Source organism: Primulina tabacum, chromosome 18 (assembly GCF_025594145.1).
Source record: "Primulina tabacum isolate GXHZ01 chromosome 18, ASM2559414v2, whole genome shotgun sequence".
Classification (NCBI taxonomy): domain Eukaryota; kingdom Viridiplantae; phylum Streptophyta; class Magnoliopsida; order Lamiales; family Gesneriaceae; genus Primulina; species Primulina tabacum.
This window is the reverse complement of record NC_134567.1, coordinates 2,082,313-2,154,401: the sequence shown is the minus strand read 5'-3', so window position 1 is coordinate 2,154,401 and position 72,089 is coordinate 2,082,313. Positions and strand designations below refer to the sequence as shown.

Genomic DNA, 72,089 nt, shown 5'->3' with positions numbered 1-72,089 from the left:
ATGCTCACCTGCATCGATCACATCTAGTGAGTCTATTGACTCAGCAAACCATAACCATAATAGCAAGTAGTACATATACAATCACATGCAAAAGTGAAAATACTTTTACTTAAAATAACATTTCATAATCATGTATATACTTAAACATTTTTCATATCATCATAAACATATTCCTTTTAATCCTATACGTATACGTTTTCCTCTTCGTTTAATTCAGATCGTTAATTGTGACTTTTGTATTAGCTGAAGGTCGATGGATCCATCTACGTGTAACCACACACTACAAGAAAATACTGAATACACAACACTTAAAAGACAACAGTTTTACAAAAAAACCGTTGTCTTTTACTTTTTAACAACGATTTTAGTGATAATCGTTGTTTTTGAGCATTTTTTTAAGCAAAGAAAACTGTTGTCTTTTAGCTTACTTTTTAAGTCAAAGACAATAGTTTTTTTAAAAAACATTGTCTATTAGCATTTTTTGGGGGATAAAGACAACGGTTTTATAAACCGTTGTCTATTAGCATGTTTTTTGGGACAAACCACAACGATTTTAGAGAAAATCGTTGTGGATTAACTTGTTTTTTAGACAAACAACTACGGTTTTGTTTAAACTGTCGCTATATTTATCGACAATTTTGTTTAAACGGTCTAAAACCACAACGATTTTAGACAAACCCATGAACTGCTGCTAGACCGAACCTACCAGGACAAACATGCCTAGCCCTTCAACTGTACCCTAGGACTCCTTGCGCAACCCTCCTAGGCGCGGCTCCCGTCCTCCCTTGTTCCAGCCATCGTTCAGCCCATGAAGTACCCTGGTTCAGCATTTTGTGACCAAGGGATGTGTCCTTGACAGTAGCTAGCAGCCGCATGCGCCTAGGAAAGCAACCACACCTTAGCCAAACCCTAGGACTCTAAAACATACAATTTTCGTTCATACTGGTGTCCTATATTTTCCAACCTTTAAACATGTTCCCAAGGGTCCTCAAATATGTGGAAAAACATCCCTTCAAGGTCCCCTACCATGGCAGCCCTTTTGTGCATCATTAAGACGAGTTTTGGGTTTCAAAAACACATGTTCTAAGCATAGGTTGGCATAAATACGAAAATAAATACAAAACCCACATGTTTTTCATGCAAACATAATTAAAACATATAATATAGTGTGATAGATGAGAAAAAAGAGATTCATGACGTGTCTTTGCGTTAAAAATGCTTGAATCGTCGATAATCGTTGCGGGAAAGTCGGTGACCGATCGGAGTGACGTTTCGATTGTTTCTTTTGCATAAAAGTGGCGTGAATCGATAGTGCTACGTGTGGTGAAGGATCGATGATGGAGGGAACAAAGAAAACGAGCCCAAAAGTTCAAATTCCAAGGCTAGAAGCTCTCGGCACTTATTGTGTGTATTTAGTGTGTGTTTTAGGCGTCCTTCATGTGAATGGAATGTGTGTGTGAGTTTCTTTCTTGTGATTAGTTTAGGTTAAATAAATCTCTAAAAGATAATTTAAACATTAGTTAGTTAATTGAATTAACCCACAACTTTTATTTAAAATTTAAATATCATGATCAAGATAAGCTCCAATTTAAAAGATTAATATTACTTTTTCAAAAATTGCCAATTAAAATACTAAAAATCATAAATTCAACTTAAATACTAATTAAATAAATTAATTAAGGCATAAAAATCATTATAAAATATTTCGCAACAATTTCAAGGATTAAATCCTAAATTTTCAAAAATTTACCTTTTAAACGCTTAAAATCTTTTAAATCGTCTAATAAATTAAATTAGGCTTTAAAATGCTAAAGTTCATAAATTATTTAAAATAAATAATTTCTTGTCTTAAAATAAAATATAACATTCAATTTTTACACCTTAATCGACTCTGATCTCCTTTCCCTGGTCCGACCTCGAATATCGGGACAGAAAATCTTTAATTTCATGAAATCATGCAAAATTATGCAATTAAAGTAATTAAAATACAAAATAAATTTGATAACTTGCATGCATATGGTTCACGTGGACCTTCAAATTTTCGAGACGTTACAGTTCTTTTAAGAATTAGGCTGGCTTTGGAAATTTTCCAAGAGGCTTATTGTTTTCAGTAAAATTATTAAACAATGTCGGATTTCAACTACGCCTCGGTCTCGGGACGTGACAACATAAGAAATTTTCACTCATAGGTGAGCTGTGAATCATCACTGCAATTCATTGCCTCCTACATATTTCAAAACTACACCCAACCTCACCAGCAGATGACCCTCAATAGAGTCGGTAAACAGATCAAAGTGCATTCTAGTACGTAGAGCCTTTATGTTGTTCTGGGTCAAACGAATAATGGTGTACAACCGTAACAACGAACTATTCCATCGGTAGTTGATAATCACTTGGAAAGTTCGAGTGAGGGTTGTTATGTGCATTATCAAATGATCACTCATTTGCATAAATGGACATATCAATGTATTACTAATGAAACATGTTGTTTACATCACATATGCTAGTCTCAAGCTCAAGCGAGCTTTATCCTTATTTTAGGCAGCTGAATCGACTAGAAACCTGTTTAAAATATAGGGTACGTTTCCTAATGAGTTTCATAATCTTACGTTACTAGAGAGATCTTATGAAACCTATTGTATATTCAAGGACTTTATCTTTGTAGTTTGAATGAGTATACAAAAAAGTAAATGTCATAAATATTAGATAAAACCGTAAAATATTATTAAAATAAAGATTATTTTTATATAAAAGTCAATAAAGTCAAAACCATAAGTTAGCTCGATGAACAATTGCTCTACCGATACCATGTAAAGTTAATGTTTTCAAGCATTATTGGTCGAAAATTTATAGTTTTGTTGAAAGAAGATATATATACCTAAGTCAAATTCAAATACCCACTTGCAATGAAGCCGGCTAGATATGGTTTTTGTCTATTGACAAGTCAAAATTTTATCATTGTGGAATAAAATAAATATTCAACTAACATTTAATTTCAACTTCCGCAAGATATCATTTATATGATGTCGACATTGTTAACAAGTCTTATTGAAATTCAGAATTATTATGAATATCAGACTAAACATAACAACAAAAATTTTTGAATTTTTAATAAAATGCTAAACAATCTTAATTAACTAGAGTAGTTCTCTCGTGAGACGGTCTCATGAATCTTTATCTGTGAGACGGGTCAATCTTTCCGATATTCACAATAAAAAGTAATATTCTTAGCATTAAAAGTAATATTTTTTCATGGATGACTCAAATAATAAATTTGTCTCACAAAATATGATCCATGAAAACGTCTACACAAGTTTTTGTCAATTAAGTAATGACACCTATGATCAAAATTGACTTGACAGCGGCACAACTTTAACACGGAACTCGTATCTCTAAATTTGTTTGTCCAAGCGGAAATTTTGGACAGTACAATTTGTCATTTTGTCCACGAGTAGAGCCGCCTTGTTTTCAAAATTATTTAGAAAATATAGCTGATCTAAAAAATATTATCTAATTGTTTATCAATATAATTCGTTTATCGATTTATTATTTTTTGGTGAAAAAATAAGTTCGTATATATGAGTTCCCATACAGAATCTGTTGAATTATTATACTGATCATATAATTAGCAATAGAGTACGCGGGGTTAATTGACATCTTAGTATATTTGGCTAATCAGAATTTTGAATTTGAAATTTTAACTTTTATAAGGGTATTTACACTTAAATAAATACCCCAAAAGTGGCTAATTTGATATATAACCATTTTAAATATGCTCTTATTCATTACCTCATTTTATTTTTGTTTCTTCTTGTAGATTGACATGAAAATAAAGTTAAAAATAAGTTTCGAATTTGAAAATGTTATATCGAAATACTAATAAATAAAGGTTAATTTTTTGGCCAAATAATTCAATTTAATGGATTTTGTATGGGATAATTGGATGCAAACTCCAAGGCTGCCCTTGTAAGCTAGCTATATATACATGCAGCAACTCTACCACAAAATAAACGTACAACATATCTTAGAGAGAAATGAGTGGTGAAATTTTCTTCATACTTTTCATCTGGTTTGTAGCATCTTTATTCTCGTTTTTGTTGATGAAGAAGAAGAAAATGAAATATATAGGAAAAGGACGTCTTCCAATTGGCCCTAAACCACTCCCAATAATTGGCCATCTTCATCATCTTGGAAAGTTACCTCATCGATCCCTCAAAGAATTGTCCAAAATCTACGGGGATCTCATGTTCTTGCGCTTGGGATCCGTGCCAACGTTAGTCGTGTCATCTGCGGATATGGCGCGAGAAATATTTAAAGAACACGACCTTGCTTTCTCAGGGAGACCATCCTTGTATGCGGCGAAGAAGCTTACTTACAATTTGTCCACGGTTGCCTTTGCACCATATGGTGAATACTGGAGAGAGATAAGGAAAATAGCCGTTTTAGAGCTGCTTACCGTCAAAAGAATCCAATCTTTTGTTCAAATAAGAGATGAAGAGGTGGGTCGCATGATTGATAGCATAGCTCAACATGCGAAGAAACTCGTGAATGTGAGTCAGTTGTCGTTTTCACTTTTGAACAATGTTGTATGCCGCGTGGCTTTCGGAACTACAAGCCCTGATAACCATGCAAATGGTTATGGAAAAATGACTAGGTTTCAAGAAATTCTTCTGGAGGTGGAGCTCTTCGAGGCTGGTTTCAATGTCGCGGATTATTTTCCATGGTTGGCTTGGCTTAACAAGTTTAATGGTGTGGACCGGAAGTTAGATAAGATTTTTCGTGATTTAGATTGGTTCGTGGACAAGGCGATACACGAACATCGTGATCCTAAAAGGGTGACAACTGATCATGAAGATATTATTGATGTATTGCTCAGAATTCAGAAGGAACCTAATAAAGTGATCGCTCTAGATGATAAACATATCAAGGGTGTTCTCGTGGTACGTTGGAATATTAATTTTTTTTAATAGATTATCATAATATTTTAAAAAACAAAAATTTCTTAACAAATGTTACTACATTCCGAATATACCATCTTCAAAATTCAATAATACATATGCCGAAATATATCTTAATGTATTTATTTATATATATTTTGTGAATTGTCATGTCTTTTTCGTAATTATGATAATAAGATCTCATAAATTTAAAAGACATAAACATTTCTAAACTCCATTATCATATTTTATCCAAACAACTTAACAAATTATTACATTACATACTCTATGAATAAGAGATGGTTTATTCCAAATTAAATATTTGATTGTTTACAGGGAATATTTTCAGCTGGCACTGACACTTCATCAGCAACAATTGAATGGACTATGACAGAACTTATGAGAAATCCCAAAGTTAAAGAAAGAGTTCAACAAGAAGTGAGAACAATCTGCAAAGGAAAAGATAAAATAGAAGAAAATGATCTCCAAAAACTCACCTACCTAAAACTAGTCGTAAAGGAATCGTTGAGGCTTCATCCACCAGCACCATTATTGGTCCCTCGAGAAACCATAGAAAACTGCACCATAGCCCAAAAATATGAAATCCCAACAAAGACGAGAGTCATGTTTAATGCTAGCGCCATTGGAACTGATCCAAAGTACTGGAAAAACCCAGAACAATTTTTTCCTGAGAGATTTCTTGACAGTGATATCGATTTTAGAGGACAGCATTTTGAATTGTTACCATTTGGATCTGGGAGAAGGGGTTGTCCGGGAATTAATTTCGCCCTTTCGCTTGTGGAGCTTGCACTTGCAAATCTTCTGTTTTTCTTCAATTGGGAGCTTCCGGAGGGAATGACACTAGAGGATCTTGATATGGAGGAGTCACTGGGGATCACAATGCATAAGAAAATCTCACTTTTTTTAATACCTTCACCAGCTCGTGCTTTATAAAATAATAATAGCGATACTATGCATGTATTGCGTGATTATATAATCGCTTTTATGTACAATAAGTTTTAGTAGATGTAATTGTTGTGAAAAAGTAAAAATTTATGTTAAAAAGTAAAAATCTCAAACTCTCAGAATTTACCAAACTACACACTTTATAAAATTTTCTCTCGACTCACTTGTGATTTTCTTCACAAATGAGAGAGATCTATTTATAGAAAATCTTTACAAATAATCCAAAAATAAATTAATCATTACCTACATCATCACACACTAATTTTCAATATTTACAACTCTTATTTTCAATACTCAAATATTCAACATTCAAATGTTCAATACACACATTTTAAATATTATTTTTCAACACTCCCCTTTGTGATGATGATCATAATGATTGTCTTCATTACGTGTTTTTATACTGCCTCGTTAAAAACCTTACTAGGAAAAACCCATTGGGATAAAAACCATAGTAAGGGAAAAAGAGTGCAGTCACGTAAACTCCCCCTCATGTTGACACGAACAATTTTTCACAAATTTCGTAGATTGCGCATCCCAATATTATTTATGTGCTTTCTGAATATTGTCGTAGGAAGTGCCTTTGTGAAGAGATATGATGAGTTTTCACTTGATTGAATGTGACGAACATCAATATATTTATTCTTCTCAAGCTCCTTGGTGAATGCGAAGAACTTAGGAGGAATATGTTTACTTTTGTCGCTTTTAATGTATTCTTCTTTCATTTGAGCAACACATGCAGCATTATCTTCATATAGTATCACAGGCTTCTCGTCAAATGATAATCCGCATGAGATTTGGATATGTTGGGTCATTGATTTTAACCACATACATTCACGACTTGCTTCATGTAGTGCAATAATCTCGGCATGATTTGATGAAGTTGTTACGAGCAGTTTGTTTCTGTGAACGCCAAGAAATTGCAGTGCCTCCACGAGTAAATACATATCCAGTTTGGGAACGTGCCTTGTGTGGATCAGATAAGTATCCAGCATCGGCGTAACCAATTATACTTGGATTAGCATCTTTTGAATACAAAAGTCCCAAGTCCGTCGTTCATCGTAGACAACGGAATATATGTTTAATTCTGTTCCAGTGTCTCTTTGTTGGATATGTGCTAAATCTTGCCAATAAATTTACTGCAAAAGATATATCGGGCCTTGTACAATTTGTAAGATACATAAGGACACCAATAGCACTTAGATATGGTACTTCTGGACCAAGAAAATCTACATCATCTTCACATGGACGGAATGGATCCTTTTCTATATTTAATGATCTAACAACCATTGGAGTACTTAAAGGATTTGATTTATCCATATTAAAACGTTTAAGGATCTTTTCTGTATAATTTTTCTGGTGAACAAATACTCCACATTCTTTTTGTTCAATTTGTAAACCCAAACAATACTTGGTTTTTCCAAGATCCTTCATTTCAAATTCTTCCTTTAAGTATGACACAACTTCTTGAATTTCCTTATTCGTTCCAATGATGTTTAAATCATCAACATATACAGCAATAATTACGCATCCGGATGTTGTTTTCTTAATGAAAACACAAGGGCATATTGAATTATTTACATATCCCTTTTTCATCAAGTGATCACTTAGCCGATTATACCACATTCGGCCGGATTGCTTTAACCCATATAACGATCTTTGTAATTTCACAGAATAACATTCTCTGGGTTTTGAACTTTGTGCTTCAGGCATCTTAAATCCTTCAGGGATTTTCATATATATTACTATCAAGTGATCCATATAAGTAAGCTGTAACAACATCCATAAGACGCATTTCTAAATTTTCAGATACCGCCAAGCTAATCAAATACCGAAACGTAATTGCATCCATCACGGGAGAATACGTTTCTTCATAATCAATTCCAGGCCTTTGAGAAAAACCTTGTGCAACAAGTCGAGCTTTATATCTTACTATTTCATTTATCTCATTTCGCTTTCGAATAAAAACCCATTTGTATCCAACAGGTTTTACACCTTCAGGCGTAAGGACTATAGGTCCAAAAACATTACGTTTATTTAGCAAATCCAATTCAATCTGGATGGCTTCTTTCCATTTTATCCAATCCTACCGATTTTTACATTCACCAAAAGATTTTGGTTCATGATCTTCATTATCATTTATGATGTCGATTGCTACATTATAAGAAAATATATCATCAATTTCTTCTATATCTTTTCGGTTCCATATTTTTCCAGTATTAATGTAATTGATAGATATTTCATGATTCTCGTCCGTTTGTGTTTCTGACAGAACATTTTCATCATCATGTGTTTCTTCAGGAACACCATTCTCTATTTTGTGATCATCATGTGTTTCTTCAGGAATATCATTCTTTATTTTGTGATCATCGTGTTTCTCTATGAATTTTCTTTTTCGAGGATTTTTATCCTTGGAACCGACTGGCCTTCCACGCTTCAGGCGTTTAATGACATCATGAGTATTTTCAATTTGTTTATTCGAAATTTCAATTCGAGCAGGGGCATTTGCAGCATGTATATATGATTTAGTTATCCCTTTTGTGTCTGCAAATGCATCAGGTATTTGATTTGCTATTATTTGCAAGTGCACAATTTGCTGTACATCTTTTTCACATTGTTTTGTTCTTGGATCCAGATGTAACAATGATGATACATACCATGTAATTTTCTTTTCGGTATGTTTCTGTTTTCCCCTAACATTGGAAAGATTTCCTCATTAAAATGACAATCAGCAAAACGTGCTGTGAACACGTCGCCTGTCTGAGGTTCAAGATATCAAATGATTGATGGACTATCATAACCGATATAAATTCCAATCTTTCTTTGAGGTCCCATTTTCTTTCGTTGCGGTGGTGAAATAGGCACATACACCATACATCCAAAAATTCTCAGATGAGAAATGTCTGGTTCTTTACCAAATGCAAGCTGCAATGGGGAGTATTTATGATATGCACTTGGTCTGATACGAATTAATGCAGCAGCATGTAAAATTGCATGTCCCCATATAGAAATAGGGAGCTTTGTTTTCATAATCATTGGTCTAGCAATCCTTTGCAGACGTTTAATCAATAATTCAGCCAATACATTCTGTGTATGTACATGAGCAACAGGATGTTCAACAATGATTCCCATAGAAATACAATAATCATTGAAAGTCCAGGAAGTAAATTAACCAGCATTATCAAGTCTAATTTTCTTGATTGTATAATCGGAAAATTGATTCCTAAATTTTATTATTTGAGCAAGTAATCTTGCAAATGCAATATTTCGAGTCGACAATAAACATACATGTGACCATCTGCTGGAGGCATCAATCAATACCATAAAATATCTGAATGGTCCACATGGTGAATGGATTGGTCCAAAAATATTACCCTGAATACGTTCAAGAAACATTGGTGATTCAGTTTGGATTTTGGCTGGTGATGGTCTTATAATAAGTTTTCCAAGAGAACATGCTTTACATTGAAATTTATTATTCTGAAAGATCTTCTGGTTTTTCAACGGATGACCATGTGTATTTTCTATCATTCTTCGCATCATTGTTGAACCAGGATGTCCTAATCGATCATGCCAATTGATCAGTATTGAAGAATTATCAACTACCATGTTTGATTCAATTGGACTTATATATGTATAATGCAATCTAGTAGGTAGCATTGATAGTTTTTCAACTACATATTTCTTTTCCTGATTTGTATGTTGTAAGACACATATATTTCTCATTCCCTTCATTCATTGTTTGAGTATCATACCCATGGGAATATATATCATTAAAACTCAACAAATTTCTTTTTGATTGTGGTGAATACAAAGCATCATTGATCAAAAATGTTGTACCATTAGGTAACAAAAATTGTGCTTTACCACATCCTTTAATCAAGTCTACAGGACCTGATATTGTATTCACCATTGTTTTTGTTGGTTTTAGTTCCAAGAAATATCTTTTATCTCGGAGGATAGTGTGCGTTGTACCACTATCAGGTATGCAAGCTCAGCTTTGTTCATAGCATTTTCCATATTTGAACTTCAAAAAAATATACAATGAAAAAAAATTATTGACAATACGTATGCAATAAATTGAAAAATACAACACATATCATACTTGTACAATAAAACATTATCATATGAGTACATGAAAAATAAACTATTTTACAATTATATTCTACCAATATATTGTTCATTTTCAGAAAAATCATTGAGAAAATCTCCAGCGTCAATATTTTTCATTTCTATTCCACCAGCATATTGATCATTTCCAAAGAAATCATTCAAGAAATCTACAGCATCAAAATGAGTTGAATCACTCAAACGGCCACTGTGTTCAGTGAAGTTGGTCTCTTTTTCTTTTCCCTTTATCGATTCTTTAAAAAGCTTGCAAAGGTGCTCGGGGGCTCGACAAATACGAGACCAATGTTCTAGAGTGCCGCATCGAAAACAAGAACTTTCAAATCTTTTTGAGTGATTTTCATTTACACTCATGTTCTCATGATGACTTTTTGGTGAGTGGTTCGTGACGTCCTTTTGAGATGAGTTATAATAATAACTATCTCGATTGTTTTCAAAACCACGACCGCGACCACGACCACGACCACTTCCACGTCCACGTCCACGTCCACGACCACGACCTCGACCTCGACCAAAACCTTGTCTCTGGATTTGATTTTGGTTTTCAGGTTTAAATTCATTTTTACTCACAGCATTTACTTCTGGAAATGCTGTTGATCCAGTGGGTCGGGACTGATGATTTCTCATTAATAACTCGTTGTTCTTTTTCGCCACAAGAAGACAGGCGATAAGTTCAGAATATCTCGCAAATCCACGCACTCTATATTGTTGCTATAAAGTTATATTTGATGCGTGAAACGTGGAAAATAGTTTTTTCAAGCATTTCTGATTCCGTAACCTCATGTCCACAAAATTTTAATTGCGAGATTATTCGATATATCGCCGATTAGTAATCACTAACTTTCTTGAAATCTTGTAATCTTAACATATTCCACTCATTACGGGCGGTCGGAAGTATAACTTCCCTTATATGTTCGAATCTTTCTTTCAATCCTTTCCACAGAGCCATGAGATCTTTTTCGATGAGATATTCACATTTTAAACCTTGATCGAGATGTCGACGCAAAAATATTATAGCTTTTGCTTTTTCTTGTGATGAAGATATACCATTTTCTTTAATGGTCTCGCTTAGACCCAATGACTCAAGATGCATTTCTACATCGAGAGTTCATGGCATATAATTTTTTCCCGTGATGTCGAGCGCAACAAATTCGAGCTTTGTCAAATTTGAGATGGTGGTACTAAAAAAAATTACGATGCATTTTATTAGTTAATGAATATTGTAATACAAAGTAATGGATAAACAATAAGTACAAGCATTCGTAAAAATAAAGAAAACACACGAGGATGATATTCTCCAATAAATACAAGACTCGTGAGTATGATAACCAAAATAATTAAAAATAACCTTGAGAAAGCCATCTTCTTTTTTCTTCGAAAAATTTGATGAAGAATAATTTTTAGAGAAGAAGAGAAAGTTGGAGTAATTGAATGTGTTTGTGAGATGATATTTATAGGGCAAAAACTAGCCGTTTTGTTACCGTTTATGACCGTTGGTGTACAAAAAATAAATATATGTATTTGTACAATTTTATGGTAATAATATGATGTATATAATATTAGTCATGTTTAAATAATTATGTATATCATATCACATTATTATAATGAGGTGTCATAAGTTATTTTGTTTAAAAATCTTATAGGCTTTTATACTTGTCGTATCCCTTACCGGGAGTGTGGGATGTCGTCTTAACATCCTCCCAGGATTTATAACAAGTGTTTGAAAAATTTATAACATTATATTATATATTAAATATATACACAATAAATAAATAACAGTAAAATAAATATTATTACTTTTGTTACCTTTTTCTTCTGTTTTGGAGCTTGGAAAAATATGGAGGACTTTTAGAGCTTCGTGCTGATAATGTGTTGTGAAAAAGTAAAAATTTATGGTAAAAAGTAAAAATCTCAAACTCTCAAAATTTACCAAACTACACACTTTATAAAATTTTCTCTCTACTCACTTGTGATTTTCTTCACAAATGAGAGATCTATTTATAGAAAATCTTTACAAATAATCCAAAAATAAATTCATCATTACCTACATTATCACACACTAATTTTCAATATTTACAAATCTTATTTTCAACATTCAAATATTCAACACACACATTTTAAATATTATTTTTCAACAGTAATATGAATTTTGACATTATATTTTTTCATGTAGTTTTTATTTGTGTTCCTTGTCTTATGTAATCACTTTTTATGTAAAATATTTTAAGAAATTGACAGTATTTAAAAAATTATATGTTAGGAGATCTAAACGAAATTTGCGTCGATAATGGATAGCCGGAATTTCAGATTTGTTGTGGCAGTGCAGCGGTTTTGTGGAAGAGGGTGGAAGAAAATTTTTCTTCAAAATTTAGGAGTCGCCGAATGTGTAAGGGAGAAGGGGAGAAATTTGTGGACAAAATTTTTATGTATAAGTTATGTTATTTCATATAACAGTTAATGAAATATTTGTAAGTTTATTTCATGATCAAATCAAAAATATTTCTTGAATCAAGATACTGTGATTCCATTATTCAAAATCTCTCACGCGTATATATTTTCTAATCTTGAAAATATCATGTATAATTAAATTATTATCATCTTTTGATAAAACATTAATATATATATTCACATATACATATACACTCATATATATATATGATTTAAATTAAATAATTAATTTATTCTAGACTCTTCTATAATGTTTCGTGAGAATTTTGTACTTATTAGTCACCACTACCAATATTATCATTTAATTAGATTCTAAATTTACTAAATAATAATTGTGAACTCACTATAAACACGATCAACGATCAGAAAGCGCCGATATGTAGAGAATATAAATCTCGTTCATATAATGAAAATTGAAAATTTCGAAGGCCAAAATTTTTCACTGATATATTTTTGGCAATTGTCGATTTTGTGAACTCCTTCACTAAAAAATACAGTTTCACTCTTCTCACTTAATTAGTTGTAAGCTATCTTCCACATCTTACATTACATGGAATGAACTTAAAAATTCCTTTATAAGCAATCTGTTTGACCTCCATGAAACTACAATCACTAAATTTAATACTTGTATGATCCCCAATGGTTCAGATATACAACTAGACGTGGGTTCACAACACTACAAGAAAATTGATCTATAGTGACGGGAAATGTCGTCACTAAATGTCCAAACCCGTCATAAATTAATTTTAATGACGGGAAAATTCCCGTCATGTACCTTCATTACTGTCCTCCTAGGTAAAAGTAATTAATGACGGTAATGAGATCCCGTCATTATTGGTATAACATATTTAGCGATGAGATTATACCGTCATTAAAATGAATTTAAATGACGAAATATTTCGTCATTATACTATCATTTGTCTCTCGGTAAATAATATTTTAATGACAATACATCTCCTCATTATATCATTATTTACCTCTCACTATAAGTTATTTTATTGATGAAATTTACTATAATTATTAGTTATTAGCCCCTCACTAAAAATCGATTTAACTATGAAATTACCTCTCATTAAATCATTAATTACTCTCATTAAAAAATATTTTTAATTGTGATGAAATTTATAATAATTATTTGATATGATTTTGTTATTATATTAAAGATAGCATTATTAATAAAATATGAAATATGGAACAAGTAAGTTTTGTGAACAAAATATTTTATATAAACAACTGCATCCATATCTATTCATATATTCAAAATTTACAAAATTTCGATTTGTTCCAAAACATGAGTTCCATTTTGATGGATACTTGAAGTATTTCCTAATATCTATTCCTTGGAGCACAAAAATTTTTTGAGGACCATAAATGGTGATCACTTAGTAGTTGCTTCAAAATATCATAGACAAATTTCCTAATCAATGCTTGAATTCTTCTAATCTTCTTTGAAGCACGACATCAGATTAAGGCAGCGTGTCATCTGTAAAACATAAATAGAAAAAATCAATTAAAATAAAGATGTAATTCAAACATAAAGTAAGAGTGAAAACTCTGTTGATGTTGAAGTTTATAAACAAAACATCTTGAAAACAATGATATATTATGTCAAACACATGTGAAGTAAATTTTTAAATAATTAAAAAATAAAGTCTATATACATGTAAACACAATGTGCCAAAGTTATAAGAGTAGCAGTTTTTAGTCAAAATATCTGGAGATGAAGAATCAACTAAGAGCATCCTTCAGCATGAATCGAAGAGAAAAGAAATAAAACCATAAAATAGTTATACAGGTGATGACATTGTCAACAAAATGGACACACAAGGTAAAGTTAACTTTCTTTGAAAAAGATTGGGCTTGAAATGTACAGCCGCGAGTCACAAATGTCTTGAGCGCAAATAAGAAGGATAATGACTAAACATATGTGTCTATGATTACTTGAAATACATTCTATACAAATTTTACGCTGCAATAAATCCTAAGGGTCCATGTGTGGTTTAAAAATATACCACTGATGCTTTACGGCTTATGTTATTCTTGTCTTTTTTCTTACCAGCACAAAATGTGGAGTTCTATGGTTTGTATTCATAATAAAATAGGAAATTCAGACTATAGGAGTATCCAACATGTCAGACTCCTTATGTGTTACATCACACATGGATCAGAGCTAAATAACACTTTCCTATTTTGAATTCCATTATTGATCTCGTAACAGCCCCATTTTATGGTTAAATTTTCTTTGCAGGACATCAAAAAAATTATGACCACATAAAAATACCAGTTTGATTAAGTCATGTAAACTATGTTGCGGAAGCAAGAGGTTTCAGCATACTGTTCATGCATGCTTCTTATCAATTTCCCAAACCTAGTTACTGTTCTAGTCAAAGGGTAAAAGAGGAACTCAAATCGACTTTGGCTAATCTACTTTCAATTCCATCCATGCACCTCTTCAGGTTATTATTTTCTTCTTCTTTCTCATGGAGCTTAGCCTCAAGATCTTTTATACAAGCAGCTTGTGAACAATTAAAATGTTTTCTTTTCATTCCACCTCCAAAACCAAAGACATGACTATGACACTGTGGTCCAAAACACTTTTCAACAACCTCAATATGTGAGAGTGATGCATTAGATTGAACAGTCTTCACAATCTCATCCTACAAAGATCCATCACTCATGTCAGTTAAATAAATGATAAACAACAAATTTAGGTTAAAAGATTAAGCAGTGATATTTACATATTTTTCTTGCGCTTCTGGCTCAACAAGCTTTCCATTTTTATGTCGAGTCTCATAGAAAATTTTGGCAATATCAGGTGGGTTATTATCCTTGCCTCCCTGAAAGATATATAAAAGGCAAATTATATATATATATATATATATATATATATATATATGTGTGTGTGTGTGTGTGTGTGTGTGTGTGTGTGTGTTAATTAAGCAAAAAAATCATAAAAAATAAACATAAGAATTAATATAGATGTTTATGACCATTTCATATATCAGTTGTCTGTGCAGCTTGCTTCCAGTTCGATGAGGCATTACTCCATTTACCCGATTATTAGAATTCCGGTTACTGGTTTTCTACATAAATCACAAACCAAAATTACAATCATCAGTTCCATGAGTGCAATTTAACTGCAAAATGAAGATATTTCTTATTACACTTTGAACCAGTATTATTATACCTGAAACTCATCAGTTAGGAACTTATTAGTTACAAGCCAAAGTGGTTCACACACTGCTTTAGGGAGGAGGCCACGTATATCAAGAGGAAGTAGATGTTGTAAAAGGACATGAAAATCATGACTTTTCAAACATGATATTTTATGTTCTTTCATGCTAACACTTTGAGAAATATTAGATGAAAAACCATATGAAACTCTTAATTGCTTAAAAAATAAGCAAAACAAGTGTTTTTCCTCTGTATATAAAGTGTAGGATGCCATGGGCAACTCAAGTTTATCCCCCTTGCGAATTGGATGCAAATCTGGTCTAATTTTCAGAGCTTCCAAATCAAGACGAGCTTGGACATTGTCCTTAGTCTCGCCCTTCGTATTCATAATTGTCTTGACTATATTCTCACATATGTTCTTTTCAATGTGCATCACATCCAGATTGTGTCTTAACAAAAGAGAACTCCAATACGGAAGTTCAAAGAAAATACTTTTCTTATTCCAATTATCACCTCTGTTTTCAGGTGATATTTTCACCTTTCTTTTAACATCTTTAGTCAAGATGATTCCTTCAAGGTCATTCACTTGAGCAAGCACATCAACATGAAAGTGAAAGTGGTGGTTGTCTTACCTCTTTACTTCCATCAAACAAACTTGTATTTTTTCTCCATTTGTGGTTGCTATGAAGATAACGTCAATGACCCATATAATATTGCTTTTTACCATTAGCTAATCTCATAGAACAAGTGTCTTTGTTACAACAAGGACATGCCATCTTACCTTTGATACTCCAACCAGACAAATTCCCATAAGCTGGAAAATCATTGATTGTCCACAATAAAGATGCATTCAATTTAAAATTTTGGCGAGTTGAAGCATCAAATGTTTCAATGCCTAGTTCCCACAACTCCTTCAGCTCTTCTATCAAAGGTTTAAGGTAGACATCAATAGCATCTCCCGGACCCTCGGGACCTGGTATGAGACTTGAAAGAATAAAATTAGATTCTTTCATGCACATCCATGGAGGAAAATTGTATGGAATGAGTATTACGGGCCAAATGCTGTATGATTTTTTTGAATGAGTAAACGGTTGGAAACCATCACTAGTAAGACCAAGTCGTACATTTCGAGGTTCAATGGAAAAATCTTTATGCAAATCATCGAACGACTTCCATGCCATAGAATCAGCTGGATGTCTCATCAGTCCATCATCTACTCTTTTTTCATGATGCCATCTCATAAAAGAAGCAGTTTTTTTAGACATGAATAACCTTTGAAGCCTTGGCTTTAAAGGAAAGTAACGCAAGGTCTTCACTGCTAATTTCTTACCATTGTTTCGAACTTTGGTTTCCTCATTATGACTATTTTCTTTCCATCTAGAAGTACCACATATTTTGCACATGTCAGACTTATCTTCTTCCTTCCAATACAGCATACAATCATTTTTACACACATCTATTTTTTGATAAGAGAGACCAAGATCTTTAATAATTTTTTTGGAATCATAATAGGATTCTGGCAAATTTGAACCGATTGGGAGTATTTGTTTCAACAGCTGTAGTAACATATCAAATGATTCATTACTCCATCGACCAATACTCTTAATGTGTAATAGTTTGACAAGCACAGATAATTTTGAGGTGTCACAACCTGGATAAGTTGGTTGCTCAAAGTCCTTTAACAATCTGTAAAATTTCTTTGCTTCATCATTCGGTTCCTCTCCATGTTTATTCTCACTTGATGAACCAATTTCAGATCCAGTTCTATAAAAACCATCCATGTTAGGATACAAATCCCTTAAAATTTCATCACAATCACTTCCTTCCGATTCTTCATCATCAGATGAAGACTCACCAAGCCTTTCACCATGGTGATACCAAGTTGTATAATTTGGCATTATTCCATTCACATTTAGATGCATTTCAACCAGTTCACGAGATCCATAATCAGTGTTATTACACTTCACACATGGACACCGAATACTATTCTCTTCACTTGTCTTTTTAAAAGCATAATTCAAAAATTGTTCAACTCCAACCTTGTATTTTTCATTGAATCGATCATTGAAAAACATCATCCATTCCTTACTAGGTGCCATTTTCCTTTTACGAGTATGAATTCTTGCTCAAAAGAATCTGCAACAGATTTAGAGGCAACACAACAAAAAAATATGTTTTGTGATGTTAAAAAATGATAGTTTCAGCTTACTATTATCATAATACAACTTTCAATTATGCTATCATATTTTATAATAAACTAAACAAATATGCTATCATATTTTATAATTAACGCAGACATAGTTTATATCTAGCAACAGTAGCGCTTCAAAACCCCATTTTCGCCTATATGAAAGTAATTTTCAGGATTTACGAGCTGTTTGTACAACTTCTATCACTAGAGTTCTCGCAATAGTTAAAGACCGCCTAATAATTCAAATCACTAGAAATTTCCCCTCGGATTGAAAACACAAGGTATTAGTTAGTTATAAGCCAATTATTGCATCACAATGTATCTATGTGGCATTTTGCAATACTCATTGCACATATAAGCAATCAGTTGCAGAAGCTTAGAGTAATATTAACAAAATCCATGTCCAATGGCAGCGATAATAAACATGACCTAGTTTTATAATGACGATGATTGACCCAGTCAAGATATTCAAACGCAAATGAATCTTCAATCCTTAACATTAGGAAAGCAACAATAAAGAACGATTTCCCACTGCAGTAATATAGATTCAACAGACTGTCAAACTCACGTTTTTAAGTCCAAAGAGGACAGCTCTTCAATGGAGGTAAGTTTTTTCTCTGAAGATTCTGGAAAAGAAAAACATGGAGTGAGTGATGCCGGCAATATTGGTCTCTTTTAATTATAACCATTTTAAAGTAACAAGCCTATATCTTCCAAAAATAATGCTGAAAAATGTAAAGAAATAAGTTTTGGAATGCATTGTAGAGAGATAAATATTTAAAAAAAAAAAAAAACAACACAGATTAGAGAATACATATATACGATGTCTACCAGTTTCTTTAAAAAACTCCAGGAGGTATATGTATAAACTCATAGTCGTTTACTGATTGCAAAGGAAGACTTCAATATGACAAAGCTCATAAAACTTCATTAGGACTTCATACTGTTATGTTTCATGAAAAATAAACATGATTAATACAGAACGAACACAACCATTTTCGTAGACAAAATATCATCAAGCGTATGTAAATTTATTAGGATAAATTTCCTTAAAACTAACGAGTATAATCTTCTAGAAAAACAAAAACTAAAGGAAAAAGAAAGAAAAGCATGCTAAAAAATAATAGTGTTGGAGACTTAATTTTTGATGGAAAACAACCTTACACGTCTTCCACAAACGCCGCCGCTGGGGAGATAAGCGATTATGAGAAGCGATTATGAGAGAGCACCGAGATTGAGAGAGTCTTCCACAAACACCGCCGCTAGGGAGATAAGCGATTATGAGAGAGCACCGAGATTGAGAGATAAGCGATTATGAGAGACGAGAAAAATCAGTAGGTGAGAAAAAACGTCGAAGTCGGAGGGGAGGGGAGATGAGGGTTTACACAAATTAATTGAAATTGAGAAATATAATTGTATTTGTGGTAAAAGATATTTTTATTTTTTTAATAATGAAAAATAAAAATACATTATGTAGGCGCCTAAATTCTGTAGGAGTAATTGGAGGGAAATAATTTTATACATGGCGCCTAAAATCTGTAGGTAATTATGAGAGGGATTTTTTTGTAATCAAATAATGACGGGATTAGTTATCTGTAGCTACGAAATTGAGAATTCGTCGCTAATAATTTAACTCTTTAATAATGATTTTTTTTACCCTCATAAAAACGTCAAAAATTATGTTTTTAGTGACCCATTTTTCATACCCTCATTAAATTTTTATCATTATAAATCAATTTTCTTGTAGTGCAACTTCATGTGATTCAAAACAATATTTGTTCATATTCGTGGATACCCTAATTAGTCCCATTTTTTCCATCAATCCCTTGACCAAGAACTTCATAAATCAAATCTAATTGCACCCATCATATCATGATAAAAATGTTTGGTAGTATCGTCCCATGATCTCTTATGTATCACTGATAATGCCTACAAGAACCTTAAGTTATGGTTAGCATACAGTACTGTAATGACCCTAATCCTTATCTTGAATTAAGTACGAATTAAGATATGATTAAAGGTTGTTAATTAAGCATTATTAAGGAATTGATAATTCGATATCAACCTGTTGGAATCCACCAAATTTTAAATAGACCACCCAATCTACTTCAGATTTCATTATCCCGAGAAATACAACTAGACAAATGAGATTATAACATGAGGCAGATAAGATTGATTCAGATCTTCTGAACTAGTCCCGATGCAGCCTATAAATAGAAGTTGATTTCAATTGTTCCCTACACCGCTTCCTTCAGCTACTCTCTCTTGAGTTCTAGCCATATACCTTAGGTTTTCTAGCCAGTTTCTAGGGCAGTTTGGTGTCGGGAAAGTTTCGGAGCTAGTGTCGACTCGAAGAGGGGTAGGTGAACCGAGACACAGATGGAGACATCATTGGCGGGCTGAAGACGGACGCAAGTATAATCCTAAGCCTTAAATAATGATTTAAGGATCATTAAGAAGAACTTTGAAGCAAGTTTGGTAATTCACCATCTAGTTTGATAGTGATTTCATTATATTGGTATTGTTTAGGTTCAGATGAGTAAGCTTTTTGTCAGATTGTTTTAGTTAGGCACGTGATGTACTAAATAAGATATCCAAGCGTAGTATACATACTTATATGTTGTGTATTTATCTGTTGCATGATACATGTTTTACTGTTTTGGCATATTATGCATGACATATCACGTTGGGCTTCATATCTTTTGAGATATACAACGTTTGTTGGGGTCGTTCAGCCTTATTCTGTATTGTGGACGGTTGGACATCGAGAGTTACAGTGTCCGACGGGACCCACGAGCTCTGATGTCCTTGGACATTGTAGGTCCACGTCTTGATGATGAGTATGGGAGCCAAAACATGCCTAGGGCATATCAGAGACTACACACTTAGGCGCCTCTAGACTAAGCATGAGATTCTTGATTTGATCTTTGATATCCGAGCATATTGCATTTCACATACATCATAACAATTTGTAAACTCGTACATTATCGTACTGTGCGATTTTCGCTCACGTCCTTGTTTTCATCTTGGGCACCCCATTCCACGGAACATATCTTAAGTTGGACTCTTCGGACACCTAGGGCAGTGGCTAGAGAAGTTGGGCTTCCAATGGTGATCAAGTGGAGGTTTTATTTGGTTTATCGTATTCTCGTGCAAGATTATGTTTTAGACATGGTTGTATTAACGTCGTAGACTGAGATTATTTTTTTTTTTCGTTTTAGTAGTAAGATGACTAAATTATTTGGTTTCCTCTGTTTAATTGTTGTTATCAAATTTAAATTTTGCATGCTTATTAGTCTATTTAGTAGTGGCTTGGGTAAAGACGTTACAAATACGGTCTCTTCAACTTAAATATCCCGATCAAATCTGCAACCATTTGTATATCGAGAGTCGGAAATAAATTTGATAACAATGTGATATATCTTTGAGTAATATTAGTGGCATATTATGTGCAAATGAGGAAACACATTTCTAAAATGCACATGTCTTACTCTAGCCAGAGATTCTTTGTACTGTTAACTCATCATATCACATATGATATCCACAACCGTAGTTGAGTTGTGAAGCGCCTACGGATTTCTAAACTACACTCAACCTCGTCACCTGAGACAATCCATTGAGACAATCATAAGATCCTTCATGGTCTATATCTATGTATCTTGATGCCAATCACATAAGATGCATCATCCATAACATTCATATTAAAGTTTTTAGATAGAAATTGTTTCACCTCATATCGAAATCCCTATCATTTGGTTTCAAGTTATATATCGCCCAAATATAGGATAAGGAAACAAATCTTACTCTCACTGACTTTTCTGGTATATTGATAAGTGCAAATTTTGCACTTAAATTATCCTAGAAATTGATGTGAATTATGCTAGTGTTGGAGCAGAATTACGCGTTTGTGTTTTTTTAGTGTTATGAAATGAATTGTGGTTATATGTGCATAATGGGGTTGTACGGACGCATAATGGGCGAAGCATATGGAGTTATAAAGGATTAAAGACGAAAGAAGCATCGTGTAACGCGCACCCATGCAACAAGAGCGTGCAGCCGCGTGCCAAGGATGATAAGAGTGTCGGAGACAGAACTACACGTGCATGTGCATGCAAGATCTCAGGAGAATAGACACTGGATTTGTGCAGACGTGCAACTATAAAAAGGCCACAACCCTAGAGCAGCAAAGGGAGGAGAGAGTCATACACACAAAAAATCAGAGAGAACATGAGAGAAGGAGCAGGATAGCAAAGAACCAAGATCAAAGATTGAAGAACGTATGTTCCGGAGATAGAGATGCGACTCGACTTCTTCTCCTCTTCTTGTTATCAGTTTTTATGCATTTATTGGCGAAAAACAATTTTTTTAAACCGTATTTCATTATGAATTAAATCTGTTATCTAAAGATTGACGTAGCTTGGTAGAAACATTATTTTTGAATTATTCAGTTTTATTCAGTAATTTTTCGTCATTTATTTGCGTTTATTTGTTCTTAACGCTTTGGAATTACTGACCATAGTTCGATTGATTAATAAATAGGATAGTAATTTATTGTTCGTGTTTAATAAATAGGTTAATTTAGTTGTACAACAAGCCAATAACAATTAAATATAGTGGAGACCAAGTGAAATTACATCACTAGATTCCTTCTTTTATTGAATTCATTTACCTGTGTGTCTGTGATGTAATTCATTTATTTGTCAACAATCGAAAACGTGACTGAATCTTCTAAATAAAGTTAGGTTATTTTAATTTCGATACTTCCTATACACTTTAAATACATACTCTCTGTGGGAAAAATTCCTTTTTTTACTCACATATTAAAACTTGACATTGTATACTTGTGGTAGGCACTGCAAGAAGTTTTTGGCACCGTTTTTGGGGAGTGTTTTATTTAATTTTTATGTTAATATCCATACCAATTAGTCTTGACTTTAGTTTAGGCTTGTTTATATTTATTGTTTGCTGAATTATTTTTTCTCCTCTGAATTGCAGTTTATGCGAAAAACCCAAAGTCTCGATTTGTTGCTTTTGATCTCGATATTGAAAATACCGCTTCTCTTAACAAGTTTATGCGAAAAACCCAAACCTGATATTGAATTATTTTCCATGGTTGGCTTGGCTTAACAAGTTTAATGGTGTGGACCGAAAGTTAGATTAGATTTTTCGTGATTTAGATTGGTTCGTGGACAAGGTGATAGAGGAATATCGTGACCCTAAAAGGGTGACAATTGATCATGAAGATATTATTGATGTATTGCTCAGAATTCAGAAGGAACCTAATAAAGTGATTGCCCTAAATGATAAACATATCAAGGGTGTTCTCGTGGAATATAAATTTTTTAATAGATTATCGTAATAGTTTAAAAAACAAAAATTTCCTAACAAATGTTACTACATTCCGAATATACCATCTTCAAAATTCAATAATACATATGCCGAAATATATCTTAATGTATTTATTTATATATTTTTTGTGAATTGTCATGTCTTTTTTGTAATTATGATAATCAGATCTCATAAATTTAAAAGACATAAACATCTCTAAACTCCATTATCATATTTTATCCAAACAACTAATTAACAAATTATTACATTACTTACTCTATGAGAAATCCATAGAGTAAGTAACAATTGTAATCATTGGGAGAAAACTCCACCTGATAAGTAATATCTAGCTTACAGGTATATTAGCCTATAACAACCATTTACACGTATACCACATGATGATGATTATATGGTTATATATATATATATATGCTGGATATTAAAAGTATAATACAGAGTAATTCATTGGTATTTCAACATAATTAATCTGTTTTTTTTCAACATAATTAATCTGTTTGTGACTCACAATCAATTTATGATCTAATCAAGCATAAAAATAATCCCGAAATCCATTTTTTTCTAAGAAATTAATGTTTTTTTTTAAAAAAAAACAATTCATCAATTTAAGAAAATGTTCGAAGTATTTGGACGAAAAATTACATTAAATTATGTTGTGTTTAGATTGATAAATTTGATATTAAGTAATAATTGAACTCTAATAATAATAATAATAATAATAAAATATATGAATTACGCGTGGGTGCGAAACACGTGCTCAAGGCGCGCGTCATTAGTTCCTGCCCGGTTAAAAAAATGAATGAAAAAGTGAACTGATTGGCCATACGTGAATATCACTTTCCTAGATCTACCGCAGCAGATAAATATTCTGCTATAAATAACCCCGTCGTTCCCCTCGCTACACTCGCGTCTTGCCCCCCATTGATTCAAAGGAACCGTTCCCAATATCCTATCCATTTCTCGTGCAAAGGTACGAATTCCCTTGTGATATTCGCGTCGCTCATTTCATATTTTTTTCTTTTCTCACGTTGATTCCTTTGTTTTTCTTCTGATTTTGATTCCCCAGTGGAGGAATAGTTTGTTGCGTTTGATCTTGCAGTTTTTTTCCCTGTTTTCGGACAGTTCATTTGTATTTTCTAAGTTTTATGTCGGTTTGGTTGGATCTGATACTGGTAAGAGTTTGTTTTTATCAGTTTCGTGTGATCTGGTGACGGATTACGTTGTTTGTTTTGTGATTGTATTGATTGGTTGATTTCGATGTCGTTTTTTTATTCATGCTGAAATTTCGATCCGGTAGATGTGCTGCGACGTGGCATTGGGGAGGACTTTTGATGAGAATTGTGTGGATATGCTATAAATGGTTTTTGTTGCATTGGGGGGTGGGGAGGCGGCGAAGTTGTAGATCTGGGTTTGAAAAATTTCTCACGATTAGATCTGACATGAAGTGGTTAATTCGTGTCTATAGTTCAGTCAAATTTGTCGGCATTGTGTCTGGCTCTCGAGTTTCGAGCATGTACTGGATTCTTGTTCCTGGATCCGGGAATTTTTTCTTTTGGAAGTTGAAGGATCTAAGAATTTATAGCGCTTGATTTTTTAATGCTATTTATGACTATCAATTATGAGGCTTGATATCCAAGTCTTCTTTTCTTGTTTCAACTTTTATTATCTTTTATCATCGATCTAGATTCCGTTAAAAGCTGTAAGCATGGATCAGCTAACCTTTATAACCTTTCTTTCTGTATGATATTTTGGGTTTCAGTTAGTAGTGCTAGTACATGTGAATGATGTATTTGTTTATTTGTTACATCGTATTTGTGAGATAATGCCAGATAAACTCACCGCACGTAGATGACATGCCAAATGAAGTACAAGAACGTTTTTGTTATTAGTATTTCACGTGGCTAATATTAAAATATATATATAAAAAAGGTTATTGAAAGTCATTTGATGTTGATTATTTTCAGAATTAATGTGTGAATTGACTAGTTTGCTTATGGTCTATTGCAATTCCTTTGTGCTCGTGTATCTATATCTGAAAATTATATCTATATCTAAAATATAATTTTCTATCATATCGTTTGTATGTGATCTGATTGGAATTTTCAAAGCAGAACAATGGCATCTCGCATTGTTGGATATCCGTGTATGGGTCCTAAGAGAGAGTTGAAGTTTGCTCTAGAATCTTTCTGGGATGGCAAGAGCAGTGCTGAGGATTTGGAGAAGGTGGCTGCTGATCTCAGGTCATCCATCTGGAAGCAGATGTCTGAAGCTGGGATCAATTACATTCCCAGCAATACATTCGCTTACTATGATCAGGTGCTTGATACAACTGCAATTCTTGGTGCTGTCCCTCCAAGATACAACTGGAATGGTGGTGAGATTGGTTTCTCGACCTACTTTTCTATGGCTAGAGGTAATGCCTCGGTTCCTGCCATGGAAATGACCAAGTGACCACCAACTAGTAAGTGATGGACCAAGTTACCCTAAATGGTTTCGTTTTTCCCCTGCTTCTGATGATCTAACTAATTCTGTCGGCATGTCAAAGAGGCCACTTCATTGTCCCAGAATTGGGAACTGATGTGAAATTTTCTTATGCTTCTCACAAGGCAGTGAATGAATACAAAGAGGCTAAAGCGGTATGAGATAGATGTTCCCAATTTTAGTGTAGAATATAATACGTGTCTTTTCTTCTAAATGATGAAGATTAAAGTCATCGTGTCTTATGTATTCGTACTTCATATGTAGTTGAATTATCGATGTGTGTTTCTTGATAATTGGTTTGCTTCGTTCTGCCTCCTGATGAACTTCACTTTCCAGTAGCTTGGTGTGTTCCAGTATTTATTGGCCCTGTTACCTACTTGATGCTTTCTAAGCCAGCCAAGGGTGTTGAGAAAACTTTTCCTCTTCTTTCTCTGCTCGACAAAATTCTTCCAATCTACAAGTGAGAACTATATTTAGATTTTTGGTCACCTCAAGATTGTATCTCCTTATTCACGTTATATCTCATCCTGCAGAGAAGTTATTGCTGAGTTGAAGGCAGCTGGTACTTCATGGATTCAATTTGATGAGCCCACGCTTGTTTTGGATCTCGAGTCTCACCAATTGGAAGCATTCACAAAGGCATATGCTGAACTAGAATCAAGCTTATCTGGACTAAGTGTTCTAGTTGAGACCTATTTTGCTGATGTTCCTGCCGCTGCATTCAAAACCCTTACCACACTTGGTGGAGTCACAGATTTTGGTTTTGACTTGGTACGTGGAACCAAGACCATTGATTTGATCAAGAGTGGGTTGCCTTCTGGAAAATTCCTCTTTGCGGGGGTGGTTGACGGAAGGAAAATTTGGGCTAATGATCTCAATGCGTCTCTCATCACCCTACAATCTCTGGAAGGCATTGTCAGAAAAGGTTTGTTGAATAACTCTTGTTTATTAGGTAACAAATTTTCTATGATAAACAATTGTTTTCCAATTTTGACTGCAGACAAGCTTATTGTGTCCACCTCCTGCTTGCTTCTCCACACGGCTGTTGATCTTGTGAATGAACCTAAGCTGGATAAAGAAATTAAGTCCTGGCTCGCATTTGCTGCAAAAAAAGTTGTTGAAGTAGATGCTCTGGCAAAGGCATTGGCTGGAAAGAAGGATGAGGTCTATGTCGCAATTGCTATCCTTTAAATTGATTCTGTTGGGAAATTTTCCATTTTTACTTCCATATAAATGTTACATTTTCAAAATGCTTATTTAATTTTTTACCATTTTTGGTAGGCCTTCTAAAAAACGGCTATGTTACACATTGGCTGTTCTTTACGTTTCAGGCATTCTTCACTGCAAATGCTGAAGCTCAGGCTTCCATGAAATCATCTCCAAGGGTGAACAATGAAGCTGTCCAAAAGGCAGTAAGTGATTGATCTGAATTCTTTTTATTTGATAAGTTTCTAAAATTGTTTGCACTCACCTGTGGAATCTCTTAAAATTAACCACAAATCCATCGAACGAGGCAGGCAAAGACAGCAAGAGAATATCAGTCGAGAGCTCACAAGGAATAACCACATCGAGCCCCACCAACTTCTTGATGAGCCCAATCATCCTAACACCATGCTCATGGACCGAAGTCCCATTTCGCAAGCGTATAGTCATGAGTTCTTTCACAGTAGCATGTCTCTCTGAACGAGTTTGTACATCATACAATTCTTTCAGATGAAGGTGAATGTCAGCAGCATTCACCGCCTCCTTGAACCTCATCTGAAGTTCATTCGACATAGAAGCCAACATGTAGCTCTTAGCTTGAAGATCATGGTCCCACCATTTCTCAAGCTTAGCTAACTCAGTCCTACTGGTATCATGAGCTGCCTCCTTTGGTCGCTTCTTATCAAGCACATACGCAATCCTTTCGGAGTTCAGAACAATCTTTAAATTTTGAAACCAGTCATGATAGTTAGGGCCAGTCAATTTGTTTTGATCGAGAATGATTGAAAGCGGGTTACGAGTAGACATCGTAAATATACTGAAAATGAAAACAGATAATGGTTACTGATAATTTTAAAATAATTCTAAGATATAAAATATGGATTTCATTTTATAAATTTTCCTCCCACTATTTTGACATTTCCACCACCATCTGATGGAAATGGGAAATCGTATTTCCTTAGTGGGCACGTAGAGTCCAATCAGTCAATTATAATCACGAATAATATCAGACAATTATAATTTTTAAAAGGTAGAATCCAATTGTATCCCTATGCAACCTCCGCGTGTTTTGCCTCACGTTTAATAAGGACCCAATAATATGACGTCGTTTATTTTCACGTGTTAAACCAACCCATCAATATTGAACTGTAATGGACGGTCGCCATGAGTTCCCCCAATAATATGAGCCGAAGTCATGGGAGTTCAACTCAATTCACATCATATGTCCGGTGGAAGTCACAGCTTTCCGGCGTCAAGGTCTCCCCAATAATATGAGTCCGATACTGTCCGTGGGTAGCAATCAACATGCAACCACGGTTGATGGAAGGCAAGGAAAAATTAAACTCTTTTAATTTTTACTTTTTTAGTTTGATATAAATTTTGAATAATATTCAAAATGAAAGATTTTAATTTTAAAATTGTCTCATCATTTTAATTTAAAAATCGCGTGCCATGTTTGTATGTTTGTCGGATTCATGCAACTATATTATTTTATAATATACATACATGCATATTACTATATATCGCATATATCATAATATGACATTCAACAACAGATAAGGATGATCGATCGCCAATACTACTAGATCCATGTGAGCCAAACATGGATCCAGGTTCAAAACCTAGGTGAATGCAGGGATGCAAAAACAACTATTACAAAAGCTTCCAATATTTTACATGTCTTCATCTTGTTCATAGGGCCCACCATCTTCTAGTCTTGATCTCCCACTATTTCTAATAATTACATTTAAATAGCCATGACACATAAGGGATACATCTCATGGGGTGGGAACGGTCCATAAACCGGCCCACTTTAATAATATCAAATATTAACAAAATGAATAAAACAGTAAAATATCCTAACATACACCTAACACATTAATCAAGGCTCTCGATAATCCTTCATGCATTTAATATCAAATATTAATATCAATTAATTAAACAAATTTAATTAACTGACAAATCATATATCTAATAATTTTATAACTAACCACCACAATTATTAAAGAATTTAATAAATTAAATAAATACCTTTATTTAATTTTCAATTAATATTTTAATTATTTATTTTACAAGAAAATTATTAATTTTCAAAGAATTAATTTTCAAAAAGAAAAATTGAACCAATTTTCAAAAAATTTTCAAAAATATCAATTTACCAAAAAATTTGAAAAATCAGAAAATTGCACCATAGGCCCAAATAATTCAAGCCGATCATCCAGCACGGTTCCCGAGACATTCCCGTGTAGCCGCCCGCGCTTCCCGCTCGCAGGGGGCTGCGCCTGCGCGCGGTCTGCTCGAAATAATTCCGGGCAGATCCGGATTTTTTTTTGTTTTCTGGAAAAAATAATTTTAATGGTGCTATAATTTTCTGAAAAATTTTCTTGTGTGGTTAGAAACAAATTATTCAATATCAAAACCATACTTTTTAGAAAAATATTGGCTCTGATACCGCTGTTGGATCTCGGTTTTCTCGTATCCAAACGCAGCGGAAGTTTTAAAATTTTTTATTTTATTTTGACAAACAAAATATATATGTTTGAGCACTCGTATGGTTTATGAACAAACATTCATAGGGCGTTAAAATTTTATACCTCTGGAGAATTAAATCACTTGGCTCCAACTAATCCGGTATAGGCGGATCTAGCTCTTGATGAATCCCTACGAACGATCTTCAAAATCTTTTCTTTATTCTTCTAATTAGGTTCACGACTAGAAGATTTGATCCTCTTCCAAATTGCACTAGAAAATATGGAAGAAGTTTTAACGTTGGAGATCAAAGTTTGAGAGACGGCTCAAACTTTTCTCCAAAGAGAAGTAGCCGAAATTTGTAGAGGAGGAGAAGGAATTTCGAAAATTCCAAGGTGTAGGGAGACTAGGTTTATGGCTTGATTGCATCTATTTATAATTAAGCCATGATCTTAATACAAATAATTAACATTAATGAGTTTGATTAATTAATTGAGCTAGTCCAACTAGTTTAATTAATTTATCAAAGTCCATTAAGAACTTTAATTATTTAAGTATGTTGTACTTGTACTCCTACAAGCCTATTAAACATAATTTTCACTATATTTAATTTAATATTTAATAAACTCAACTTTTGAGCTTAATAAATTAAATACATTATAAATTTAGCCTTTGAATCTAATATTTAAATTATAAATTCAACTCCTTGAATTTATCACCCCCAAAATTTTAATATTTAATAAACTCAACTTTTGAGTTTAATAAATTAAAATATCAAATTATATATATATTCAACCCCTTGAATTTATTATCTCCAAATTTAATTATCATAAATTCAACTTCTTAAATTTACCATATCATAATATAAATTCAACTCCTTGAATTTATTTTCTCAACGGGAACAAACGATTAAGTGATTGTGTGACCCTAAATGGTTCAGGGATACAGCTAGCCGTGGGTTCACAACTCCTTGTGATTCATGATATAATCCTTTATGCGAGCTTACCCTTATTTGCCCTATTCTATGTATCAACAATTGATCATGAGAACGTCAGAAATCATATTTCTGATTAAACCCATTGAACCATGGTAAGAGCGTCTAGTAGCATCGCCCCATGATTCCATAAGTATCACTGATAGTGCCTGCAAGAACCAGTCGATTATGATTAACGTACAATACGGTCCCTTCATCTCATATATCCCGATCGAATCTGTAACCATTGGTTCACCGAGGGTCGCATATTAATTCGATAACTATATGATAAATATAAATAATTGCATCGCATGTACTGTTCGAGAACTCCTTCTCTAACATACATCTCATATTCTGGCCAGAGATTCCACGCACTATAATTTCATCAGATCACATAGGATATCCACACCCGCAGGTGAGCGGTGAAACCCCGACTACAATGCATTGGCTCCTATATGTGTCGCAATTGTATCCAACCTCGTCACCTGATGACTCTCCTGGAGCCGGTAAACGAGTCAAAGTACAGCCCTAGTATATAGAGCCTCAGTGTTTTCCCGAGTCTTAAGGACTAATGGTGTACAATCATAATCACGGACTTATCCTCTCGATAAATGATAACCACTTGGAAAGTCCGAGGGAGGGCTGTTCGGTATAATCATCATATGACTACCCATCTGCATGTTTGGACATTTATATGCCCTTACCAAGAAACGCAGTACACAACATCACAGATGCTAGTCTCGAGCTCAAGCAACCTTTATCCATGTTTTAGTCGGCTGGATCGACTATGAACGAATTTAGATCATACAGTGTTTACAAATGAGTTTCAACATCGAATTACGATTCATTTGTATTAAAGTATAATCAAGATCTATATCTATGTTGTTCACATGAGTATACAGATAAATAAATAACAAAACATGAAATAATGAATTATATTAAAATAAAGATTATTTATTACAACTGAGTCAATAAAATCCTTAGCCAACAGTTGGCTTATAGAGCATCTACTCTGACGAATATATCATGAAATTCCAGTAAACTCAGACGGACAACTCTGTCTTTGAAACAAGAATGCCATCAGTATCTGCGTGAAGCCATTCCCCATCACAAATTCTAGTCCCAGCAAAATTTATGGGAACATGCTTTTCTCCAATTCCCTTCTTGTTAGCCTTAACAGGATGTGAGGCGAGGGCTCGAACACCAATGTCGCAGCCATTGATTTCATCCACATCCCTTATACAGCCATTAACTACTATACCAGCCCATCCATTGTTCTGTGCCTGTACTACAGGATTTCCACCCAATATTGCACATCTCAAGCTACCACCCCCATCAACAACAAGAACTCTTCCATTTCCCCTTTCCTCGAGAAATTCACGGACCAGAACATTATCTTCAAACACTCTCAGAGTAACAACTGGTCCAGAGAAGACTTGGCGCCTTCCATATATCTGGAAGACAGGATTAAGTGCTCGGAGTTCACCGCTCACAATGAGCTGTGGATTTGCATCACAAACTTCATCTGTCGTTACCAAGGCCATCCAATATCAAGTACCTCCAGGAAAACAAGCATCACAAAGAAGTGATTGCAAACAGTAACAAAGAACTCATGTTTATCTACGTGAGTAAAGTAAACACACAGGGAAAAAATCTCAACAGACAAATCCAAATATTTCACGTTGAAACAGGAAGAGATACAGCAACATCAAAACAAATACACATTATTATTTTAAAAAATAAAAAAAAACTCTATTGGATTATATTGAGCTGAGAATCCCACCTAGTAACACATTCAAGAACCACCCATGTTTCTTATTTGAAAACTCCAACTAATCTAATATATAATGCTGGTGCTGACTACATCAACTAGATGAATTAAGATGTATCATCCACTCAAATATAGCATCATTTATAACACAAGCCAAGAATCTAAAAACTCAAGAATCCCATAAACAATTTATTACTTAAATACAGCATTGTCCGTAAAAACATGCAATTAATCAAAACAAAGCCAAGGATTAGTATCTTACATCATCATCCGATCAGAACGCCAATAACCATAAAAAGAGGAAAAAAAGAAGAAGAAGAAGAAGTCTAGTCGTCCAAGAAACCACAGACTATAAATGACAAAAAAATAAAAAAAACATCAAATGAAGAAAAAAAGTAAAGACAAATATAAAAAGTGTTGGACCCACGTGCGAATTTGAGATAATAAAATCCGAAAATAAATAATAAACTTGGACACCGAGATTTACGTGGAAAACCCCTAAAAATTATTAGGGTAAAAACCACGGGTAAGAAGAAAAGAATTCCACTATAATATTTTGTGGTGTACAACTCACTCACTGTGTTTCCAAAGAGAACACACTCTCTCTTAATTACAGGAGAACAAACACCTCACAAATATTATAGTCGAATTCTTTTCAACTTGCCCGTGGTTTTATCCTAATAATTTTTAGGGGTTTTCCACGTAAATCTCGGTGTCCAAGTTTATTCTTTATTTTCGGGTTTTATTATCTCAAATTCCGCACGTGAGTCCAACAAGTGATATCAGAGCCTTGGTTTAAATTTCTTAAAATTCTGAGAATGCTCTGTGATTGCAGCCTAGACTGATCTTCCACATCAGAAAAGATTTTTTGATATTTTTTATTAAGGCAGGATTAATTTTGTCCAGTATACTAAATTGTTGTAGACATAATGGCGAGAAGGTACGAGATAACAAAGTTCAACGAGAGCAATTTTATGCTGTGGAAAATAAAGATACAAGCAGTTTTAAGAAAGAAGAATTGCTTGACGGCTATTGGAGATAGACTGGTGGAAATTAAGGACGATGGAAAGTGGAACGAGATGAATGATAATGTTGTTACCAATTTACATTTGGCTATAGGAGACGAAGTACTATCAAGTATCTCTGAGATAAAAACAGCCAAAGATGTCTGGAATACTCTGACAAAGATGTACGAAGTCAACTTGCTACACAACATGATTTTCCTAAAGAGAAGGTTTTATACTCTTTGGATGGCGGAATTCTCATCGATGACCGACCATATCAACACACTAAATACTCTATTTGCCCAACTCACTTCCATGGGACATAAAATAGGGGAAAATGAACGTGCGGAGCTTCTACTTCAAAGTCTACCAGATTCATATGATCAACTTATCATCAACATAACCAACAATATTCTCATGAGCTTTCTAAGATTCGACGATGTCATAACTGCGGTTCTCGGAGAAGAAAGCCAGCGCAAGAATAAGGAAGATAGGTTGTTAACATCGAAGCAAGCAGAAGCTTTACCAATGATAAGAGGAAGATTTATGGATCGTGTCTCCAGTGGGAGCCAAAGGCGAGGTAGATCAAAGTCAAGAAGTAAGAATAAAAATATTTATTGCTTTAAATGTGGCAGTAAAGGGCACTTCAAGAAAGAGTGTACGAGTATCGACAAGAGTTCTCAAGGAAATGTGGCCAGTACTTCAGGCAGTGGTGAAATATTATTCAGCGAAGCAGCAACAGTTGCAGAAGGCAGACACAAATTTTGTGACACATGGATAATGAATTCAGGAGCGACGTGGCACATGACGTCTCGGAGAGAATGGTTTGATCATTATGAACCAGTCTCAAGAGGATCTGTATTCATGAGAAATGATCATGCCTTGGAAATCGCAGGGGTCGGTACTATCAAAATTAAAAAGTTTGATGGCACCATTCGCACCATATAGGAGGTACGACATGTGAAAGGACTGACGAAGAATCTTTTGTCCTCGGGGCAATTGAATGTCATCGGGTGCAAAACTCGTATCGAGAACGGGATCATGAAAATCGTGAAAGGCGCGCTTGAGGTTATGAAGGTGGAAAAAGTTGCTGCAAATCTGTATGTACTTTTGGGAGAAACACACAAAGAGGCAGAACTAGCTGTTGCATCAATTGGTTCAGGAGAAGAATTAACGGTGTTATGGCATAGAAAGCTCGGACATATTTCAGAACGAGGGTTGAAAGTTCTATCAGAACGGAAGTTGCTGCCGGGACTTACAAAAGTGTCATTACCCTTTTATGAGTCATATGTTACCAGTAAACACAGATTATAGTTTGACACTTCTACTGCCAGGAGCAAAAGCATATTGGAGCTGATTCATTCGAATGTTTGGCAAGCACCAGTTGTATCCCTAGGAGGAGCAAGATACTTTGTCTCGTTCATTGATGGATTCTCTAGGAGATGTTGGGTGTATCCAATCAAAAAAAAAAAAGATGTTTCCAGATTTTCAAAGATTTCAAAGCGCGGGTTGAACTTGATTCTGAAAAGAAAATCAAGTGTTTGAGGACTGACAATGGAGGAGAATATACCATTGACGAATTTGATGCATATTGTCAACATGAGGGCATCAAAAGATAGTTTACGACGGCTTACACACCTCAACAAAATGGAGTGGCAGAGCGGATAAATAGAACATTCTTTGACAGAATAAGAGCTATTTTGAGGACTGCGGGTCTAGACAAGTCATTTTGGACGGAAGCAATCAAAACCGCTTGTTATATTATCAATCGTTCTCCTTCAGTGGCGATTGATCTGGAGACTCCAATGGAGATGTGGACCGGGAAGCCGACAGATTATTCTCATTTGCATACATTGGGAAGTCCTGTGTACGTTCTGTACAATGAGCAAGAAGATCGAAGTTGGATTCGAAATCAAGAAAATATATCTTCTTGGGTTATGCTGATGGAGTAAAGAGGTTTCGCTTGTGGGATCCTACTGTGCACAAGCTTGTTATCAGCAGGGATGCTATCTTCGAGGAAGATAAAGTGAAACGTCCACCGTTTAAAATGCGGAAATATTTTTTTTTAAAGCTCACAATTACAAAATAACATTTAAAATAATCGTATTTATTTGCCAACAAGAATAACGCAATTTAAAAATAACTAACATCATCCAAAATCAACGAAAACGTAAACATGTAAAAATCGTAATATCATCAACATATAAAAATGTGCAACTCCTCTCAAAACACGTGAATCAATATGCGGAAAATAATGGTCCTCGGGTCGTGTCACCGCACATTCCGTCTGCCTACTCAGTCTTCGGCACCTCCGGTCCCCTGATCAAAATGCTCACCTGCATCACACACGCCTAGTGAGTCTAAAGACTCAATACACATGTACCAGTAATAACAAGTACATATACGTAGCACACAGCAGTGAAAAATAACATAATCAACGTACATTTCATGAGCTTAAAAACATGAACATAAGCATGTCGTGTAAAATGGTAACATGTCAAAACATGTCTCATCGTGTTATCATATCGTATGCATAACTATGACCTGTCAAAACATGGTAATAGCATGTATCATTGTACCAGCATATACGTGTTAAAATATTAATTTGAATTCCGTTCATTAGCTGGGACTTTCGTATCATCATGTCATCATGTCAGTCGATGGATCCATCTACGTGTAACCGCGGTACCCGGCTGCGAGGATCATCAGCGACGGCATTACCCGCCCACTGAGCCCGGGCCTTACATGTCATCGTGTTAGTCACAACTAAATCAGTTCCTTCAAAACGTGTCATCATATTCATCACTTAAATAAAAGCATGCATATACATAATTTTTCATTTAAACCAAGCATGCACCGTAATTATCATAATTTCATAAAAATCATAAACATGATGTATAAACATTTAAAATATAATAAATTTGTGCTCAGGACGCTGCCATGACCAAAATCTCACCCCGGGTGCAAAATGACCATTTTGCCCCTAGAAACCCAAAAATTATCGTTTAACCCCTGGACCTCTAAAATTGACCCGAAGCTTACCGAACTCCTTAAAATATCCCAAAACATTTTTAAAAGCATTCCTAGACGTAAATTAGGGCCAAATTCACAACTTACTCGATTCGTTTTAAAACTTGGACCGGGGTCCCGGTTTTAACCCGAATCGAACCGAAACTCAACCAAAACTTACTCAACTTTTTATCATATCTTAAAAACACTAATATGCTCCTAAAACAATGTCAATAGCCCATAACCACATGGCTGAAAATTTCAGCAGGTCACCTACTCTCGGCCAACCACTTTTTCCTACAATCACAACTCAACACATGGCCCCCAACTCATAAACATCTCGGTCCACCCTCTACTCCCCACCTGTCCAGCCTTTAAGGCTTACTATAGGGACCTTAATGAACCTTCTAAACCAGCCAACCCGAGAGGTTAAGCCGCTGCACAAGCCACGTGCAGAAACCAACCGAAATTAGCACCTCACCTGTCGGGTCACGCCATGCTTCCAAGGATCGAGCTTCTCCCTCGACTCAACACTCGTTTCTAACATCTTACTAGACTCTACATGGTCTGAAACACAGATAGGTTCGAGCCCATGTACCGCAGCACATCCCAAACCTTAGATCTTGCCAAGCCACCCCATGGAACATTTCTCTCGATCTTACCACTCCCAGCAACCCTGATCGGTATGGCTCCCACAAACACAACGTCACACCAATATCAGACCCTTAGCAACCCATCACAGCAGCCCCTTGCACAGATGATCAAAACAGTGAGTAGCAAAGCATGAAAACGCAAGAATACATGTAAAAACCGAAACCATTCATGCTCATATTTGGATCGAAAGATTTCATGCAAGAACAAGTTCATCAGAATATATGACATGTGTGATGCGTAAAAAGATTGATACAATGCGTGCCTTGATGATTGAAGAACACGAATGATGAGAGGAAGCCCAGATGAAGTTTTCTTTGCAAGAACTAGAGGAAGACCGATGCTTTCAGCTGCCGAGTTCTGAAACCGAGGGGGGTCTTTTGTTTTTTAACCTCGGTCAACTATTTAATTAAGGAAATGACCTCCTCATGTGTATTTCAAATACACACGAAGAGGTTATTTTCTTAAATAAATAGTAGACCGAGGTTATTTTGCAAATTATCCCAACCGGGGGTGGGGAAAGTTGAATGAGGGTGTCGGCTATGCAAAGTAATTAGGTTTAGGTTAATGGCTTGCTATATAATAATTAAATGGTTAATCACACAATTAATGGTCCCTAAAAATATAATTAGGGGTTTGAAAAGGGTTTTAAGCCCAACAAGCTTAAAAGTAGGCCCATTATATTCAAACACGCTCCCGAAAAATATTTCATTTGGAAGGATTTTGAAAATATTAGCCGAACCCTTAAAAAGTCCTCCGATTCGATATAATTTGCGTATTGTTAAAAATAAAATCCCGCAGGTAAAAATACCCAATAAAATCTCATTTTTGAAAAATACACTTAAAAACGCTTTAAATTAATTTATAAAAATGAATCATGTAATTAAAATAATTTTCCTGAAAATTCTCCGGTCTCTATTTCTCGTTCGAGCGTGAAATGCATCTAGAAACCCTAATGCATGAACTTTTAAATTTCATGAATTAAATTCTATCATGCATAAAAATAATTAAACACCATTTAATGAAATAAACAAGCATTTAATGCTTTAAAACAATTTAATAAAATATCAAAGAAATTTAATAACTTGCATGCATGTGGTTCACGTGGACTTTCAAGTTTTCGGGACGTTACATAAAGTAAAAGGAGACAAAGGCACACTGAATTCAGAAACTACTATTTTTCAGGTAGAAAATAAGACGGACGAAGGTCAAGTTTCTTGTGAAGCAGTACCAGAGCACGAAGAACAAGAACATGTCGAGTCTGAGGTTTCTAATATAAGGCAGTCAAATCAAGACAGAAGACCACCAGTTTGGCTTTCAGATTATATCACTGAAAGCAATATTGCATATTGTCTATTATCAGTGGATGGTGAGCCTTCGAGTTTCAACGAGGCTACTCAAAGCTCGGATGTATCCTTGTGGATGGATGATAGCAATGCCAGAAAAATTGGATGCATTAGACCAGAATAAAACTTGGGATCTTGTTACACTACCACAAGGGAGGAAAGCCATTGAAACCAGATGGGTCTATAAAATCAAGCGTGATGGCAATAACCAAGTGGAGCTGTATCGTGCTAGATTGGTGGTAAAAGGGTATGCTTAGAAAGAAGACATTGACTTCAATGAGATATTTTTTCCTGTGGTTCGACTTACAACAGTCAGAGTAGTGTTGGCATTGTGTGCGGTGTTTGACCTACATCTAGAACAGCTAGATGTGAAAACAGCGTTTCTTCGTGGAGATCTTCAAGAAGAAATCTATATGCTCCAGCCAGAAGGTTTTGCGAAAAAAGGCAAAGAGAACTTGGTTTGCAGGTTGAACAAATAAATATCTGTACGGTCTCAAACAGGGGCCGAGGTGTTGGTACAAGAGATTTGACTCCTATATCATGAGCCTTGGATACAACAGACTGAGTGCAGACCCTTGTACGTATTTCAAAAAGTCTAGTGATGATTATATCATTTTGCTGTTGTATGTGGACGACATGTTGGTAGCAGGCTCCAACAAAGATCAGGTCCAAGGATTGAAGGCACAGTTAGTTAGGGAATTTGATATGAAGGACTTGAGACCAGCAAACAAGATTCTAGGGATGCAAGTTAATCGAGACAGAAGTAACAGAAAGATTTGGCTTTCCCAGAAAAATTATTTGAAGAAAGTCTTGCAACGCTTCAACATGCAAGATACCAAGCCAATATCGACCCCTCTTCCTGTTAACTTCAAGTTATCCTCCGAGATGTGTCCTAGCAGTGAAGCAAAGAGGATGAAGACATCTCGAATACCATATGCATCAGCAGTGGAAAGTTTGATGTTCACCATGATCTGTACAAGATCGGACATTGCTCAAGTAGTGGGAGCAGATAGTCGGTATATGGCGAATCCTGGACGAGAGCATTGGAGGACTGTTAAGAGGATCCTTAGATACATTAAGGGTACCTCAAATGCTGCATTGTGTTATGGGGGATCGGATTTTACATTCAGGGGCAATGTCGATTCAGATTATGCAGGTGATCCTGATAAGAGGAAATCTACTACTGGTTATGTGTTTACACTTGCGAGAGGAGCAGTAAGCAAGGTTTCAAAACTGAAAACAGTTGTAGCGTTATCTACGACGGAAGCAGAATATATGGCAGCTATTTAAGCATGCAAGGGGGCAATATGTATTAAAAGGTTATTGGAGGAAATCAGACACAAACAAGATAGTGTTCCTTTTGTTTTGTGACAGTCAGAGTGCCTTGCACATCGCAAGGAATCCAGCCTTTCATTCCAAGGCGAAACACATTGAAGTCCAATTTCACTTTGTACGAGAAGTAGTAGAAGAAGAAAATATGGATATGCAGAAGATCCATACGAAGGACAACATAGCTGATGTTCTGACCAAGCCAGTGAACATTGAAAAATTTGACTGGTGTAGATCCTCAAATGACCTAGTAGAAATGTAAGCAGCAGAGAATGACAAGATTGAAAAAATGTGTTGAGATGTGTTTGATTCTCATTCAAATCTCCAAGTGGGAGAAATGTCGGCAAAAATTAAATGGGGTAGGGACAACATGTTTTGCATGTTTTGAAAAAAACATGGGGGTTGACATATTTGACGAGAAATTTTCAGAAGACGCGTTTTATACGCGTCTTCACATGGACGAAAAGCTCTATAAATAGAGCCCCTCACATCATTCTGAAATTATCCTCAAAACATGTAAAACGTGTTGTCCGTACCCCATTTAATTTTTGCCGACAAAAAGTACTCGGACACAGATCTACAATTACTCACACACACAGATGCATTCTTCACAATTACTCGACGAAATTCAAGGAGGAGACATGTTACAAGATAACCAGAACACTGAATATTTAAGATTTTTGTATTAGAATAATTTATCGGCCTTTTATAAGACAACATCACAGGGGAAAAAACAAATCAAAAAATCAAAATCAATAAAAAAGAAAGCATATCTAAATAAAGAGATTGGATGTAATACCATCGCAAGCTGATGAAATGCCGTCGAATTTCTCCTTTGAATCTCCCAAGCAACGTGTAAAATTAATCGATTATTCGGAAAGAAATTGGAAATTGAGCTGAAAGTAATCCGATTCAAGGGTTTCTATTGATCGAATTGGGTAAGGAACGACAGTGATGGTGATTTGAGCACTATGTATGGGCTGATTTCCTGTTATTAAAATGAGCCCGTGATTTCATTGAAAAACCACCCCCTCTTTTTTCTTTGGGGGATCAACTTCATATTTAGCAAAGCAGACCTCAATTTTAGAAAGATTGTATGTATTACCTTTAGATCACATGGAAGAAAAATGAGAGATTTTCAATTTTGATTTTGCTTCAAGTTCCCACCATACGTATTTGGATATATATATATATATATATAATTGGAATTGGAATTGGAATTTGGCAAGGATTGACAATTAAAAATAATATTCTTTCTATTGAAAAAATTTGTATGTTATTATGAAAAAATAAAAATTTATGGTAAAAAATAAAAATCTCAAACTCTCAAAATTATCAAACTACACACTTTGTAATTTTTTTCTCTCAACTCAATTGTGAATTTCTTCACAAATGGTGAGGCTATTTATAGAATTTATTTACAAATAATCCAAAAAATAAATTCATCATTACCTACATCATCACACACTAATTTTCAATATTTACAACTCTTATTTTCAACATTCAAATATTCAACACACATGTTTTAAATATTAATTTTCAACACTCCCTCCCCCTTGTGATGATGATCATGAAGATTGTCTTCATTACGTGTTTTTATACTGCCTCGTTAAAAACCTTACTAGGAAAAACCCATTGGGATAAAAACCATAGTAAGGAAAAAAGAGTGCAGTCACGTAAACTCCCCCTCATGTTGACACGAACAATTCTTCACAAATTTCGTAGATTGCGGATCCCAATATTATATATGTGATTTATGAATATTGTCGTAAGAAGTGCCTTTGTGAAGAGATCTGATGAGTTTTCACTTGATTGAATGTGACGAACATCAATATATTTATTCTTCTCAAGCTCCTTGGTGAATGCGAAGAACTTAGGAGGAATATGTTTAGTTCGGTCGCTTTTTATGTATCCTTCTTTCATTTGAGCCACACATGCAGCATTATCTTCATATAGTATCACAGGCTTCTCGTCAAATGATAATCCGCATGAGATTTGGATATGTTGGGTCATTGATTTTAACCACACACATTCACGGCTTGTTTCATGTAGTGCAATAATTTCGGCATGATTTGATGAAGTTGTTACGAGTGTTTGTTTCTGTGAACGCCAAGAAATTGCAGTGTCTCCACGAGTAGATACATATCCAGTTTGGGAACGTGCCTTGTGTGGATCAGATAAGTATCCAGCATCAGCATAACCAATTATACTTGGATTAGCATCTTTTGAATACAAAAGTCCCAAGTCTGTCGTTCCTCGTAGATAACGGAATATATGTTTAATTCCGTTCCAGTGTCTCTTTGTTGGATATGTGCTAAATCTTGCCAATAAATTTACGGCAAAAGATATATCAGGCCTTGTACAATTTGAAAGATACATAACGGCACCGATAGCACTTAGATATGGTACTTTTGGACCAAAAATATCTTCATCATCTTCACATGGACGGAATGGATCCTTTTCTATTTTTAATGATCTAACAGCCATTGGAGTACTTAAAGGATTTGATTTATCCATATTAAAAAGTTTAATGATCTTTTCCGTATAATTTGTCTGGTGAACAAACATTCCACATTCTTTTTGTTCAATTTGTAAATCCAGACAATACTTGGTTTTTCCAAGATCCTTAATTTCAAATTCTTCCTTCAAGTATGACACAACTTCTTGAATTTCCTTATTTGTTCCAATGATGTTTAAATCATCAACATATACAGCAATAATTACGCATCCGGATGTTGTTTTCTTAATGAAAACATAAGGGCATATTGAATTATTTATATATCCCTTTTTTATCAAGTGATCACTTAGCCGATTATACCACATTCGGCTGGATTGCTAACCCATATAATGATCTTTGTAATTTCACAGAATAACATTATCTGGGTTTTGAACTTTGTGCTTCAGACATCTTAAATCCTTCAGGGATTTTCATATATATATTTCTATCAAGATCCATATAAGTAAGCTGTAACAACATCCATAAGACGCATTTCTAAATTTTCAGATACCGTCAAGCTAATCAAATACCGAAACGTAATTGCATCCATCACGGGAGAGTACGTTTCTTCATAATCAATTCCAGGCATTTGAGAAAAACCTTGTGCAACAAGTCGAGCTTTATATCTTACAATTTCATTTTTCTCATTTCGCTTTCGAATAAAAACCCATTTGTATTCAACAGGTTTTACACATTCAGGTGTAAGGACTATAGGTCCAAAAACATTACGTTTATTTAGCGAATCCAATTCAACCTGGATGACATCTTTCCATTTTATCCAATCCTGTCGATTTTTACATTCGCCAAAAGATTTTGGTTCATGATCTTCATTATCATTTATGATGTCAATTGCCACATTATAAAAAAATATATCATCAATTTCTTCTATATCTTTTCGTTTCCATATTTTTCCAGTATTAATATAATCGATAGAGATTTCACGATTCTCGTCAGTTTGTGGTTCTGACAGAACATTTTCATCATCATGTTTTTCTTCAGGAACATAATTCTCTATTTTGTGATCATCATGTGTTTTTCAGGAACATCATTCTCTATTTTGTGATCATCGTGTTTCTCTATGAATTTTCTTTTTCGAGAATTTTTATCCTTGGAACCGACTGGCCTTCCACGCTTCAGGCGTTTAATGACATCATGAGTATCTTCAATTTGTTTCTTCGGAAATTCAATTCGAGCAGGAGCATTTACAACATGTATATATGATTTAGTTACCACTTTTGTATCTGTAAATGCATATGGTATTTGATTTGCTATTCTTTGAAAGTGCACAATTTGCTGTACATCTTTTTCACATTGTTTTGTTCTTGGATCCAGATGTAACAATGATGATACATACCATGTAATTTTCTTTTCGGTATGTTTCTTATCTCCCCTTAACATTGGGAAAATTTCCTCATTAAAATGACAATCAGCAAAATGTGCTGTGAACACGTCACCTGTCTGAGGTTCAAGATATCAAATGATTAATGGACTATCATAACCGATATAAATTCCAATCTTTCTTTGATGTCCCATTTTCTTTCGTTGTGGTGGTGCAATAGGCACATACACCATACATACATCCAAAAATTCTTAGATGAGAAATGTCTGGTTCTTTACCAAATGCAAGCTGCAATGGGGAGTATTTATGATATGCACTTGGTCTGATGCGAATTATTGCAGCAGCATGTAGAATTGCATGTCCCCATATAGAAATAGGGAGCTTTGTTTTCATAATTATTGGTCTAGCAATCATTTGCAGACCTTTAATCAATGATTCAGCCAATCCATTCTGTGTATGTACATGAGCAACATGATGCTCAACAATGATTCCCATAGACATACAATAATCATTGAAAGTCTGGGAAGTAAATTCACCAGCATTATCAAGTCTAATTTTTTTGATTGTATAATCGGGAAATTGATTCTTCAATTTTATTATTTGAGCAAGTAATCTTGCAAATGCAACATTTCGAGTTGACAATAAACATACATGTGACCATCTGCTGGATGCATCAATCAATACCATAAAGTATCTAAATGGTCCACATGGTGGATGCATTGGTCCCCAAATATCACACTGAATACGTTCATGAAATATTGGTGATTCAATTTGGACTTTGGCTGGTGATGGTCTTATATTAAGTTTTCCAAGAGAACATGCTTTACATTGAAACTTATTATTGTGAAAGATCTTCTGGTCTTTCAGTGCATGACCATGTGTATTTTCTATAATTTTTCGCATCATTGTTGAACCAGGATGTCCCAATCGATCATGCCAATTTGTTAATATTGAAGAATGATCAACTACCATGTTTTATTCAATGAGACTTATATGTGTATGATGCAATCCAGTAGGGAGCATTAGTAGTTTTTCAATCATATATTTCTTTCCTGATTTATATGTGATAAGACACATATATTTCTCATTTCCTTCATTCATTGTTTGAGTATCATACCCATGGAAATATATATCATTAAAACTTAACAAATTTCTTTTCGATTGTGGTGAATATAAAGCATCATTGATCAAAAGTTTTGTACCATTAGGTAACAAAAATTGTGCTTTACCACATCCTTTAATCAAGTCTACAGGACCTGATATTGTATTTACCATTGTTTTTGTTGGTTTTAGTCCAAGAAATATCTTTTATCTCAGAGGATAGTGTGCGTTGTACCACTATCGGGTATGCAAACTTCAGCTTTGTTCATAGCATTTTTCATGTTTGAACTTCAAAAAAAATATGCAATGAAATAAAATTACTGACAATACATTTATAAAAATAAAATACAATATAATATATCTGTAAAAAATATAGCACACGATAAAACATTATCACACGGGTACATGGAAAAATAAAATATTTTACATATTTATTCCACCAGCAAATTGATCATTGTCTGAGAAATCAATCAGAAAATCTCCAGCATCAAAATGAGTTGAATCACTCAAAGGTTCACTATGTTCAGTGAAGCTGGTCTCCTTTTCTTTCCCTTTTATTGATTTTTTATAAATTTTACAAAGGTGCTCAGGGGCTCGACAAATACGGGACCAATGTCATGGAGTACCACATCTGAAACAAGAACTTTCAAATCTTTTTGAGTGATTCTCATTAACACTCATATTTTAATGATGTCTTTTCTGTGGATGGTTTGGGACACTCTTTTGAGATAAGTTATGGAAATAACTATCTCGATTATTTTCAGAATCACGGCCGCGTCCACGACCACGTCCACATCCACGACCATGATTTCGTCCTCGACCAAAATCTTGTCTATAACTTTGATTTTGGTTTCCGGATTTAAATTCATTTTTGTTTACGACATTTACTTCAGGAAATGCCGTTGAACCAGTGGGTCATGCCTGATGATTTCTTATTAACAGCTCAACTATTCTTTTCAACAACAAGGAGACAGACGATAAGTTCAGATTATCTCGAAAATCCACGCACTCTATATTGTTGTTGTAGAGTTATATTCGATGCGTGAAAATTGGAAAATATTTTTTCAAGCATTTCCAATTCAGTAATCTCGTGCCCATAAAATTTCAATTGCGAGATTATTCTATACATCGCCGAGTTGTAATCACTGACTTTTTAAAATCTTGGAATCTCAACGTATTCCATTCATCTCGGACTGTCGGAAGTATAACTTCCCTTATATGTTCGAATCTTTCTTTTAATCCTTTCCACAAAGCCATGTGATCTTTTTCAATTAGATATTCACATTTCAATCTCTCGTCGAGATGTTGACGCAAAAATATCATTGTTTTGGCCTTTTCTTGTGATGTCGATATGCCATTTTCTTTTATGGTCTCACTTAGACCCAATGACTCAAGATGCATTTCTACATCGAGAGTCCATGACATATAATTTTTCCCCGTAATAACAAGAGCAATGAATTCGAGCTTTGCCAAGTTTGTCATGGTGGTACTAAAAAAAATTTACGATTCATTTTATTAGTTAATGAATATTGCAATACAAAGTAATGGATAAACAACAAGTACAAGCATTCGTAAAAATAAAGAAAACACATGAGGATGATATTCTCCAATAAATACAAGACTCGTGAGTATGATAACCAAAATATTTAAAAATATCTTTGAGAAAGCCATTTTATGAAGAATAATTTTTAGAGAAGAAGTGAAAGTTGGAGTGATTGAATGTGTGTGAGATCATATTTTTAGGGCAAAAACTAGCCGTTTTGTTACCGTTTATGACCGTTGATGTACAAAAAAATAAATGTATGCATTTGTATAATTTTATGGTAATAATATGATGTATATAATATTAGTCATGTTTAAATAATTATGTATATCATATCACATTATTATAATGCGGTGTCACAAGTTATTTTGTTTAAAAAACTTATAGGCTTTTATACTTGTCGTATTCCTTACCGGGAGTGTGGGATGTCGTCTTAATATCCTAACAGGATTTATAGCAAGTTTTTGAAAAATTTATTTTTATTATTATTTATGAATAACTTTATATTATATATTAAATAGATACACAATAAATAAATAAATAGTAAAATAAATATTATTACTTTTGTTACATTTTTCTTTTGTTTTGAGCTTGGAAAAATATGAATGACTTTTAGAGCTTCGTGCTGATAACGTGTTATGAAAAAGTAAAAATTTATGGTAAAAAATAAAAATCTCAAACTCTCAAAATTATCAAACTACACACTTTATAATTTTTTTCTCTCAACTCAATTGTGAATTTCTTCACAAATGGTGAGGTTATTTATAGAATTTTTTTACAAATAATCCAAAAAATAAATTCATCATTACCTATATCATCATACACTAATTTTAAATATTTTCAACTCTTATTTTCAACATTCAAATATTTAACACACATGTTTTAAATATTAATTTTCAACATATGTCTTATTTTTAAACTTCTTTTTTTTATCAATAATATTTATATAAAATACTTATATATTTTTTATCAAGAACAAAAAGTTATTTTTTATTTATAAAAAATATTTTTATCAGATATTTTTTTAAGAAATGAAAAAATATAAAGTTTATGAAGACGAAATTAAAAATAAGGTTAAAAATTTAGATAACACTATTATATATATATATTATTAATTGATAATAAAGATTTTATGAAGACGAAATTAAAAATAAGGTCAAAAATTTAGATAAATTATGTTTTTAGTATTAAAAAGGATGAAGTTTTTTTAAGAAAAATAATTTATAGAACTTTTTAAATATATAAGAAAAATTATTCGATTTTCTCATATATATATATATATATATATATATATATAATAGTGTTAATTGATAATAAAGATTTTGAATAAATGGCATTTGGTAAATGTTAGACTTATTTAATTGTGGTGATGAGAGTCAAAATCAGTATGTCGTAATAGATAAAACCAGAAGACTATATAAAAACAAAAGATATCATATCTCGTTAACAAAATAGTACTCTTCGAGTATTTATCAGCTTAGAAAAACCAGAAGCAGAATGTAGCTTTATAAGCAGAACTTAGTTTAAGCAGAAGTAACTTAACGTCTTTTACTTGATCGTTACTATCTTAAATGTTACCGTTACTTTACGTAGTACAAGTATTAATTGCACCATTAATGCTGTACGAAGTTATTTAATAGGTCTTACCAGTTTTGGTATAAAGCAAAGACTGATTATTCTGAAAGCATTTTGCAGGAACCTTTTTAGGTAATAAAGCTGATTCTATCAGGAGTCAAAAGAAGTCGTTTTTGTTTACGTTGGATTCAAGTTTTTTATATATAAGAAGATCAATTCTATTGGGTACAATAATTGTCCCTGCTTGGTAGAGCGATCGAATCGTGGTGTTTGAGCTGCTGTGCGGTTTAAAAGATTTGAGTTGCACCATTACTACTAGCTATAACTTTTAGTAAAGCGGCAAGCGCTCAGTCCTGCAATTGGTATCAGAGCCAAGGTCGGGGGTTCGATTCCCATTTATTGCAAGGAGTGCAATTATTGGGAGGGATATTGTTGGGTGCAATAATTGTCCCTGCTTGGTAGAGCGATCGAATCGTGGTCCTTGAGCTACTGTTCGGTTTAAAAGATTTGAGTTGCACCATTACTAATAACTATAGCTTTTGATAAAGCGGCAAGCGCTCGGTCCTAAAATTCTTTATAAAAAGATACGTTATTATCTTTATCAACGCAATGATTATTGCAACGTAAGTTTGAGCTATCATCAACTACTGCTCATCTTCAAAGCTCAACATACAGAAAAGTAGCACACGCTTTATCATCAAAGCTGAGATCATTTTGTGATGTTACTGTTTCATAAACCTCTTTAAGCTAAACATCTTACTATATCAGTGAGAAGAGTTTGTTAACTGGAAAAGAGTCTTTCTCCAGAACTTTGTTCTATTCGATTTTACGGAGTTGTGTAACTAAGAGTTTTAGTAGGCTAAGGGTAAGCCCTACTGAAGTGGGTGTGTACAAGTGTTGTACTGTAAAATCCAAAGTCTTTTAGTGATACCTCCTGGAAACAGAAGAAGGGGAGACGTAGAATATTTTATCTTCGAACTTCCAGAAACAACCACTGTTCTACTGCCTACTATTTTATTATTTCTCTTCCTACTCTATTGGATCGTTTCCGGACTTATTGTGATATGCTGGACTTACATTCGAACAAGACCAGCTACAATCTCTAATAGGATTCTAGCACCCTTTGCAAAATCGTTAAACAAAGGAAAGAGTTTATTCACCCCCCTCTAAAATCCTTCTCAATCCCCAACAAGTGGTATCAGAGCAGATTTTTCTTGTTCTAAATATTTACAACAGATATGGCACATTTCAGCAAAGTTCCTATGTTCTCAAAAAAAGATTTCGATGACTGGAAGATCTGCATGCAAGCTCATCTTGCAGCTCAGGACGATGACATGTGGTTTGTCATCACAGATGGTCCCCTGAAATTTTACAGCCAAATACAACTATTGCTGTTACTGAGGGGGCATCTCAAATGGTTGAGAAGCACAGAAATGAATGGACTGGCGAGGACAAAAATAAAGTCAATCTAGACAATGTTGCGAAGGACATTCTCTACAAAACACTTGATAAGAACACCTTCAGCAAGATCAAGATGTGTTCTACTGCAAAAGAGATTTGGGAAAAACTAATCCAAATCTGTGAAAGAAATGAACAGACAAAGGAGAATAAGTTGTCTTTAGCAATGCAGAAGTTTGAATATCTGAAAATGAAAGTTGGAGAAACTCTGAGCGAGTTTGATGAACGTTTCCGGTGACATGGCATGTTTTAATTGTGGAAAAATCGAGCATTTCATCGCTGACTGCCCTAAGACAAAGAAGGATGATCAAAAGAAAAAGGAATACAGGAGGAATGACAAGAAATTCAGAAGAGATTGCAAAGCAATGATTGCAGAAGAAAGCAAATCAAAATGGGCGGATTCTAGTTCCGAATCTTCTGACTCAGAAATTCATTCCAGTGATAGCGATGCAGAAGAGATCAAATGCCTCATGGCAGACACTGAATCAACCTCGACATCTGGAGAGGTATTTGATTTTGACTCTAACGAATTTACACGAACTAATTTGGTTAAAGCACAACATGACATGGGGGAAGAGTACTCGAGACTTTCTCAGTCATTCGAGGAAGTTAAGATTGAAAATCAAAACTTAAAGGATCAAGTCAGTAAGTTCACTTGCTTGCAAGAGAATAGCTGCAATGATTTAAAAGTTGAGATGAGTAAATTAAGAACTGAGAATGACAGGATAATTGCAGATTACCAGACGATGAAGTCTGAGAAACAGAAACTATCTATTCTCGTAAATGCATGGAACAATTCTTCTGTTTCACTAGAGAAGATGCAAGAATTTCAGAAGCAATCTGGAGACAGGAGTGGTCTCGGATTCAGCAACAGTGAAAGTAGTTATTAAACCAGTACTAAGCCAGAACTGGATACAAGCAAAGGGAAATACATTCGTTTTCTAAATCCAGTGTGGTATATGAACCAGTAGTACCAACTGTTCAAGTTGAAAGGTTTGTAGATCAGACGAACAGAAGAAATCATTATGGTCTGGGTTAAGTTGAACCTAAGGGAAGAGTCCACCAAAGTTTTGGATCCAGTAGAGGATTCAACTCAGGAGGACCACCCTCTATGAAGGTTAAAAATAACCAGTACTATAATTCTAGACCTGTTCAGAATAGATACAGATTAGACAACAAAAACAGAAGGGAAGAACAACATTCTAAGATGCATTCTATTAACGATAATAGACCCTCTGTTGCACACACCTCTGTGGATACCCGAAGTACAAGGTCACCTAGAATTGTACAAACGTAGGTTCTTAAAGGACTGATAAGGCTTGGACCCAAATAGATTGGGTACCATTTACTAGAACTTGTGATTGCAGGAACAGGAGAGGAAAGCCAAGATCAGCAGCTCCACATGGTATCTGGACAGTGGATGTTCCAGACATATGACCGGACAAAAGAGTCTACTCTCAGATCATGTTAATATTCCTACATGTTTAGTTGCCTCCCATAGTGATAAATATTGGCTATGGCACAAGAGATTGAATCACCTGAACTTCAAGTCTATCAATAATCTCAAGAAGCAGAACATAGTTGATGGTTTACCTGATATTAATTTCGTTAAGAATCATGTATGTTCTGCATATCAACTTGGTAAACAAGTGAGATCTAGCTTCAAGAATAAAGGTAGTAAATCAATATCAAGGTATTTGGAATTATTGCATATAGACTTATTTGGTCCAATCCCTATCATGAGCTTAGGGGGAATGAAGTATACACTTGTTGTTGTTGATGACTTTTCTAGATTTACTTGGGTAATATTTCTTGCAGGAAAAGATCAAACCAGTAGCCTCCTGATCAAGCTTCTGGAAAGGATTCAAAATGAAAAATCAGTTTTTGTCATTAAAATCAGAAGTGATCGGAGAACTGAATTTACTAACAAGATTCTTGAGTTATATTTAGATGAACAGAGTATTCATCATGAATTTTCAGCTGTCAGAATGCCTCAACAGAATGGAGTAGCTTAGAGGAGAAACAAAACTCTTAAAGAAACTGCTAGAACTATGCTAGCAGATGCAGACATCTCTCAGCGCTTCTGGGCAGAAGCAATCAACACATCATGCTATACGCAAAACAGAACCATGATCAACAAAAGGCAGAATCAAACTCCATATGAGATATGAAAATGGAGTAAGCCTAATGTATCATATTTTCATGTATTTGGTTGCAGATGCTTTGTGCACAATAATGGTAAAAATTATTTGTCTGCGTTTTATTCAAAATCAGATGCTGGATTATTTCTTGGATATTTAGCAGTAAGCAAATCATTCAGAATCTTCATTAATAGAACTCTCAGTGCTCCTGGAATTTCTAACGTGTCAAATTTGAGTAACAGATTAGACATGATTCATCGGGAACTGGATAGTGAAGATGATGCAGAACCAAGTGTCAAAGATGCTCAAAATCCAGAACCAGGCATTCCTCTGGTAGAACCAGTTGTTCAGACACAGGACATACCAGAACCAGAAGTTGACATTCCAGAACCTGCTACTGTTTTAGCTGAGCATGATCCCAATCCATCAAACCAGGTAGAAATTTCTTTATACCCTTTTGTTTGGAGAAAATCTCACCCTCCATATTTGGTCATTGGTAATCCAGCAGCTCCGTTAAGAACCAGAAGGCAAATGATTAATGAATATATGCATGCTTCTTTCATATCTCAGGACGAACCAAAGAATATTGAAGAAGATCTTCTGGATCCCAGTTGGATTGAAGCTATGCAAGAAGAGCTGAATCAATTTAAAAGAAATGAATTTTGGTTTCTTGTACCTAGACCATCTCATCAAACTGTTATTTGAACCCGGTGGGTATTTAGAAACAAGCTAAATGAAGAAGGTACTGTTGTCAAAAAAAAGAAAGACAGGTGGCTCAAGGTTTCAGACAAAAAGAGGGAATAGACTATGATGAAATGTTGCGTGTTTTCTTGATTGCTCGCAAGCGCACGATGTCAAGTTATAGTAGAATGAAATTTTGAGTACGAGTGTCGATCCCACGAGGAGTGTGAACTAAAATTATATCAATGCTTGTAATTAAAATAATCTCAACTTTATTTAGAAAAATCAAAAGAGATTTGGTTTACTTAAAACGATAATTATTCACAATTAAATTTATACTCACGAATTCCAATTATTTAATGACCAAGAACACTTAATTATTTTATTCTCCCTTTACCAAATGACGAATAAAATGTATCAATCAAACTTCGATTCAATTATTCCTAATAAAATCTAAGTTTAATTGATAAATGCAAACAATGTTCTTACCTAAGCCTCGCTAAATTTATACGCCTTCCGAACGATATAAACATTCAATGATGTGCCTCTAATGATCTATAATCCTAGTCCCTCTCCCGAGTTATAGAATTAATCAAACAATAAACAATTTATGGCCAGTAAATTGCAGTGAAATAAACACAGAGAACACAATTAAACAAGAGCGGAATTCAATCAAATAAACCTCTGCGTCAAATCATCGTATCCACAAAGTTACGTCATTCTCTAGACTAGAAAATTAGTTCATAATGAATTCTAAATAAAAACAACACATATTCGAAGGTTTAGACATCAAAATACAAGAAAATATAAAGGCGAGAGAGTAGATGACAAATCCGAAGTGTCGTCTCCGTCCCCAGATCCGTCGTTCTTCGTATTCGTGACCGTTCTTCGCACTCTGGATCTTCGTCTCGTGTCTGCGCCTCTCTTCTCTCGTGTGTTTCTTTCCCAAGGCGGCTCCCTCAGTTCTGAACCCTCGATTTGTTTTTATCCCCCTTTCTTGGCCGTAAGTCGAAGCCCATCTAATCTTGTCTCGCCGCCATTAGCGCCGCGGCGCTGAGTAAGTGGCGTCTAGGCGCCCGTCAATTATGAAGGTTAGCGCCGCGGCCCTTATTCCTTAGCGCCTAAGCGCTTGACTCTCGGCTTTTAGCGCCGCGACGCTGTGTAGGTAGCGCCTCGGCGCTTATACTTCGGCATTGATGCGCCGCGGCGCCTCTTAGGCAGCGTCTAGGCGCTTGTGTTTCGCACAAATGAGTGTTGTGGCGCTAGTTTTGGCGCTGCAACTCTTATTTATCGCAGTTTCACGCTAAAAAACATCTATAATTGCTCCAAACCATCAACTAGTTGTATATCCCCTGCACGACACAAAAACAACAAAAACCACGCCCAATTTTGTTCGAAACCAGCATAGATAAATAGGATTAACATATAAATTATTTACAATTCTTGCACTTATCAAATCCCCCAAACTTGAACTTTTGCTAGTCCCAAGCAAAATAAAAGTAAAAATAATAGGAATGCAGACTCAAGCAAGGAATTAATGCTGACAACTATAGTCATGGATATGCAAAAAGTGACAGTGGCCTCAGATTGATTTATTTTCATGTGATTCATATTTACTCGAGAGTCACGTGCGTGTGTGATATGTCAATGTTTATTACCTTATCGAATGCGCAAATAGATTCACAATGTCAAATCGCCTTATAAACTTACGAAGTCTTCCGTTCGATGCAACTCACACTTCATTAAAATACACATTTACTTACACAAATCATAAAGGACTTTATTGGTGATTATTTGGTTTAAAAGATATTCAATACAAGTATACCAAAGATGAAATCACACAATGAGATGCTTGCATGCAAATGATTTAAGTCTATACTCATTAACCATGTTTATCAGGTGTCCATAAGTGTAATACCCTTACCCCATGACATTAAACTATAAATGCAATAATGCGGAAGCCTTATAAAAGCTTTGGAGAAAAATAATAATTAATAAAATTTTGGCAAAGTTTACCCATAAATATAAACTTACAAAATATTTCCAAGCAAACAAAATAAATATTACCACAATCAATCTTTCAAAACTACACATATATTCTCAAAACTTCCACTAAACACATAGATCCCATCTCCATAATTACCAAGTGTTTAACAAAAGTAAAGACATAATTTCTTGTTCAAAACATGAACCAATGTACAATACTTAAAACCATTTTATAATTGCCACATTTTATCAAAACATCATCCTCCAATCTTTGGCACATGCAACTTCCATGCCTCGACACTTCTAACGCTATTCCTTTTTATCTGCATCACAAGACATAACTGGAATGAGTTTACAAAACTTAGTAAGTGGAACTTTCAATAACAATTACATATACAATAGTGTAAAGAAAGGAATTATTACAATTGAACCATAGGAAATGCCGTCGTTCAATGGAATATACAGATAACAATTATAAGATGGCATTCTATCAATCATTTCCCTCATTTTCCTTGTATGGCATTGATAAGTCATCCGTCGATGGTATACATGTACATTTCAGTCAAAATCAGTCACTGTACATGTTAAATGTTGATCAACTTCCGTTATGTGGGTTTAGAAGTGCTAGAAGCACCACCACTACCATATAACTATCAAGCCATAAAAGAACCATTGAATCATTTTATCAATCATGTGGAGTGCATGTAATTAGAACTAGCTCCTTTCTTAGCAATTGACATCAAAATTCCTTTCCTTTTCTTTCAATCAATGAATCATTACATATCAAGCATATAATCAATGGATTAAAGGAGCTAGGAATAATAACAACATCATTCATCTTACATATAGGCCATGAGATGCATTCAAGGAAAAAAGCCCACTTACTACCAATGGAACTTGTTGTGATAGCTTCTTGGTAGTTGATCCTACAACACAAGATCAAGATTATACTATTAACTTCACATCTTCAACCTATAAATTATCATTCAAGCCTAAACCACCATTCCTTTCACTTCAACCAAATACCCAAAAGATAATTTTCCTTACCTTGGTTACTTGCTCTTGAGGATATGAAGATCACACCTCCAACTTGAAGATCCAAACCTTGGAAAGAAAGGAATTAGGAAAAGAAATGAAGAACCCTAGCTCTCCAAGTCGATGCATGCAAGAGGAGTAAGAGAAATGGCTAACTTATTGGCTTAGAAACTCTTAAAAATGTGTTTTATACGCCATAGACACGGACCCCGTGCCCCCTTCCGTGTATATGTCCGTGTACACTCGGTAAATTACAAATTTCGTTGGCAAGACCCAGACCCCGTGCCTGGGTCCGTGCCTTGGACATACGTCTCCGCATATTGAGTCATAGAATATGTCGTCTTGACAGGGAGAAAATGTGATGACTTGGTCAATCGATCCACGATCACCCAAATAGAATTATAGCCCTTCTGAGTTCTTGGAAACCCAACAACAAAATCCATAGTGATGTATTCCCACTTCCATTGCGGTATAGGTAAGGATTGCAATAAGCCTGCTGGTCGTTGGTGCTCAATCTTTACATGCTGACAAGTCAAGCATTCAGAAATAAATACTGCTATATCTTTCTTCATACCTGGCCACCAATACAATCGACGAAGATCTTGATACATCTTGGTGCCACCAGGATGTACTGAATGAGGTGCAGTATGAGATTCCGTCAAAACATCACGACGAATAGCATCACCAACAGGAACACACATACGGCCTTGAAATGTAATCAGGCCATCACTGTTCAATCCAAACTCAGAATTCCCCTTCTTCTATGCCTTTTCTCTCAAGTCCAACAAAAGAGTATCCAACTGTTGCTCATGCTTAATTCTGTCAATCAAAGTCGGTCGAATAACTAAGGCTGAAAGTCGAGCGATCGTACCTTCCTCAACTAATGCGATCTCACTTATCTGCAAATCCAACAACAGAGGCTTTTGAATCATAGAACCCAATTGAAAACCTGACTTTCGGCTCAATGCATCAGAAACCACATTCACTTTTCCTGGGTGGTAACTAATAGTGCAATCATAATCTTTCACAAGTTCTAACCACCTTCTCTGACGCATGTTCAGTTCTTTCTGAGTAAAGAGATACTTAAGACTTTTATGATCTGAGAAAATTTCACATTTCACGCCATATAAATAATGTCGCCAAATCTTCAAAGCAAAAATAACGGCTGCCAACTCAAGATCATGAGTCGGAAGTTCTTTTCATAATCCTTCAATTGACGAGAAGCATAAACAATGACTTTGCCTCGCTGCATCAACACAACACCGAGACCTTTCTTGGAAGCATCTGTATACACCACAAAATCTTCAACTCCCTGAGGAAGTGCTAACACTGGAGCTGAAGTCAATTTGTCCTTCAATACTTGAAATGCTTTCTGACATTCATTAGTCCATTCAAACTTAACTGTCTTTCTCGTCAGAATAGTAAGTGGCAAGGCTATTTTAGAGAAATCGGCAATAAAACGACGATAGTACCCTGCCAACCCAAGGAAACTTCGTACCTCAGCAACTGTCAAAGGAATATGCCACTTCTTAACTGCTTCAATCTTAGCCGGATCCACAGCAATTCCTTCCTTGGAAACGATATGACCTAAAAACAGCAATATGTATCAACATCTGAAACATAACTAATATCAAACTGTCGACAATACTCGTAGCTACACAATTTAGACTAGACTCAATCCTAGTCTAGGGATCCCGGTTTCCAGAAGTTGGCATTCCTATATCGACCAACAGTAATAGAAAAGAATCCAGTTCTATCCACGTCGATAAGGTATCGATCACCAGAAATAGAAAAAGGTCTGGTTCTATCCACACCGATATGGTATCGATCACCAGTAATAGAAGGAACTCTAATTCTATCCACACCGATATAATATCGATCACCAGTAACAGAAGAAGCTCCAATTCTATCCACACCGATACGACATCGATCAACAGTAATAGAAGAAACCCAAATTCTATCCACATCGATAGCCAATCATCCGGTGACAAACTTTGGCACTATCGCCAATAAACTATCTTGTGACATCGTGCAATGTGCCCGTGGCGATCCCGCCACTATCAGACACTTCTGTTACAAGATTTCTCGTCTAATACCTGCTATCTATAAATCAAGAGAACAAGTACATCAATCAAATCAATGCAAATATCAATGCAATAAAATAAAGTATGTGATTTAGGGAAACTCAAGTCTAAACCGACTTAAGTCGATCTCCCGATACCACATTGACTTATACCTTTCGTTTGTAGTTTCGGTCAGGAATTCAACTTTGTCAATTCTTCAATGTCCAGTTGTAGCCTACGTTGTTAGGAACTCGGTACCGAAGTCGGATTCAAAATCAGACGGACGGATTTTACACGGTTGAAATTTGAAGCACAAGAAACCAACACTTTCTCTCAATTTCCCGTTGATTTCTTTGATGGAATATGTGTAATATGTATATATATATATACATCTCGCATGCCCCGAAACGTGTCTTCCGCAAATTCATCCAAAGCATCTCGCGCATATGCGCGTACTGTCTTCGCGCATATGCGCGAGACTATTGTCTCGGCGCATGTCTTCCCAGCCTCTCGCACATATGCGCGCCTCAATTCCGCGCATATGCGCGAGGCTCTCTGGACTCGACCTGCACAGCTCGCGCATATGCGCGCCCTCATGTCGCGCATATGCGCGAGGTCTTCTGCCCATTTGGCGCATGGGCGCGCATCACGTCGCGCACGTGCGCCGATGGTACTGTCCTCGCACATACATTTTCACACGTTACTTCAAATCGTGTCTCGGTTAATCCTTTCATAATCATATCAAATTTTAAATCGATAATTACAGATTACTAGGATTAAATTTCCGGGCATTACATTTCTCCCCCCTAAGATATGATTTCGTCCCTGAAATCACAGGCAATCCATCACATCAATAGAAGGTATGTAATAAAACTGAACAGAAATTTACATCAGTGAAATAATGCTGGGAATTCTTGTCTCATATCTGATACCACCTGTTGTGGGGACCCGGACGCTAATCATCTTCTTAATCATCTTTGGGATTTAATTATCAATTAATATAAACAGGGTCTAAAATTTTTTTTTTTAAAATACAAAGCGGAAACGTAATGTAATTCAATTCAAATTACATATTAAACATAAACATACAAGTCTTGTATTATCTACAAGAATTCAACTAGGTTCAACTATATATTAGCGCTGAATCCTAAGTTGTTTCGAAGCCCGGATCTCCACGCTATCTAGTCTAGCCTCGTTCTCTTCTTGACCCTGATCCTATCTGCAACTTTCTCCAGCCAAAATTCACACTTCTTGAATTTAGCATATAACTGGTTGTCCCTCAACTGCTGTAACACGATCCTCAAATGCTCCCAATGTAGATCTCGAGTCTTTGAATAAATTAAAATATCATCAATGAAGATAATAACGAAATTGTCCAAATATGGCTTGAAAACTCGATTAATAAGATCCATAAATACAGAAGGAGCATAAGTTAATTCAAAAGACATAACCAAAAACTCGTAGTGACCATACCTGGTTCGAAAAGCCGTCTTAGGTATGTCACACTCCTTTACTTTCAATTGATGGTATCCTGACCGCAAATCAATCTTAGAAAATACAGTAGCACCTTGCAACTGATCAAAAAGATCATCAATTCTGGGCAGAGGATATTTGTTCTTGATCGTTACTTTGTTGATCTCTCGATAGTCAATACACAGTCTCAAGGACCCATCTTTCTTCTTCACAAATAATACCGGTGCCCCCCAAGGGGATGAACTTGGTCTAATAAAGCCCTTATCTAATAATTATTGCAATTGACTCTTCAACTCTTTCATTTCAATTGGGGCCATTCGATAAGGGGCTTTAGAAATCGGTGCGGTACCTGGTACAATATCAATAACAAATTCCACCTCTCTATCCGGTGGCAATCCCGGCACATCATCCGCAAAGACATCAAGATAATCCCTCACAATATCAATGTCACTCGCATTCCCACTCTCTTCTCTAATTATATCCACCACCGATGCTAGAAACACATGACAACCCTTAACCAACATCTGATGCATTTGCAAGCAAGAAATAAAAGAAAGGCCAAGCAAAGTACCTGACCCTGTGAAGACCCTGCTATCACCATGCCCTGAAGGAAAACGTACTGTCTTGGCTACACAATCTATGACAGCTCGATAAGTAATTAACCAATCCATTCCCAAAATAACATCAAACTCAATCATAAGAATGACAATCAAATCGGCATTCAACAATTCATCATCTACTTGAACAGGGCACGCTCGAATCACACTTGAAGAATGAATATAATCTCCCGAATGAAGCACAATAGAAAAGTAGATAATTTCACCAATAGGAGCAAGACCCAGAGAATGCATAAATTGATCAGATATAAAAGAATGTGTGGCGCCAGTATCAATAAGAGTAGTAGCTAGCTTGCCTGAAAGAAGAATGGTACCTGAAATGATTGACGAATCAAAATTAACTCCTTCCTTGGTCAAAGAGAAAATACGCCCCTGAACTCGGCCCTTGCCCGATGATTGAGTGCAATTGATCGCAATGTGCCCAACACCTCCACATCTATAACATTTTTTGCTTCCAACTAGGCACTCTCCTTTATGTGGTTTATGGCAGTTAGGACATAAAGGCTTATCTGATTCAGATGGAATCGCAGGAGCTTTACCGCGATATTCTTCCTTTCCTTTCCCCTTGTGTCCTCCTTTTCCTCCTTGAAATGAAGCTTGACCCTTTTGGACAGATTGTTGCCTCCTGAATTGTCTTTCTTTATCAATCTCTTTCTCATCATATTCGGTCATGAATGCTTTCTCAACAATCTCCTTGTAAGAATTAGCCTTCGACATTCGAACATCTCTTCGAATCTCTGCTCTCAACCCCCGCATAAAATGCTCGGCTCTATCTTTGTCATTGCTAGCAATGAAAGGAACAAAAAGACAACCTTCTTCAAACTTCAAGATGTAATCATTCATGCTCATTGTCCCTTGCTTTAGCTCTAAGAATTCTTTCACCTTGCGGGCTTTAACATCGCTAGGAAAGTACTTGTCATAGAACAAATCTTTAAACTCATTCCATTTCAATGTTTGAACATTAATCGTTACCTTGGTTGCTTCCCACCAAATTCTTGCGGTCTTGGTTAAGAGCAACACAGAACAACTCACTCGATCTTTATCATCAAAGTTAAGGTAATCAAAGATCGCCTCGACCGCCTTCACCCAATCCATTGCAATCAAAGGGTCCGGACTCCCTACAAATTCGGGTGGATTCATCTTCTTGAATTTATCATAAGCTCCCTCAACAACTCGTTGATAACGACCTTGGCCTCTACCTTGAACCGGTGTTTGCAATCGGAGAAGTTGCTGAATTTGTTCCCCATGCACTTTAGCTTTCTCATGAAGTAGCCTACCAAACTCATCAACTACATTAGAGGAAGTACTGTCTCGGTCTTCTCTGGCTCTCCTTCTTGGAGGTACTTCACGAGCTTTTCTCTTGGGTGGCATTTTTCTATATTGAATCTCAATTTAAAATCATTTTCAAAACATATTACATGTAAAGCTTATTTCAAAACATATTACATGTACTTCACGAGCTTTTCTCTTGGGTGGCATTTCTCTGATACCACTAAATGTAACACCCTTACCCCATGCACTTTATTGGTGATTATTTTGTTTAAAAGATATTCAATACAAGTATACCAAAGATGAAATCACACAATGAGATGCTTGCATGCAAATGATTTAAGTCTATACTCATTAACCATGTTTATCAGGTGTCCATAAGTGTAATACCCTTACCCCATGACATTAAACTATAAATGCAATAATGCGGAAGCCTTATAAAAGATTTGGAAAAAAATAATAATTAATAAAATTTTGGCATAGTTTACCCATAAATATAAACTTACAAAATATTCCCAAGCAAACAAAATAAATATTACCACAATCAATCTTTCCAAAATACACATATATTCTCAAAACTTCCACTAAACACATAGATCACATCTCCATAATTACCAAGTGTTTCACAAAAGTAAAGGCATAATTTCTTGTTCAAAACATGAACCAAGGTACAATACTTAAAACCATTTTATAATTGCCATATTTTATCAAAACATCATCCTCCAATCTTTGGCACATGCAACTTCCATGCCTCGACACTTCTAACGCTATTCCTTTTTATCTGCATCACAAGACATAACTGGAATGAGTTTACAAAACTTAGTAAGTGGAACTTTTAATAACAATTACATATACAATAGTGTAAAGAAAGGAATTATTACAATTGAACCATAGGAAATGCCGTCGTTCAATGGAATATACAGATAACAATTATAAGATGGCATTCTATCAATCATTTCCCTCATTTTCCTTGTATGGCATTGATAAGTCATCCGTCGATGGTATACATGTACATTTCAGTCAAAATCAGTCACTGTACATGTTAAATGTTGATCAACTTCCGTTATGTTGGTTTAGAAGTGCTAGAAGCACCACCACTACCATATAACTATCAAGCCATAAAAGAACCATTGAATCATTTTATCAACCATGTGGAGTGCATGTAATTAGAACTAGCTCCTTTCTTAGCAATTGACATCAAAATTCCTTTCCTTTTCTTTCAATCAATGAACCATTACATAGAAAATATATAATCAATGGATTAAAGGAGCTAGAAACAATAACAACATCATTCATCATACATATTGGCCATGAGATGCATTCAAGGACAAAGCCCACTTACTACCAATGGAACTTGTTGTGATAGCTTCTTGGTAGTTGATCCTACAACACAAGATCAAGATTATACTATTAACTTCACATCTTCAACCTATAAATTATCATTCAAGCCAAAACCACCATTCCCTTCACTTCAACCAAATACCCAAAAGATAATTTTCCTTACCTTGGTTACTTGCTCTTGAGGATATGAAGTTCACACCTCCAACTTGAAGATCCAAACCTTGGAAAGAAAGGAATTAGGAAAAGAAATGAAGAACCCTAGCTCCCCAAGTCGATGCATGCAAGAGGAAGTAAGAGAAATGGCTAACTTATTGGCTTAGAAACTCTTAAAAATGTGTTTTATACGCCATAGACACGGACCCCGTGCCCCCCTCCGTGTATAGGTCAGTGTACACTCGGTAAATTACAAATTTTGTTGGCAAGACCCGGACCCCGTGCCTGGGTCCGTGTAGGGGTCTGTGTACCCTCGGTCCAAGGAACACAACTGCACTTTTTCTTTCGAATTAGCCAAAGTGGTAAACATGAAAGTTGTAGCCCTATGTCTTTTATTGAATCTCCCACTAGTTTCAGGTCATTTGGAGGTCTGAGTAAAAATTTATGCCCATTCTACCAAAATGTATCAGTGCAGAAACGATGATATACATAATACACTTCGAATCACTTTTGACTCATCTTCCTCAACTATTTGAACAAAACTCAAAACATGAAAGTTGTAGGCTTGGATCTTAGCTTTCTAATGCAATTGGCCTCATGTCATTTGGATCAATATCCCATTCATTATGCTAAAAACTGTAACAGATACCAAAATTTTCATACCGTTTCTGCACCCCAACTACCTATTTGGCTCCAATCATCTAAACCATCAATCCAACTCCCAACATTATACCTTCACAACAATAACAACTACTCAAATACACAATCATCTACTTAACCATACCAAAATCATACAATAAATAACCATTAATACAATGCAATAATCATATTGATGCTATAACCTGAAATACCAACCCTTCCATCAACTATACTCATAAACCATAACAGTAACCATGATCAATAATAACTTAACCATTTATCCATAACACCAAACTATCGAATAACATCATTGAGAATAAAAGGATAAAAGATTGGGATATTACAATAAGCTTGACTTGAACAACTTTTCTGCACTAGTATATTGGATAAATGTGACAAGGTTAATAGGTCTTATAGGCTTATAACGTTAGGCTACGGCTCATGGCTACAATAAAGGTATGAATATCAAAATTTGAGAGAAATATTTGAACTTCATCAATTTCACTCATTTTCATTCTCTTTTCATTCACCATCCAGTTATTGTATTTTTCTCATTCATATCCTTCTCTCTCATATATTTTCTTTTTCACAACTTTTGATTCACGTCTTTTCATTGTTTTTCTTTTTTTTTTTTGATCTCCTTTCTGCACATTCATAATGTTTTTTTTTTCAAGGAGTTTTTGAATCATTCCAACGCTGCCAATGAACTTATTTCTCTCAAAATTTAGATAGGACAATAAGTGTATAAGTTTCATTAGGTATGTGGGGACCCGAACCTAATCCATCTTCTTAATCATTATTAGGATCATTTAATTATTATGGGTCTAATTTTTTTTTTAAAATACAATGCGGAAACGTAAAGTAATCAATCTGATATAAACCTCAACATAAAGTACAAATCATGTACAACATATGTTTATTCCAACTAGAGTTCAGCCACTACATCAAGTACTGCAATTCACTCTACTCTAAGTCCAAATCTCCACGCTAATCTGGAATCTCTCATTCTCTTCGTGACCCTGATCCTGTACCACCTGTTGTCATGCACACATACAAATAAGACAATAGCCGGATAACTCCGGTGAGAAATATATCCCAGTATAAACAATGTAAACATGCAGTCATATAAAAGCATATATAAAAGCATGAAACATATATCAACATCATGTATCAACTCAGAAGACATATATCGATATGAGGCGTAAATAAAACTCTAGACATGTCATCTCAGACTCGACTCATTTCTAATCTAGGGATCCCGGTTCCTGGATATGGGCACCTATATCGAATTTCAGCGATAGGAATGAATCAACTCCTAAGCGACATCGATATAAACCAATCATCCAGTGTCTTGGCGAATCAGCCAAAGACTTGGCACATCAGCCAATGACTAGGCACATCAGCCCATGACTCGACACCTGCTTTGCTAAAAAGCAATAGACTAAGCAAATCAATCTCAAGAATTGCAAATATCAATGCAATATAATTCAGGATGTGATTTTGGGAAACTCAAGTTGAATCAAACTCGAGTTGTGCAATCCCGAATCAACATTGATTTATACCTTTCTTTCTGTCTATCTAACTCTGTCGAAGCCCCGGATTCAAAGCCTGTCAATATCAATCTGGCAATAACAATATCGAGGGTATCGTATCACTATACAACTTAAATCAATACTGGATATAATTAGAACTGAATCAAATTCTGTTTCAACAGCATAACTGCACAATCTCGATATACCCAGCAATATAGTCTCAATCTGATATCAATCCCAACATCTCATAATCAATAACGATACAAATCTGATATCATATCTCAATCAATCCAACTCAGAAAATCATAACAATTCTATACGGTATCCGTTCTTCAATCCGGTTTCGATTATATGATATCTAACATATCAGAAACACCATATATGAATCATATCCGATTCTGGCAATATCATAATTTCAAATGATAACAAAACGTAACAAAACTTACGTCCTATTGTAGCTGTCGTCGCTAGGAACTCGGTGCTATACTCGGATTCAAATTCGGACGGACGGATCTCGACCAAATTAATTCCTGGTCTTCGAGGAAACTTTTCTTCCCCAGAGCTTCTCTTTCCTCGTTTCTTTTTCTGAGAATTCCATTGTTTGATCCTTATATATATATATACATGTTGCATGTAAGGGGCAAGTGGCACCTTTTCATCTTGCATGACTCGCGCATATGCGCGCCCGAGCCCCGCGCATATGCGCGAGACCTACTGTCTCGGCATATGGCAAAATAATCACTTCACGCACATGCGCGTACTATCTCGGCGCATATGCGCCCAACATTCTGTTTTGCACCTTCTCTACTGGACTGCTCGCGCATATGCGCGCACACAAGTCTCGCATATGCGCGAGACCTTCTGGTCACGCTCAAGTCCTTCCACACAACTCGCGCATATGCGCGCCCACTCTTCGCGCATATGCGCGAGGTCCTCTGCCCATCTTGCGCATATGCGCGCATCGTGTCGCACATGTGCGTCAATGGTACTGTCCTCGCAAACATTTCATGTATTTTCTCATCTTTCCCGGTCCGATCCTTTCCGTCAGTAATAACAGCAATTTATAAATCAATAATCGCAATTTATCAAATAAGATTCCGGGCATTACATTTCTCTCCCCCTAAGATTCGATTTCGTCCCCGAAATCACAGGAAATCAAATCAGATATCAAATCGGATACAATAAGGAATGGGGAATAGAAGCTAAATAAAAATACTCACGTCAGTGAAATAACCCTGGGAATCTCTCTCATGTCTGACTCAGTTTCCCAGGTAGCTTCTTCGATGCCATGACGACTCCAATGAACTTTCACAAGCGGAATAGTCTTCGTTCTGAGTTGCTTTTCCTTTCGATCGAGAATCTGAATCGGTTTCTCGAAGTAACTCAGTGTTTCGTCTAGTTCGGCCTCGTCTGGCTGAATAATATGTGAAGCATCGGAGAGATATTTCCGCAATAATGATACATGAAAGACATCATGTATTCCTGATAAAGAAGGCGGTAATGCGAGTCGATAGGCACGATCTCCTATCTTCTCGAGAATCTCATAAGGCCCAATATATCGTGGAGACAACTTCCCTTTCTTGCCAAATCTGACAACTCCTCTGAAAGGTGAAATCTTCAAGAATACTCGGTCTCCTGCCTCAAATACCAATGGTCTACGTCGAACATTGGCATATTTGGCTTGTCTATCCTGAGCTGCCTTCATTCTTTTCTGTATCAGCTTCACTTTCTCAGTCATATCTCTGATCATGTCAGGTCCAATCTCAGTAACCTCAGAGATATCGTCCCAATAAAGAGGGGATCTGCATTTCTTACCGTACAACGCCTCAAACGGAGCCATCTCAATACTCCTCTGATAGCTGTTGTTGTACGAAAATTCACAAAGTGGCAATGCATCCTGCCAATTAGTGCTAAAATCAAGCACTATAGCTCTAAGCATATCCTCCAATGTCTGAATCGTTCGCTCTGACTGTCCGTCAGTCTGTGGATGATATGCGGTACTCAGATGTAACTTCGTACCTAGAGCCTGTTGTAAACTCTGCCAGAAGTGCGAAGTAAACCGGGGATCACGGTCTGAAACAATCGACTTCGGCACTCCGTGCAATCTGACCACCTCTCTGACATATATCTCTGCCATCTGGTCATGTCGGTACGTCATCTTGTACGGAATAAAGCATGCTGATTTGGTCAATCTGTCAATCACGACCCAAATCGCATCACAACCTCGGGAGGATCTCGGTAGCTCTGTCACAAAATCCATGGAAATGTGATCCCATTTCCATTGAGGAATAGATAGGCTCTGTAACTGTAGTGCCCAAATTCAGTACGCGTATAACCCATGCATTCGTTTAATTATTAAATCGTTTAATTAATTTTAAATGAGTTTTAGCCATGCATAATTTATGAAAATACATTATTTTAAATTATTCATGTTTATGTGATGCACGTTAAAATGTTTTACGAGTTTCATGTTTCAGGCGATTATCCGAGGCATGATTGAGGAAAAGACCCGGTGACGATTTTTGGCAATTTCAAAAGATGGTATTTTATTTTAAGTCAAGGATGAGGCGTTTTAAATAATTTATTTAGTTTTAGCAAATTAAAGCCTTATTTATGTATTTAGTAATTTAAGAGTTTGGAACTTTTAAAATTAGTGTGTAAGCATTTTAAATGGGGAGTTTGATTAAATTAGTGTGTGTTAACTTTTCATTAGTATTTAATTTAGTTAATTTAGCACTAATTCCTCCTAATTAAAAACACACACACACGTTACACACACTCACACACACTTACACGTTTTTACACACACTAAAACACACAACACATCTACACATTCATGTTTTCAGATTTTTAAAGATAGGAAACCTAGGGTTCTCCATCTAAGAAGCAGCCGCCCCCTTCCCATTTATTTTCCAGCAAGTTTTCGGCAATTTTATTTCAAGATAATCGAGCCACCATCGTTCCTGATCAACCTCGCTTCTTTCTCCGCTTCGGTATCGCCGTTTCGGTAAAGTTTATCATCAAAAGGCACGTATAATCTCTCTTTTGCTGCGTCGATCATGTCATATTATGTGTTAGGTTGTTTTACGCGTGAAAATTCATGTATGTTGTTCATAGTTTGAGCGGTTATTTGTTTGGATCGATTTTGAAGGAAAAGTTTTAGATCTAAATCACGTTTTACTGTTCTTATTAAAACTGTGAATTTTCGGTCAATATTTTGGGAAAACTTTCAACGTGAAAAACGTAGAACTTTTTGATACCTTCGATTTGATATAAAATTAGAAATTTTTGGACGAAAATTGAGTGAGTTATGGCATTTTTCGTGGGACTGCTCAAACTGCGAATTTTAAGTAAATTGTGTTCTTGAAGTTATTTGTTGCAGGCTTCGTTGGGGATCGACGGGTGATCATTGCTGCGTATAGGTAACTCTGGTAATGATGTTTGGAGTATTTTTGAGGTTTCGTTTCATGTCTTTAGGCTCTTTAATTCATTAGGAGCCGTAAGAAAAGATTTTGTGTCAATTGCCGTGTTTTCGGGTTGTATGTGTCGTAGGGTGGACGTCGTCATTTTTGGGGCGTTCGTACGAGTTTAGTTCAATGCTATGGTGTCTTAGGATGGTCTCCAGGTGTTTAATTTCGTTCCATTAGGTGTTCATTTGGGAAAATAGACATTTCGTAAGCTTTCCTCGCAGGTTCAAAAAAGTCGAGGCCACACGGATCCATACACGGACCCTGACACGGGGTCCGTGCCTTTGTCTTCCTTTGAAGTGTCAACCGACCGAGTCTACACGGACCCTCTGACGGACCCAGACACGGGGTCCGTGCCTTTGTCTTCCTTTGAAGTGTCAACCGACCGAGTCTACACGGACCCTCTGACGGACCCAGACACGGGGTCTGTGTCCACACTTCTTCCCAAGTTTCACTTTTGCGCACCTGCACGGACCCTCACCCGGACCTCAGCACGGGGTCCGTGCCTTCCCTTTTATTCACGAGTCATTCCACCGCAACTACACGAACCCGGAGCCGGAACTGGGCACGGGGTCCATGTACTTGAGTTTTTGGGAAATATTATGGTATGCTTTGAGGTGTATGTCTTGGTTTGGTGTAATATTTAATAATGTCGAGTCACGGGAATTTTAGAACACCCTAGGGAAATGTATGAACTCGTGAGTAAGCTTGTTTGTTACGTCTAAGTTACACCCGTTAAGTTTATGAATTCACGTTAGTATGTTGCAGCAACGACCCCGGTCAAATTCCAACGAATCCCTCAACGCCAAGTAAGTATGTTGACGTGCAAGAAAATATTTTAAGTTTTTGAGGTATGCTAAATGTCTTGTGACCAAATTGAATGGGTTTGGAAGTCGGTGAACGTGGCCGAGGACCTCTGCACCCCGTTAAATTATGAACGGGTTAGATCGTGGTTGGAAAGCATTAAATTATGAACGGGGACCAACCAGCCCGTTAAATTATGAACGGGTATCTCATGTATGTTGCAGTGGATACGTCCCTGTCAGCCTAGTACTGTGGTTTGTCTGATTAGGCGTTTATTATGTATGAGTCACTTGCTTTGAAACATCCTCTACGCAAAATGAAGTCATGTATGTTTAAGTATGAACAAGTACGCAAGCATGTTTATGTAAGCTTTTAAGTTATGGCACGTCTATGTATGTATGCAAGTTCAAGCTCATTTCAAATCCAAGCTTCAAGTATGTATGTTCTATTTTAAAGTTGCATGCGATTTTATTATGTATTACTTGCTATTCTCAGTTTATACGTGTTGAGTCTTTAGATTCACTAGACTTGATCGATGCAGGTGAGGATGTCTATGAGGAGACAGGAGGTGGGGACCAAGGAGCAGGCTTGGACTGAGCGGGAGGCTAGACCCGAGGACCGCCCACGTTATTTTAAGATTTTAAGCATGAAAATATTAATACTCTGATTTTACGTTTTGATACGAGATGTTTTGAGCAAGCTTTTCTTTTAGCAAATTTTTTATTGGTGAATGGATGATGTAGTGACGACCGTATTGATTTTATTTTCGTATTCAAGAAAATTTTTAATTTTTTCGCAAATTTTAAGTAGTAAAAAGTATGGTACGTCACAGTTGGTATCAAAGCGGTGTTCTTGTAAAGGGTTATGCCTTCTGCCAGTTGCGAGAAGCTCACGAAGTCACACCTCAAGTCTGTAAGTTTTAAAGTTTTGAATTATGTTATGTATTAAGCATTATGTCATCATTTCAGCATGTCCATGTTTTAAGTTCGATTTACGTGATATTAGTAGTATGTTCATGCATGTTGGGTTTATGTTTTGGGAAAATTTTGAGACAGTATGCCTCCTAGACGCATGATCAACCGGGAATGAAGGGATGAGGACAGAGAGACTCGAGAGGATGAGAGAGACACTCCTCCTCCTCCACCCCTTGATTTGCAGGCTCAGATGCTTGCAGGCCTGACCCAGTTCTTCGCACAGTTTTCGGAGAACCTGATTGCAGTAGACACAGGGGCGAGGCCCAGACTGGAGACAGTTTATGAGAGGTTTAAGAGGATGGATCCGAAGGAGTTTTCGGGGACTACTAACCCGATGATAGCTGAAGGATGGATTAAGTCCATCGAGGTAATCTTTGTGTTTATGGAGTTGCATGATGCAGACAGAGTTAGATGTGCCACCTTCTTGTTGACTGGAGACGCCAGGCTTTGGAGGGAAGGCGCGTAAGTGTAAGTGAACATACAAATACTGACGTGGAATGGATTCAAGGAGGTTTTCTACTCCAAGTACTTCACTGAAGAATTACCCTCCCGCCTGACCAGGGAGTTCATGTCGCTGCAACAGGGAGACAGCAGTGTGGCAGACTTCGTCAGGAAGTTCGAAAGGGGGTGTCACTTTGTACCCCTAATTGCTAACGAAGTCTGGGAGAATCAGAGGCATTGTATGGATTGTTTGCGGTCGATCTTGCGCCTTGGTGTCAGGGTTGCTGGTCCTACGACTTATTCAATGCCGTGTCGAGAGCATTGGCAGCAGAGCAAGATCTGAGGGATATAGAGGCTGACAGGCAGGGCAAGAGGCCCTATCAGGCACCACCACAACACCCGCAGCAGCAGAATCAGAGGCTCCAGTTTAAGAGGCTGTTTCAGGGGCCGCCAGGTAAGAAACCATATCAGGGACCGCCAAAGGGCAAGGGTCCAATTCAGCAGCAAGGGGGGCCTCAGAAGCCCAGTAACTTCCCAGTGTGCCAGAAGTGCAATCGCCAGCATCCCGGACAGTGCCTATGGGGATCCGGGAAATGTTTTAAATGTGGAGCTACTGACCATATGCTGAAAGAGTGCCCACACTGGAAGCAGCCAACCCAAGGGAGAGTATTCGCCATGCATGCCCAAGAGGCGAATCCAGACACTACCCTTTTGACTGGGAATATTTTCATAAAGAGATTAGCCACAACGGCACTGATAGATTAAGGAGCCACTCACTCCTTTATCTCGGAGACTTTTTGTTGGAAACTAGATTCTGGAGTTGACAAAACATGAATCAATCGATTAACAAAATATGAATCAACTGATACGCGCAAGCAAATTCGGCAACTGAACTTATCAACTGAAATCAGCTGATACAATGATACAGAGTAAACTGATCAGTTAAAACATTCAGCCGAATGCCTCAAAGTCTCTCAACTGAAGATGTCTCAGGAAAGAACAAAGAAGACATAACAGATTACAAGAGCACCGCACAACAACCAAGACTACTTAAAACAACGCATTCCGGACAAAGAAATTAAGACGCCGAATTACAATAAATGAAGCAAACAATATCGAAGGAATAATCAAGTGGAAACCAACGGATACAAAGATTCAAATTTATCTCAAGATTACCGTTGGAAAAGAAGAGTATAAATATGGCAGAAGAAAAAGAAGAAGTGACGATACATCATTCAAAACTTGCTATTACTTTGTCAAAATCTCAGCTCACTCTTACTTGATTTATTCGTAGCAATCAAGGCTACAAGTTGAGCAAACTAGCACTCTGTAATATTTGTTAATTCAATAGTGCTAAGATCAGTTACGCACAGAGATCATTTTGTAATACTAAGAGTTTCAGTTTAGGCAGTGGGTAAGTCCTAACTGAAGTGGGTCTGTACAAGTGTTGTATTGGATCAAAGTCTTTTAGTGGAAATCCTATCCTTGTGATAGAAGGGGTGACGTAGGAGTAATTGAATTCTCCGAACATCCAGAAACAATCATTGTGTATTTTATTTTAGTTCTGTATTCTATCTGTCAGTCAGTTACCTTCCGTAACTACCTCAGTTTAACCGATTGATATTGACCAACAAGATTCCGAGAATCAGTTTGTCACCAAACTGAACTCAAAAATTCGATAAGACCAATATTAATTGAGAGTGTTTATTCAACCCCCCTTCTAAACATTCTTGACACGTCAATCGATCCTATCAAGTGGTATCAGAGCGGTTGAATCTTGTTCTTGAATACTTCTGATCTATAAATCTGCTAGCATGACTTCATTCAATAAAATTCCTATGTTCTCAAGAGAAGATTTCGATGACTGGAAAATCAGAATGCAGGCTCACTTAGCTGCACAAGATGATGACATGTGGTATGTCATAACAGATGGACCCATGAAGATTCTAAAAGCAAATACAGCAATTGCCATAACTGAAGGGGCACCACAGAGAATTCAAAAGCCCAGAGAAGAGTGGACAACTGAGGACAAAAGAAAAGCCAATCTTGACAATGTGGCCAAAGATACTCTATACAAAACACTGGACAAAGCAATATTCAACAAAATAAAGATGTGCAAAACAGCAAAAGAAATTTGGGAAAAGTTGATTCAGTTATATGAAGGAAATGACCAAACAAAAGAAAATAAACTCTCTGTTGCTACTCAGAAATTTGACAATATCAAAATGAAGGTTGGAGAATCAATGAATGAGTATGATGAAAGGGTGAGCAGTATTGTAAATGAATTAAATGCACTCGGAAAGGTGTATACTAACAAAGAGGTTGCACTAAAAGTGATGAGAGGTCTTCCAAAGGAATGAGATGTCAAAACTATGGCTATGAGAGAATCCAAAGACTTGAACCAGATCGAACTTCATGAACTATTTGCTGATTTAAAGGCTTATGAATTTGAATTGCAGAGCAGAGAAGGAGAACCATTTACTCCTACAGCTACAACTGCTCTAGCAGCTGTAAGAACTGAATCAACCAGTTCA

The 72,089-nt window shown here is 35.7% G+C and overlaps 4 protein-coding genes across 4 annotated transcripts; 2 read left to right on the top strand and 2 right to left on the bottom strand.

Moving 5' to 3' along the window:
• The first annotated feature begins 3,992 nt into the window (after positions 1-3,992).
• LOC142533891 (strychnine-11-hydroxylase-like) lies at positions 3,993-6,002 on the top strand. Its single transcript, XM_075640813.1, has 2 exons — positions 3,993-4,940; positions 5,274-6,002. The coding sequence occupies exons 1-2, from the start codon at positions 4,035-4,037 to the stop codon at positions 5,889-5,891; spliced, it is 1,524 nt and encodes a 507-aa protein (XP_075496928.1). The 5' UTR covers positions 3,993-4,034; the 3' UTR covers positions 5,892-6,002.
• Positions 6,003-14,863: 8,861 nt separating this feature from the next.
• LOC142532243 (uncharacterized) lies at positions 14,864-18,982 on the bottom strand. Its single transcript, XM_075638558.1, has 6 exons — positions 18,413-18,982; positions 16,435-18,336; positions 15,667-16,223; positions 15,470-15,562; positions 15,218-15,316; positions 14,864-15,136 (listed from the first exon to the last, which is right to left on the bottom strand). Exons 2-6 carry the CDS (start codon positions 17,750-17,752, stop codon positions 14,864-14,866), a joined length of 2,340 nt encoding a protein of 779 aa, XP_075494673.1. The 5' UTR covers positions 17,753-18,336; positions 18,413-18,982.
• A 6,323-nt stretch (positions 18,983-25,305) lies between these two features.
• Positions 25,306-66,430, top strand: LOC142532242 (5-methyltetrahydropteroyltriglutamate--homocysteine methyltransferase-like). The gene is made up of 6 exons (XM_075638557.1): positions 25,306-25,603; positions 26,008-26,131; positions 26,205-26,596; positions 26,672-26,835; positions 27,003-27,083; positions 66,347-66,430. The coding sequence occupies exons 1-6, from the start codon at positions 25,306-25,308 to the stop codon at positions 66,383-66,385; spliced, it is 1,098 nt and encodes a 365-aa protein (XP_075494672.1). The 3' UTR covers positions 66,386-66,430.
• On the bottom strand, positions 31,341-31,860 carry LOC142533854 (putative 4-hydroxy-4-methyl-2-oxoglutarate aldolase 2). The gene has a single exon (XM_075640765.1). It carries the CDS (start codon positions 31,858-31,860, stop codon positions 31,360-31,362), a length of 501 nt encoding a protein of 166 aa, XP_075496880.1. The 3' UTR covers positions 31,341-31,359.
• Positions 66,431-72,089: the final 5,659 nt, after the last annotated feature.

What these genes read in the sequence shown, in the direction of transcription:
- LOC142533891 (XM_075640813.1), top strand. Translation starts at nt 4,035, where the DNA reads ATGAGTGGTGAAATTTTCTTCATACTTTTCATCTGGTTTGTAGCATCT. An exon ending in ATATCAAGGGTGTTCTCGTG is followed by an intron (nt 4,941 to 5,273) that starts GTACGTTGGAAT and finishes GATTGTTTACAG; the next exon opens with GGAATATTTTCAGCTGGCAC.
- LOC142532243 (XM_075638558.1), bottom strand. Translation starts at nt 17,752, where the DNA reads ATGGCACCTAGTAAGGAATGGATGATGTTTTTCAATGATCGATTCAAT. An exon ending in GTCTGGTTGGAGTATCAAAG is followed by an intron (nt 16,224 to 16,434) that starts GTAAGATGGCAT and finishes ATGACCTTGAAG; the next exon opens with GAATCATCTTGACTAAAGAT. An exon ending in CAGAAGCGCAAGAAAAATAT is followed by an intron (nt 15,137 to 15,217) that starts GTAAATATCACT and finishes GGATCTTTGTAG; the next exon opens with GATGAGATTGTGAAGACTGT.
- LOC142532242 (XM_075638557.1), top strand. Translation starts at nt 25,306, where the DNA reads ATGGCATCTCGCATTGTTGGATATCCGTGTATGGGTCCTAAGAGAGAG. An exon ending in AAAATTCTTCCAATCTACAA is followed by an intron (nt 26,132 to 26,204) that starts GTGAGAACTATA and finishes CTCATCCTGCAG; the next exon opens with AGAAGTTATTGCTGAGTTGA. An exon ending in ATGAAGCTGTCCAAAAGGCA is followed by an intron (nt 27,084 to 66,346) that starts GTAAGTGATTGA and finishes TTCATGTTTCAG; the next exon opens with GCGATTATCCGAGGCATGAT.
- LOC142533854 (XM_075640765.1), bottom strand. Translation starts at nt 31,860, where the DNA reads ATGGCCTTGGTAACGACAGATGAAGTTTGTGATGCAAATCCACAGCTC.